Source organism: Panicum virgatum, chromosome 8N (genome assembly GCF_016808335.1).
Source record: "Panicum virgatum strain AP13 chromosome 8N, P.virgatum_v5, whole genome shotgun sequence".
Lineage (NCBI taxonomy): Eukaryota > Viridiplantae > Streptophyta > Magnoliopsida > Poales > Poaceae > Panicum > Panicum virgatum.
Genome location: NC_053152.1, coordinates 9,542,866 through 9,614,954, shown reverse-complemented (window position 1 = coordinate 9,614,954; position 72,089 = coordinate 9,542,866). Strand labels below are relative to the sequence as shown.

The 72,089-nt window shown below is 45.9% G+C and overlaps 2 protein-coding genes and 1 pseudogene across 2 annotated transcripts; all 3 read right to left on the bottom strand.

Moving 5' to 3' along the window:
• Positions 1 to 18,455: 18,455 nt before the first annotated feature.
• LOC120684759 (coatomer subunit beta'-2-like) lies at positions 18,456 to 19,079 on the bottom strand. The gene is made up of 2 exons (XM_039966641.1): positions 18,711 to 19,079; positions 18,456 to 18,614 (listed from the first exon to the last, which is right to left on the bottom strand). The coding sequence occupies exons 1-2, from the start codon at positions 18,942 to 18,944 to the stop codon at positions 18,456 to 18,458; spliced, it is 393 nt and encodes a 130-aa protein (XP_039822575.1). The 5' UTR covers positions 18,945 to 19,079.
• An 11,931-nt stretch (positions 19,080 to 31,010) lies between these two features.
• LOC120684758 lies at positions 31,011 to 33,897 on the bottom strand (annotated as a pseudogene).
• Positions 33,898 to 51,003: 17,106 nt separating this feature from the next.
• Positions 51,004 to 64,212, bottom strand: LOC120686065 (transcriptional corepressor SEUSS-like). Its single transcript, XM_039968227.1, has 10 exons — positions 63,765 to 64,212; positions 62,060 to 63,380; positions 61,840 to 61,959; positions 60,744 to 60,792; positions 60,399 to 60,613; positions 60,235 to 60,303; positions 60,011 to 60,105; positions 57,007 to 57,100; positions 56,659 to 56,728; positions 51,004 to 52,746 (listed from the first exon to the last, which is right to left on the bottom strand). Exons 2-10 carry the CDS (start codon positions 63,233 to 63,235, stop codon positions 51,821 to 51,823), a joined length of 2,814 nt encoding a protein of 937 aa, XP_039824161.1. The 5' UTR covers positions 63,236 to 63,380; positions 63,765 to 64,212; the 3' UTR covers positions 51,004 to 51,820.
• Positions 64,213 to 72,089: the final 7,877 nt, after the last annotated feature.

The window sequence follows — 72,089 nt, the reverse complement described above, 5'->3', positions numbered from 1 at the left end:
CGGGACTTGTCTGTCGGTATAAGTTTATACCGACTGACTCTCCGTTGGTATAAATGCACTCGGATTTGAACTCTAGGGCATAGCCTGCTGGTCCTCAGGCTGTTGCTGCTGTGGTTGAAGAGGGTTGACCCCTGAAGCAGTCCTCCGGGGAAAGTTATGTAAACTATCTGAACAAACAAGAACAGTGGATGTTAAAATAGGAAGGAAAGAATAGCATGCTTGCAACATTTCAAATAACTAGATACTATAACGCTGGTGCTTCGTTACTTTTTTTTTAGGGTTCTTTTTTTAAGACATCGTAAGCTGCCTAGTTCCTGGTTCTGGGTGGGGTCAGGAATGTATGAAATCATATATCTCAATGCGACAGATCATGGAATCACACTACTGTGCCATCGGATTGATCAATTGTACTCTTATTTTTACTAAATTGTCTAGTTTATTTAGGGCACGGTCATAAATTCAGCATGCAAAGATGACTTGACAGATTATGGTGGATGCAAACGCATGACATATTGTTTCACAAACCTCGCCTGAGGTTAAATTATTAAATCTGTTGCTACAATATGGCTTGATTAGGAGAATCTTGTGGCAGTTTTAGCTGACATAGGTACGTGCATGGAGCTAGGTTGTCAGAAAGAAACCTTCCAAGAAATGCGGCTACAAACCAAACAGGGACTTTACTCAGGTTGTACTTTCCTAACAGAAGCAAAGCAATATGAGGCTGTCAAACAGGGCCTAAAAGAATTTAATGGAAATGTTTTGAAGTGTACGATGACATGAAACCCCGTAAAAAAAGATTAAAATACCATACCAATGGGTCCCCATCCAGTATTCCTGCTGTGATCGATCAAATCTTTCATACAGTTTACAACCTCGGCAATCTGGAAGAAAGTATTCAGATTATAAAAATGCAATAATCAGCATGGGATAAGTTTATAGCCTTCAAAGGGATTTGTATAAGATTCAACTCCTAATGGGTAAGATCTCCCCTCCCTGAAAATATAATTAAAGTGCCATGACCGATTGAGGGTACCCAATCAATCAAAAATATATCAATCTATTACTTTTCATTACTTTTTATGTTCTCCAAACCTTAGCTTTTCAAATCCCGATCTACACTTCTTCCTTCGTCTCTGCGGCGTTTGAGGACGCTCTTGGTGGCCTGCTGGTGCGCCTGCCCTAACGGGGTCTGTCCCGGGTGGTTGTTCGTTGGATCCTCGTCTCTGTCATGTTGGCGTTTGAGGGCGCCCTAGTGGTCTGACCGGTTCACACAGAGGCGCTGCAAGGTGTGCCCCTGTGTAAACAATTGCTAATCCATCTTGATGCCCAATCACAATCCTACAGCATTTGAATATATTGCAGTAAGTAAATTAGACATGATAGAGAAAAATAACAATCACACAACAAAGTGTAACTCAAGTTATGATTGTGTAATTTGACTGGTGTTATCCATAGTAGTTAACGATATCTTGAGACATATATGCAAGGAAAAACAGCTATAAGAGCTTTATATAACCAGCATACTGGTATAACGGAACAATGTATACAGCAAATAAGAACATCTATGTCCATAATAGTAAAAAAAATGTAACGATATGAATTATCCAAATTTAATATCAACAACCCAACATACGACTGAACAACAGGATACTTCTAATGCATACCTTCTTGATCCATTCAGACAAGCTATATATCGAACCAATCCGAAGCCATAATCCAGTGTGCCCTCAAGCCTGCAACGTACCTCATGAACTTCACTTTACGAACTAAAACTATCATCATTGTAAGGAAAATGGTTTTCAAGGCTATTGTCTGCAATTTTAGTGATTGAATGACAACATAGTCATTGTCATTAATATGATTGTCAAGCATGTGTCTCTTTGTAGGCTTTCCATGGTCCATTGATGAATCTCATGTCATTGCAAATGCCATTTTATCCAAGTTAGTAAAACTAGGAACGGGTTCCAAACCATAGCAAAAAAAACAAGAGTTTATTTGCTATCCAAATAACAGCAAATAAAGATCAAATAAATCTCTGGAGACCAATGACTATATGGTTTAAAAGTGTGAACCGGATGATCTGATGCATAAAAAAGATGACCATCAGATCATCTTGGTGTCACAGCTTTTTCATCCTTTGGAGCAACAACTAGGTTTGAGCTATTCCACCCCCACTTAGAGTTAATTGCTGGAGTCCAAGAAGATCTCAAATACATTAAGAGGACTTCAAAACAACCAGAGTGTTAGGGGCTCGCTGGCTAGCTTGTTAATAATCCTCAGGCTGGGTGTCTAGTGACAATGATGATCATGAAGGACAAGGGACCCCTTCCTTCACGGAAAACCTCTCTAGTGTCACAGCCCTGAAAAAAAAAAGGAAAAAGAAAATAAAAATCCTCCGCCGGGCCCCACCTGTCAGCCCCTTCCCTCTCCTCCTCTGTTCTCCCGCACGCCGCGGCACGCGTCGCCCGCCGGCGTCCATCCTCGTGAACCGCGCCACGTGCCAGCAATCCTCGCATCCCGTGCCGCCCTTTCCCTCTTCCCTCGCCCCTCTCCTTATCCGCGTCAAGGCCGGCCCCCGTTCCCCTTCAAACCCTAGCCCCCACCACAATTTGTGCCGCCGCCGAGCTCCATCCCCGCCACCGTGATTCGCCGCCCACGGTGAGCCGCGGCACAATCCCTCGCATGGGGAGCGTCTCCTTGCTTCCCTCGATCCGTTCCACCCCTAATCCGGCCCCTTCCCCTCCCCTGCAGAGCCGTCGGCGACCGCCTCCGCCCGCCGCCGCCCCTGCTCGTCGCGCCGCCCCTCCACCGCCGCTCCTCGCCTACATCGCCGCCGGTGAGGCTCGCCGCCTCCTCCTCTTCCCCGTGCGCTGCCGCCCCTGGTCCGCTCCGGCCCTGCCTCGCCGCACCGGCTCGCGCCGCCGACGCCGCCGTCGCCCCGCGCGGCGTCGTGGCCGCGCCCACGCCGCGGTCAAGGCCGTAGCCTGCCTTGACCCGGCCTGGGTGGGCCGCTGGCCCGTGGGCCCCTCCTGTCGGTCTCAGGGCCGGCTCAGCGGGTGCATCTAGCGTTTTGCTAGGTGTTTAGTTGAGCAGCAAGCTTGGCAAAATCCATAGAAATTCTTGTATAGCTCCAAAAATTGTGAGACTTCTTTTGTTAGATTCCTCTAGCTGAGATCTACTTAGGAAAAATATTGTTTTGCATGTTAATTTGTTGTAGATTTATCTATAGATTTATCTTGCAAAAGTGAGTTTATTGCTTAGTTATTTGTGTGCTGCTGGAAAAATGCCAAACCAAATTTTGTTAGACTCCTTGTGAGGTGTAGTTTTCAGTGGTGCATCTTACTCATGTGTTTCCTTGCTGTTGGTTAGGGTTTCATTTCGATTTCGTGCTTGCTGTCCAAAAAGTGGTTTAGTATAGAACTTTTTACTGGAAAGTGATAAAATGGCAAAACCAGTTTTGTTATCTTTGTTTTCATGCCTTGTAGCTAAGATAATTTTCTTGGATTTGTTTAGTTCAGTTTGTATGCCTTTCCCGATTTATCTTGCTTAGAGTAGCTGAAAATTGATCTATTCATGAGTTCCCTGTATTGTCTTTTGCATGCTCAATTTATTTCATGATTTTTGCTCGCTGTTTAGTTCATTCCTTAATTCGTGCATCGCATTCATGCATTTTAGTGACCGGACCGTCGGAGAACGAACCCGTGGAGCCCGCCGAGTCCGTTGAGCCGGAGCCTGGAGTCCCGTTTGTGGTTGAGTCCGAAGTTAATCCAGGCAAGCAGCTAAGCATAATTCCTTGCTCCTATTTAATCTGAGTTAGTTAGTTATCTCACCGGGTAATGTTGGGTTATATGTAGTACGTATGTATTGCATTTTTGTACCTCATTTGATGCACTATCCTTCCTTGAATTGTTTAACCATGTCCTTGCCACTAGTTAGTTAGATAATTACTTAAATTGACTAGATGCTTAGCCCTGCTTAGAGTACTCATTTTGCTCGCTAGACAGGAATGGTTTGGAGGATCACAATTACCGTTTACCCTTGATCGCACTGGTTCGGTCAGTTTGTTAAGAGGTTGGTAGTATCGAGATTCGAGCGGAATGTTAGGGCCTAGAGAATGAAGTCACATGGGCATAGTCCGCTTGGATCGTTTAAGGACCGTTCGTGGATGACGTCGGCTTTGAGCACCTTTTCGTGCTACCACATATCCAATATAATGGAACGGATAAGCCAATTACCTTCCTTGACTTGATCATTGATGTACAGTCCTAAATACGTGGCCAAGGGCTATGCAGAGAGGCTTAGAGGTGTCCCCGGGTGGACCTGCGAGTAGGAAAGTTTAGAGATGTCCCCGGTGGAAACTAAGTCTCTACGCGTAAGCTAGGTGTGAAGATTTCAATGATCGAGCCATGTTGGGAATGGTTGACGCGAGTACCCTCTTATCCAACTTTAGCGGGTTGGGTGAGTCGCATGGTCCTTGCGTCGTGTGGGTAAAGTAGTACACCCTTGCAAGGTTATAGTCAATTCGAATTGCCGCGCTCTCGGTTATGAGCAAGCTCTTTGTCCGTTGAACTCTTCGTAGAAAGATTCGGTTATGTTGGAAATGGTTGATGGCATCTCTGTGCCTCATTATATTGTATTCTCTTAATGTACTAAAATTGTTTAGGGGTTTGGGCAACATTAATCAATTCTGATAGGTGATAGTGTAGAGAACTAGTGCTGATGCAATAATTACTTAACCCTAAAGCTTTTACTTGAGCCAATGCACGATCCTTGCTTATTTAAACGCGTAAGTCTTGCGAGTACCTTTTGTACTCAGGTTGCTTTCTAAACCTAGTTGCAGGTGAACCCGAAGTGGTGTTCGGCCATTTCTACCCCGCTGATCCAAACGCGGGGGAAGAATAGGTCGTGGTGGCTGTAATGATGTCCTTGAGCAAGGCGTCATTACTTTAGTAAGTTTTTATCGTAATCGAGCTTCGCGAGAGCATGTAAATGCAATAAACTTTATGTTTCTGTTTAATATGACTATCGTGAGCCCAAGGCTTGTATGCGAAGTTTGAAACCCACCTATGTTGAACTTGTAATATTAAGCTGTGAACTCTGTTTGTATGAAACTGCTCTTTGTGGATTATTGGCAATGTATTCGATTGTAAACGGTATGTGCATATGCTGATTCTGGGCGTATGTTGGAGCACATACCGGGACTACCGGATTTGATATTATTTTGGATGAATGACTGTGTTGGTTATTCGTGTCTCTAGATGTGGGATAACACGTGGCATGCTCTCGGGCAAGCACGTGTTAACTCTCATCTGGATGATAATAACCGGCGGTTCGTTTAAAATAGTATCAAATTGGGCGGTTCTCACAACGGGTATCAGAGCTGAGTTTTCATGAAGTGAACCTAAAATTGGCTTAGTGGGTTGAGAGTCAAATAAAATTTGACTACTTGCACTAAGATTTACTTTGGTTAAAAATTTGAACCTAAGGTGAAATGCTACCTTTCTTCCTTGGTCTTAGAACTAATTCCTTCTTATTGCTTCACTTGTCTAATTAAAAAGTGCTTAACCTCTCTTGTCTGTATGAGTAGCGAGAGCGTAGGAAAGACCTTTCACCCTCTGGAAACCTTTTGAGCCTTTTACCGGGGTTGAGAAGGTGAGAATCACCCATTGTCCTGAGCGCTAGTAGGAGGGTTGTAGCGCTGTTGGACAATGCAGTTGTTTCGGATCGTAAGTGAGTGCTAGGAACGTTAGGACGTGCTCACGAGGTGAGGAGACGTCATGTGCATTCATACCTTGCATGCATGCATGTTTTCTTTTGGTTTTCAAATCTGCATCTAACTAATCTAGTGTGTCGTGATCTAGATTCCGTTGAACTCGTTCTCGCTAATCTTAATGGGCCAAATCTATCCTTTCTCTTAGATATGTTGTTCTAGTATTGGTATGTGTTAGATTTTTATCTACACATTATCTTTCCACCCTGCCTTTGGGTATCATTCTTCATCTTTCATTCCTGATCGCTAACTGTTTTGTTTATTAACAGGATGGTGTTGCGTTCGGGTAATGAAAGGGATGGTGCCAGTGGTTCGGGTGGCAATAACCACCGCAACAACGAGGATCCCCTTCCTAATCCTCCAGTTCACCCAAATCTCAGCGGATGTCTTGGCCCGGCAAACTGAACTGATGGCGACCTTAGTCAATCAGTTGGGCAATGCCGGCAATAATGGTCCAAGAGCTGAGCCTCAAGTGAACAGGTTCGGGGATTTCTTCCGCACCAATCCTCCCATCTTCCGTGGTTCCAAGGATCCTCTGGATGCGGATTTCTGGCTCAATGTCATTGAAGAAAAGCTTGGTCTTATTGAATGTGAGCCACATGAGAAGGTACTCTTTGCTGCTCATCAACTGCATGATGCCCCTGAGGTTTGGTGGCGGAACTTCAAGGCATCTCACCCTGCCAACTACCGCTTCACATGGGAGGAGTTCCGCACAGCTTTTCGCTCCTTCCATATTCCCAAGGGTATCATGGACATCAAGAAGAAGGAGTTTCTGAATCTCACTCAAGGAGGTCGTGATGTGATGGCCTATGTCAATGCCTTCAACACCCTCTCCCAATATGCACCTGAAGAAGTGGCCACTGATGCTAAGAAGCAAGAACGCATGTACGATGGCCTCTCTGCAGAATTGCAAGACAAGCTCTCCACTACCAAGTTTGAAGACTTCAATGACTTGGTGAATATCGCTATCAGAGCTGAGCACAAGATGAAGAATCTTGAAGCAAAGAACAAGCGTCCCGCTCCTACCTCTGCGGGCGGTAGCTCCTCACGTCCACGTCAGGGGCCTTCTCCTTTTCTACCTCGGGCACCGGGTACGCAACCTCCCCGTCCTATGTGGATTGTGCGTCACCCTCAACCTCCTCAAGGACAAGCTCCTAGGCCGGTCAATGCCTATTGGAACAAATCCAGGTGTTGCCGCAAAGGGTCCGTGCTTCAATTGTGGTGGCCTAGGCCACATCTCCAGGGACTGCCCCTCTCCGAGGCGTAGTGGTGCCTTCAATGCACCTAGGCCCAATACTCCTCTGCCTCAAGCATCGCGTCAGGAAGTCAAGCCACCACAGGCTCCTAAGCGTGGTCGTCTCAACTACACCACCGCTGAAGAAGTTCCGGAGGATGCTGAAGTACTCATGGGTACGCTCCTAATCAACTCTCACCTTGCAAGTGTTCTTTTCGATTCTAGGAGCAACTCTTTCATTCATCAACAAGAAATTTGTGCTGCATAGTAAACTTGAGATACAAAACCTACAAGTGCCATATCATATAGAATCACCAGGTGGGGAAATCATTGCTAGAAACTTTGTGGATAAGGTTCCTCATTGAGGGAGCCACTTTTCGTGCTAATCTTCTTATCCTAGACAAGATGGGCTTAGATGTGATTCTTGGGATGAATTGGTTGGGTAAGCATGACGGAGTTATCAAATGTGGGCCCCGCACCATTGATCTTTTGCACCCTTCTGGGAGTAGAGTTTTACTGTCTCTTGACAAGGTGGAATCTTGTTTATATGCCTTGGCGAGTACCATAGCCACGGCGTTGGAAAATATTCCCGTGGTTTGTGAGTATCCGGATGTCTTTCCAGAAGAATTACCAGGTATGCCTCCTGATCGTGAGGTGGAGTTCGTCATAGAGCTCAAGCCCGGAACAGCTCCCATCTCTAGACAGCCTTACCGAATGCCTCCCAATGAGTTGAAAGAATTGAAGAAACAACTCAAGACTTTATTGGATAAGGGTTTCATTCGTCCGAGCTCCTCTCCTTGGGGATGCCCGGCTCTTTTTGTGAAGAAGAAAGATGATAGTTTGCGGATGTGTGTTGATTACCGTCCGTTAAACGAAGTCACTGTCAAGAACAAATATCCTCTTCCACGGATTGATATCTTGTTTGATCAACTCTTTGGAGCTCGTTATTTCTCTAAGATTGATTTAAGGTTGGGTAATCATCAAATCAAGATTCGAATTGAAGACATTCCGAAAACGGCTTTCTCTACTAGATATGGTCTCTATGAATTCACTGTCATGTCCTTCGGCCTCACCAATGCACCGGCTTATTTCATGTATCTGATGAACAACATCTTCATGGAGGAACTGGATGTCTTTGTGATATTCTTCATTGATGATATTCTTATTTATTCCAAGACCAAAGAAGATCATGCTCGTCATATTCATATCATTCTCCAAAAGCTTAGAGAGCATCATCTTTATGCCAAGTTTAGCAAATGTGAGTTTTGGCTTGAAGAAGTATCTTTTCTTGGTCATGTCCTCTCCAAGGATGGTATTGCTGTGGATCCTAGTAAGGTGCAAGATGTTCTCGATTGGAAGCAACCTCAGAATGTCCATGAGGTTCGGAGTTTTCTGGGACATGCGGGATATTACCGCCGGTTCATAGAGAACTTCTCTAAAATTGCAAAGCCTATGACCGAGTTATTGAAAAATGGGGTCAAGTTTGAGTGGTCCCCAGCCTGTGAAGAAGCCTTTCAAACCTTTAAGGATCGTCTCACTACTGCTCCAGTTCTTGCTCAGCCAGATATTTCCAAGAGTTTTGATGTTTATTGCGATGCTTCTCGCATCGGTCTTGGCTGTGTTCTTATGCAAGAAGGCCGAGTGGTGGCCTATGCTTCTCGTCAACTCAAGCGTCATGAAGAAAATTATCCTACCCATGATTTAGAGCTTGCGGCGGTTGTCCATGCTCTAAAGATATGGCGTCATTATCTGCTCGGTAATCATTGCAACATCTATACTGATCACAAGAGCCTCAAGTATATTTTCACTCAATCTGATCTCAATATGAGGCAACGTCGATGGCTTGAGTTAATCAAGGATTATGACATTGAAGTGCACTATCATCCTGGTATGGCGAATGTCGTCGCTGATGCACTAAGTCGAAAGGCTCAATGCAACTGCTTGACCATAGCTCCTCCTGTGCATACTCTTTGTGATGATCTCCGGAAACTCGGAATTTCTATGGTCAAAGAAGGCTATCTTGCTACTCTTACAGTCAGATCTGATCTTTATGATCAAATTAAGGAAGTCCAAAAGAAGAATAAGGGTATGGCTCGAATTCGGGAGTTAATGAATCAGGGCAAAGCTCAATGTTTCTCTACGGATGATCAAGGGGTTTTATTCTCTGGGAAGCGAATTGTGGTGCCTAAGGATCATAACCTCAGGCGAATTATCCTTGATGAAGCCCATAGTTCCCAATTCTCCATTCATCCGGGCAGTACCAAAATGTATCAAGATCTCAAGCAAAGATTTTGGTGGACTCACATGAAGCGAGAAATTGCTCGGTACGTCTCTGAGTGCGATGTTTGCCAAAGGGTTAAAGCCGAGCATCTCAAACCTGCCGGTACCCTTCAGTCCTTGCCTATTCCATCATGGAAGTGGGAAGAAATTGGAATGGATTTCATCACCGGGTTACCCAGGTCTTCTCAAGGGTATGATTCTATCTGGGTAATTGTAGATCGATTGACAAAGTCGGCTCATTTCCTTCCAGTCAAGACCACTTATCAAATTAAGCAATATGCGGAGCTGTATCTCACTCGGATTGTATGTCTTCATGGTGTTCCTAAGAAAATTGTCTCTGATCGTGGTCCTCAGTTTGTTGCTCACTTTTGGAGAAATCTTCATGAAGCCATGGGAATTGAACTCACCTATAGTACTGCTTATCATCCTCAGACCGACGGTCAAGCCGAGAGGGTCAATCAAATTCTAGAAGATATGTTGCGAGCTTGTGCTCTTATATATGAGAAGAAATGGGTTACTTGCTTGCCATTTGCAGAGTTTTTTTACAACAATAGTTATCAAGCAAGTATCAAAATGTCACCTTTTGAAGCTCTCTATGGAAGACGGTGTAGAACTCCGATCAACTGGTCCGAATCTGGAGAAAGACCTTTCTTTGGTCCAGATTTGGTGAAAGATGCTGAGGATCAAGTCAGAATTATCCGTGAGAATCTTCGCATTGCTCAATCTCGTCAAAAGAGTTATGCTGATCGTCGTCGCCGAGAACTACATCTCAAGATTGGTGATTATGTCTATCTTAAGGTTTCTCCATTTAAGGGCACTCGCCGTTTTCAAGTCAGAGGAAAATTAGCGCCACGCTATGTCGGACCTTTTCGGATTATCAAGAAAGTTGGAGCAGTGGCTTATCAATTGGAACTTCCTCAATCACTCTCCGCCGTGCATAATGTTTTTCACGTCTCTCAGTTGAAGAAATGTCATCGCGTTCCAGCTGATGCCGTCGACCTTGAGTCACTTGATCTTCAACCGGGTCTTACTTACGAAGAACACCCAATCGCCATTCTTGATCGAGATGAAAGAAAGGTGAAGCGTAGCATGGTGAAGTTTGTAAAGATCCAATGGAGCAATCACTCCGAAGACGAAGCCACTTGGGAGCGCGAAGATCGATTACGTCAAGAATACCCGGAATTCTTTTCCGATGAGTAAGTTTTCTCCCTACCACCCCCCACTTTCTTGATGAAGCTCAGTTTCCTAGATATTGTTATATGTGTACACAATCACCATCAAGAAAACCCTAGGAATGTCTCACGCCACATCATCCCTGCCTTTGTGCATCATCTCTTAGATGTTTATCTTGTCTAGGTGATTATGGCCTCAACCAAGTCCGAATTTTATCCTTCCCCTCTTGTCTACCTAAATCTCGGGACGAGATTTTCTTAAGGGGGGGAGAGTTGTCACAGCCCTGAAAAAAAAAGGAAAAAGAAAATAAAAATCCTCCGCCGGGCCCCACCTGTCAGCCCCTTCCCTCTCCTCCTCTGTTCTCCCGCGCGCCGTGGCACGCGTCGCCCGCCGGCGTCCATCCTCGTGAACCGCGCCACGTGCCGGCAATCCTCGCATCCCGTGCCGCCCTTTCCCTCTTCCCTCGCCCCTCTCCTTATCCGCGTCAAGGCCGGCCCCCGTTCCCCTTCAAACCCTAGCCCCCACCACCATTTGTGCCGCCGCCGAGCTCCATCCCCGCCACCGTGATTCGCCGCCCACGGTGAGCCGCGGCTCAATCCCTCGCGTGGGGAGCGTCTCCTTGCTTCCCTCGATCCGTTCCACCCCTAATCTGGCCCCTTCCCCTCCCCTGCAGAGCCGTCGGCGACCGCCTCCGCCCGCCGCCGCCCCTGCTCGTCGCGCCGCCGCTCCACCGCCGCTCCTCGCCTGCATCGCCGCCGGTGAGGCTTGCCGCCTCCTCCTCTTCCCCGTGCGCGCCGCCCCTGGTCCGCTCCGGCCCTGCCTCGCCGCACCGGCTCGCGCCGCCGCCGCCGCCGTCGCCCCGCACGGCGTCGTGGCCGCGCCCACGCCGCGGTCAAGGCCGTAGCCTGCCTTGACCCGGCCTGGGTGGGCCGCTGGCCCGTGGGCCCCTCCTGTCAGTCTCAGGGCCGGCTCAGCGGGTGCATCTAGCGTTTTGCTAGGTGTTTAGTTGAGCAGCAAGCTTGCAAAATCCATAGAAATTCTTGTATAGCTCCAAAAATTGTGAGACTTGTTTTGTTAGATTCCTCTAGCTAAGATATACTTAGGAAAAATATTGTTTTGCATGTTAATTTGTTGTAGATTTATCTTGCAAAAGTGAGTTTATTGCTTAGTTATTTGTGTGCTGCTTGAAAAATGCCAAACCAAATTTTGTTAGACTCCTTGTGAGGTGTAGTTTTCAGTGGTGCATATTACTCATGTGTTTCCTTGCTGTTGGTTAGGGTTTCATTTCGATTTTGTGCTTGCTGTCCAAAAGGTGGTTTAGTATAGAACTTTTTACTGGAAAGTGATAAAATGGCAAAACCAGTTTTGTTAGCTTTGTTTTCATGCCTTGTAGCTAAGGTAATTTTCTTGGATTTGTTTAGTTCAGTTTGTATGCCTTTCCCGATTTATCTTGCTTAGAGTAGCTGAAAATTGATCTATTTATGTATACTTATAGGAAAATGCTTTTCCTGCAAAACCAATTTTCATGAGTTTCCTGTATTGTCTTTTGCATGCTCAATTTATTTCATGATTCTTGCTCGCTGTTTAGTTCATTCCTTAATTCGTGCATCGCATTCATGCATTTTAGTGACCGGACCGTCGGAGAACGAACCCGTGGAGCCCGCCGAGTCCGTTGAGCCGGAGCCTGGAGTCCCGTTCGTGGTTGAGTCCAAAGTTAATCCAGGCAAGCAGCTAAGCATAATTCCTTGCTCCTATTTAATATGAGTTAGTTAGTTATCTCACCGGGTAATGTTGGGTTATATGTAGTACGTATGTATTGCATTTTTGTACCTCATTTGATGCACTATCCTTCCTTGAATTGTTTAACCATGTCCTTGCCACTAGTTAGTTAGATAATTACTTAAATTGACTAGATGCTTAGCCCTGCTTAGAGTACTCATTTTGCTCGCTAGACAGGAATGGTTTGGAGGATCACAATTACCGTTTACCCTTGATCGCACTGGTTCGGTCAGTTTGTTAAGAGGTTGGTAGTATCGAGATTCGAGCGGAATGTTAGGGCCTAGAGAATGAAGTCACATGGGCATAGTCCGCTTGGATCGTTTAAGGACCGTTCGTGGATGACGTCGGCTTTGAGCACCTTTTCGTGCTACCACATATCCAATATAATGGAACGGATAAGCCAATTACCTTCCTTGACTTGATCATTGATGTATAGTCCTAAATACGTGGCCAAGGGCTATGCAGAGAGGCTTAGAGGTGTCCCCGGGTGGACCTGCGAGTAGGAAAGTTTAGAGATGTCCCCGGTGGAAACTAAGTCTCTACGCGTAAGCTAGGTGTGAAGATTTCAATGATCGAGCCATGTTGGGAATGGTTGACGCGAGTACCCTCTTATCCAACTTTAGCGGGTTGGGTGAGTCGCATGGTCCTTGCGTCGTGTGGGTAAAGTAGTACACCCTTGCAAGGTTATAGTCAATTCGAATTGCCGCGCTCTCGGTTATGAGCAAGCTCTTTGTCCGTTGAACTCTTCGTAGAAAGATTCGGTTATGTTGGAAATGGTTGATGGCATCTCTGTGCCTCATTATATTGTATTCTCTTAATGTACTAAAATTGTTTAGGGGTTTGGGCAACATTAATCAATTCTGATAGGTGATAGTGTAGAGAACTAGTGCTGATGCAATAATTACTTAACCCTAAAGCTTTTACTTGAGCCAATGCACGATCCTTGCTTATTTAAACGCGTAAGTCTTGCGAGTACCTTTTGTACTCAGGTTGCTTTCTAAACCTAGTTGCAGGTGAACCCGAAGTGGTGTTCGGCCATTTCTACCCCGCTGATCCAAACGCGGGGGAAGAATAGGTCGTGGTGGCTGTAATGATGTCCTTGAGCAAGGCGTCATTACTTTAGTAAGTTTTTATCGTAATCGAGCTTCGCGAGAGCATGTAAATGCAATAAACTTTATGTTTCTGTTTAATATGACTATCGTGAGCCCAAGGCTTGTAAGCGAAGTTTGAAACCCACCTATGTTGAACTTGTAATATTAAGCTGTAAACTCTGTTTGTATGAAACTGCTCTTTGTGGATTATTGGTAATGTATTCGATTGTAAACGGTATGTGCATATGCTGATTCTGGGCGTATGTTGGAGCACATACCGGGACTACCGGATTTGATATTATTTTGGATGAATGACGTGTTGGTTATTCGTGTCTCTAGATGTGGGATAACACGTGGCATGCTCTCGGGCAAGCACGTGTTAACTCTCATCTGGATGATAATAACCGGCGGTTCGTTTAAAATAGTATCAAATTGGGCGGTTCTCACATCTAGTAAAGACAATGTCATGTGATCTGAAGAGAGAGTACAGTGAAAGAGGTTGCCTTAGTGACTAGCTCCTAATCCAGCTTAGCAGGAGCCTTTGTGGCAAGTCTAAGACCATGACTGTCAGCGACTTTCTGATGTCGATTATATAATTATGTATGGAGCTATAATGTATACTAAAGTTGACATTGCCTACAAGTTCCATTGGATAAATCCTCATGCCAACTTTGCATCCTCTCTAACCTACTCATTCATATTTCGGTATTCTATACATGTAACTTGAGCGCATTTACATTTTTAAAGTAATTCTTATTAGGATTAGCTCTAGGTTGCAAACAATCTTTGTGGGTGGGTGCAAACATTAATCTACATAGCATGGCTTAGTTTATATTTGTCCTTCACCCTCTTTTATTCTATACGAGCACTGATTCTTTTCAATATATATATATATATATATATATATATATATATATATATATAAAGCAATCTGAATATTGATATCAGCCCATTGTAATATCCAGGTCCATTAGTGTTTTTGTTTGAATCCATTATTGACCTTCTATTCTTAGGAATTAGTCCCGCCTTTATGGCCTGAGTAGGTTAGGGATATCTAACAATCCTTGTCACTTCAAACATAACACCGCTGGATAAATCCTTTTATACAAAGCGAGAACAGAAGTCTAAGATACAGGTAGGTGCTAGAGAGAATTCCCTATATAGCACGAAAAAAATATGGTTCCCTATATAGCACTTGAAAACTTTACTTCCCTTCATTGACACCAAAAATTTTATCTCGCTCCCTTTTTAGCACTTCCATTACATATGTTAGCATATTCCGTTAAAAATGCATTGTTGGTCTTATGGGAATTTAATGTTTGGACAAAACTACCCCAAAAGAAATTAGAGGCCCTCTCTGTTGACCGAACCAACCCCTTCCTCCCTCGCAACTGTAAGGAACTTGGCACCATTTATGCCAATTCGAGTGATTTTAGTGATCGAATGACAACACAACACTTGGACTAATATGATTGTTAAGATGACCATTCTCAGGCGTTTAGGTTCAAGTGATGACAAAGAGAAAGAAAAGATAGGCGTAGCAAGGCCCGAAGGGCCGCCCTGAAAGCTCTTCGGTCTGAAGCACCGGAAGAACCGACGCATGAAGCATCGGTGCATCCGATGGTTGTCGGAAGAACCGACGCCATGGCAGAAGGGAATCAAAGCCAAGTCAGCTTATGGGCACCGGATGAACCGACGGGTCAAAAAGGGGCATCGGTGCATTGGGTGTCCTATGTTCCAGAGACGATGTCAAGAGCCCAAGAGAAGATTCTTCAGCACCGGTTGAACCGGTGAAGCATCGGTACATACCATCGGTGTAATGACGTCAACAGAAGAGTTGAGTATTGTGAGTGACCGGTTTAACCGACGGCTAAGCATCGGATGAACCGGTGGTCACTGTGTCAGCTGACAGAAGCTCAACGGCTACTACGGGTCTGAGAGTGACCGGATGAACCGACGCTACCCCAGGCAGAGGCATCGGTTCATCCGGTGATACGCAGATTTTCTGCTGACAGTTGGAGCAGCGGCTACAAGACTTGGTGGCCTATATATATGCCTCATCCCGGCCATTTGAAGATTGCTAGAGTTGCTGGACATCCCACACACACCCAAGAATATCTCCAAGCCATACAAAAGCATCAAGATCATATCCTTAGCCCTTAGCACACTTTGAGAGTGTTGTGTAAAGGATTAGCTCTTAGTGAGTGAGATTGCAAGGCTTCAAGCCTTTGTGCTGTGGTTCATTAGCGAACCAAAACAAGAGCTTGGTGCGCCGGCACCTTGGAGCGTGAAGCTCGCCGGCAACGTCATCGACCCTCCGACTTGGTGTGGAGCGGCGACGACATCTTTGTGCGGGGGGCGTGGAGACCCCCATCCTTTGTGGAGAAGCTCCTTAGTGGAACCCGAGGCCAAGGTGACCGTGATTGTGTTCACGAAAGAGACTTGGTGGCCGAGTAGCAATACTCTTAGTGAGTGCTACAACAACGTGGATGTAGGTGTGTCTTTGTGGCTAACCGAACCACGGGATAAACACCCGCGTCAAGAGTTTGCTATCTCCTATCCCGCTCTTTAAGCTTCCGCAATACTTACTAGCAATTTGTGTGCCTTTATTTTCATAGAATAGTTTCTTGATAGGAAAGGCTATAGGTTGCTAAACTCTTTTGGGATAGGGGTTTCACACTAGAACAATCTAGTTGCACATCTAGAAAGCATGTTTTAGTTTAAGTTTTGTGCAAACTAGTTGGAGCCATAGGTCTAAGTTTTATTAGTGCCTAATTCACCCCCTCCCCCTCTTAGGCTAGAGCACCCGATCACTTTCAGCAACCCCGGCCCATCCCCTCCCTCTCATGAACTTCTTTCTCTTCCTTCCTGCTCCATCTCTCCCAACCCTAGATCTACAGCGAAGGCGGCGGCTGGCAGGAGGCAGGGGGAGGACAGCACAAGCTCCTTCCGGCCGGCCGCATGGGGACCCATGGCAGCCCGGCGGCGGGCAGGACGCAGGATGCTGTGGTGAGGGGCAAGCTGTGGATGGCTACGGCTGCAGGCATGCCGTGGGTGGCTGCGGCGGGCTGCGAGTGTCTGGGGTGACGGGTAGGGGAATGATGAAAGGGAACGATTGTCTGCAGCATGCCTTCAAGGGTTAGCTTTCCATCCCGATGCATCAAATTTGCTTGTTAAACAATAGTGCTAGGATATTGCTCATACTCAAGAAAGTGCTACTTTTACTCATAGGATGGATCTAAATTCATGCTATTTATTGAAAATTAAATTTCTTGGCAACCCAGAAAATGCTTAAAAGGATGTCAGATGTTTTTCCTTTGAGAAGTTTGTTGATTGAGAGACAACAAATTTTAAGAACTTTGTTGAATCAGTAGTAGACCAGTACCTGCCAGATTACAAGGAGGTCTCATATTCAATACTATGATGATTTGTTGAAAATCTATAAAGAAGTTAAAACTGACCAATAGTTAATGGCAATATTTGAGAAATATACTGAGACAAAGGTTGTCACCATGTTTATTGCATACAGTATTCATTCTAAACTATATCAACCTATTAAAGAGTGCTACAGTGATGAGCAGAGTCAGCCTATGCAAGAGGAGGGCTAATAATAGTATACAATTGGTGTTGATGAGGAGATCATGTACTTACCAAATGAACCTGTAAATGCTCTAAATGTGGTTAGGTGTTATGATAGAGAAGAGGACAGGGACTGTCCCTAAGGATGAGTATGAGTATGAATCAGATTTAGAGGTTGAGGAGGATGAGTTGGTTGGTTATGACCATGAGGCAGAGGAAGTACCACATGTAGAATATGATAAAGACAACCCACCAATGACAGGAGGTAGCACATATCCTAGTATGGAGCAGTTCAAATTGGCACTATCACAGCATGCTATCAAACACGAATTTGAATGTAACACAACTATTGTGCACCATGCAGGTTTAGGGCCAATTGTGCAAGGAAAGTCCAAGATAAGTGTCCATGGAGGATACATGCTTCTATAAAAGAGGATCTGGGCACTGTGATGGTAACTTTTCACTATACTCTTCTATTGAAGTTTTTGTTTGCATTACTATTTTTTTCTACTTACCATGGCTGTTATGTGCAGGTGAAAAAGAACCCTTATGATCATGATTGCTCTAGTACAAGAAGAAAAAAGAAGGTAAAGAATGCAACGAAATATTGGATAGCTGCAAAGGTGAAGGATTTTCACATTGATGGTCCACCTGTGGGAGCAAAGGTGTTGCAACAGAAGCTTAAAGAACACCGCAGGGTCAGTATCAACTACAAAAGAGTACATATATATGGGTAAGGATCTACCACTGAAACAACTCTATGGTAATTGGGACAGTAGTTTTGACAACTTTTGTCGATTTAAGGCCCAAGATGAGAACTGTTGTCCTAGCAGTTTAGTGGTTATTGTTCATCATACAATAAATAGTAAGGTCAGATTTAGAAAAACTATTCTTTGCTTTAAAACCTTGTGCAGACGGGTTTCTATGGTTGCAGACCATATTTAGCAGTAGATAGCACATTCATGACAGACAAGTTCAAGGGACAATTGGCTAGTACAACGGCTATTGATGGACATAATTGGATAGATGTATCCAGTTTGGTTTGGTGTTTTTGATTCTGAAGCTAATGAGAATTGGATCTGGTTAGCAGAAGTGCTAAAAAGGAACGAGATAAAATATTTGGTGTTACTGAAGGGAAGTAAAGTTTTCTAATGCTATATAGGGAACCATGTTTTTTTCTAGTGCTATATAGGGAATTCTCTCTATGAGAACTTCAGTTGGAAGCTGGACCATAAGCAGAATTTAGATTGGATGCGGTGTGCTACACCTATTAACCATAAGCAGAATTCACAGTAGCTGGGCTAGGAGCTGGCCTTGAGACAGTAGATACTTACTTCAAGGTATCGGAGTTCCACCAGCAAATTTTCCCATCACTTGAACCTGAAATTATTATTGGAAGATCGGGATGCCCATGAACAGTAGTAACCTTGCCACCAGGTCCTTCGAGTTTTTTAGCACCACTATCGCGACTCCGCCAATCCCAAATCTGTGTCATCAAAAGCAAGTAGAATATACTTGTTCGTAACTATTTCGTATGGATAACTGAGTGCTAATAATGTGTTCTTTCCTGATGATCCCTTACACGGACTGGGTTATCAATATGACCAGTGATCACTTGCAGCCGATCACCGTGGGTCACGTAGTCAAAACTCAACAGCATGCCCTCATCCAATTCGAATTCACATTGAGAAGAACCAATATTCCATATCTGCAGTTTTGAGTAATAAAAGTGTGTTAACTTTGCTAGGGTGTATGCAATAATTTGCCAAATTATAAACAAAACCCAAACCCTCTAGTCGTGTACCTGTAGACCACTCAAGGAAGCGCCTGTAAAATAACCTGCACCTGTAGGGACAAATTTGACTTCATATATCAAGCACTGCGTGTCAAAAGTTTTAACGCACTCCCAGCCCTTCTCCCAGTTCCACACCTTGATTCGTTTGTCGTAAGATGCTGACAACAGATAAGGCTTCGTTGGATGGATGTCCAAAGACCTGACGTTGTCATCATGAGCTTTGAAAGTTTTGACATCCTCCATTCTCTCGTAACTGTACCCTTTTACGTGACCGGTGTTGGTCCCGGTCAAATACCATTGCTTTCGTGCAACAAATATTGGTGCAAGAACATCAGCCTTGTACTTAGAAATCAAGACTTTGAAAGTGTTGTCCACTGTTTCCTGCGGACAAATATATTATTCCCATGAAGCAAGCTAAGCATCATTAAGCATTAACTATGACTATGGAAGATAAACAGATATAATAACAGAGCTAAATCCTATTTTTGCACCAACTACAGTTAGATCAGGGTCTTGCCCAGCTGGTTAAAGCAGACGCCATGTCAGCACCGGTCAAACCCACGATAACATGGGCCAACATAGTTAACTAACAGTCCGTTTGGCAAGGCTGTGGCTCCTTCAATAACTGCTCTGGCTCTTCTGGTGGAGTAGCTTCTCTGGTGGAGCTGAAGTTGTTTTTTGAGCTCTGCCAAAGGGGCTCTAAATGATGCATATGCACGTTTGGGGTGGTAAAGAGCAAAAAAAATTAACCTATATAATTTAAGGACCATGCTCATATTAGGCTAGGGGTGGTAAACAACTACTCCCTCCGTCCAATGAAGAGTGGAATTCTAGTTTTTTAAAGATAGATTAATGGTGGCGTGAAATAAAGACCCTCATGACTTCATTTGTTTGCCATATGTGGTAGTTTTTTGCATGCAAATCAAATTTGACTTCTTAATTAGGCAGGTAGTTGTAATCTAACCTCTGGAATTGCACTCTTGGTGGGATTTTTGTCAAACACAGAATTGCATTTTTCATGTGACGGAAGGAGTAAGTTAGATTGTGAAGGGTATTATTATATTTAGTTCATGATCCACTACCACCTCTATTCATGTCATGTTGACGATGGTCACAGTTAAGCTACCGCCGGGCCATTTCCTCTCTCTCTCTCCTCTTCCTGATAGCAGTTAAGCCTATTGCTTGTATCTTACTTTATGCAATTTACCTTTTTGCTCCCTACTTGCCACAGCAGAACGGGGTGGGAGAGTGGAGGAATCAAACTGCGGTGGACACTGCGCGAGCCCTACTGAAGCAGCGAGGCATGCTGGCCATGTTCTGGGGTGAGGTGGTGGTCACTGCGGTCCACCCGCTGAACTGATCGTCAACCAAGAGAGCTTGCTGGGCAAAACACTGTATGAGGCTTGGTACGGGCGAGCTCTGGCAGTGTCGCAACTGTGCATCTTTGGCTGCGCCTACTTTGCCATGGAGTTGAACCAGGTGCGCAAGCTCGACAATCACAGCTAGCAGGGGTGTTCATCGGGTACACGGACGGGACCAAGGCTTATCGCGTCTACGATCCGGTGTCCCAGCGCGTGCTCGTGTTGCGCGATGTCGTCTTCAACGAGACATGCAGTTGGGATTGGAGCAAGAGTGCAGACCATGTTGCGTCGATGGCAGAGGAGCTCATCATCGACTATGAGCTGATCACCACTGACGGATCGGGAGCACAGGGTGCATCTCCAACGGTGGCCTCCTCAGCACACTCACCAGCTCCGGGGGAGGCTGTGAGCACAGCTTTACTAGGCGACGCGCCGACTCTGCATCAAGCGATGCTGCACGCCTTGTCGCCCCCTGCTTTGGCATCATCCCCTGCGCCAATACACTCTGCTCCGACGACTCCGGCAACAGATGCCACGCTCAAGGATATGGGCGCCCAGCAGAGCGTGCACGAAGCGGCGATGTACCGGTGAGGCATCAGGCAAGCCGTTCTGCTGGTCGGGCTCTACGTCGATGACCTCATCATCGTCGGTCTTTATTGAGTTGCATGCACCGACCAATTCAACCCAAAAGCTTAAGCTGATGGAGAGAGGTGGACAATTCACTTATATTCCAACACTCCCTTTCACGTGGAGGCTCCTTCAGGCCTCAGACATGGAATAGGAGCAAGCAACAATTATTTTGTTTAATTGCGCTAACCAAGATTCGAACTCGATATCTCTAGCTTTGATACCATATTGAGTCGCATGCACCGACCAATTCAACCCAAAAGTTTAAGCTGATGAGGAGAGATGGGCAATTCACTTATTCCAACAGTCCTGATGCAGAGAAGGTGGAGAAGTTCAAGGTGGCCATGAAGCAGAGGTTCGACATGAACGACCTCGGGTTGCTAAGCTTCTACCTCGCCATCGAGGTGCGCCAGGACGCCAGCGGCATCACCCTTCGCCAAGCTCACTATGCCAAGTGGATTCTCGAGCTTGGCAACATGGCATGTAGCAATCCCGCCCGCATGCCGATGGAGGAGAAGCCCAAGCTAAGTCGTGAGAGCAAGGCAGAGGAGGTCGACCCCATGCACTACTGTTGGCTGGTGGGCAGCCTCCGGTACCTGGTGCACACCCGGTCGTACCTAGTGTTCGCGGTCGGGTATGTGAGTCATTCCATGGAACGGCCCACGGTGGAGCATCTAAAGGCAAACAAGCGCATCCTCCGCTACGTGGCTGGGACATTGGACTAGAGTCTGCGCTACAAGCGGGCTTCCGGCACAGCGCTTCATCGGCTACTGTGACAGCGATCTCACCAGCGACATTGACTCAAGCAAGAGCACCAACGGGAGCATGTTCTTCCTGGGTAGCTGCTTGGTCCGCTAGCAATCGACCAAATAGAAGGTGGTGGCGCTGTCGAGCTGCGAGGCAGAGTACATCGCCGCTGCCTCTGTCGCTACACAAGCGCTATGGTTGTCTAGGCTGCTCGGGGAGCTGCAAGGCAGCATGGTAGATGTGGTGGAGCTTAAGGTGGATAGCAAGTCTTCTCTAGCTCTGGCCAAGAATCCTATCTTCCATGGTAGGAGCAAGCACATACAGATCAAGTACCACTTCATCAGGGACTGCTTCAAGGATGGGGGCATCAAGGCCAACCACATTCTGACTACTAATCAGCTGGACGATATTGTCACCAAGTCGCTGGGCAAGACTAGGTTATAGGAGATGAGGAAGAGGATCGGACTCAAGCATATCACTTAACACTAGGCTTAGGGGGAGATTGATAGCAGTTAAGCCTATTGCTTGTATCTTACTTTATACAATTTACCTTTTTGCTTTAGGTTTGCCTTGGCTTCCAAGTTTATGTGCCTTGGCAACAAAATAGAGTTTAGATTTAGCACTTTAGTTGGTAGGTAATGCTGCTATATGGAGTAGAGCATGGGTGCTACCACAACAACTCTTGTATCCCAATCTCATATTCAATTCAATCAAGCGGCCTAAGATCAAGCTGACCTCTGGACTTTACTCTGACTTGTGTTCTACTGGGCAACTTCTATCCAGCCCAAAACTCCTTCTCGCCGGCCCGATTACACACTCTCCACCCTCTTCCTCTCTGCGCGTGGCCCTTCCACTCCAAGCAATAGCCTGAAGCCTCCGGCCCCTTTTCTCTTCGAGTCACCGACAAGCTATAGCTCTGCATGTTAGGCTCATCTCCCCCGTGCCACACCGGCTCTGACCCGAGTCCACGTTCGGCTACACCGCCAGCCCCACTAGCACACCTACCCAAGACTGTCGCCTCCTATTTAAGTTGTGCCGCAACCCCCAAATGACTCGGGAACCACCTTTTCCCCCTCACACCTGAACGCCAAACCCTAATCCTAGCCAATCTCACCACCGGCACCATGGCCACTGGCATCCCTCCTCGTCAACACTACTCCACGCTCGTGCTCTCCTACATACCAACAAATCGGGGCAAGAAATGTTCCCCATGACCCAAGAAATCATTAGGGCCAATCCGCATAAAACACAAAGGCTAGGGCCTTGTTTTTTAGCGTCCTTCGGCGATCTACCATCACTGCAATAGCCAGGTGCCACTGCTGCCTAACCCCGCTTTACTCAAGCCCTTCGATCTGGATCTGACGGACCAGATTGAAGCGAGCACTAGTCAATACCATACAATGCAACACATGCAACCTTTTTTTGCTAATTAGTCCCTTGCATTTTTACTAGTCAACCTGCAGCCTGCTCAAAGTTATTTTTGTTTTACTCACATTTTTAGACCCTTGATCGTCATTAAATTAGAACCCACCATCTCTTTCATGCTTTCTTTTGTATTAGACCTCATAGTTTTATGAATAACAATGTTTTAACCCTTAGTTTCTTTTTGTTTAACCGTTTTAAGTATGTTTTCTCGCGTCTAAGCCCCTACAGCCTTACTAGTGCATATCTTTTATTAGGGTTTCAACTCAGTTTTAAGCTATTCTTGTAACGTTGTGATCACTGTAAAGTTTTATGCTTTATTTCCACATTGTTTGATGTACTATTCTCAATTCTTTGCATTTGTTTGCTTGTTGGTGCGTGTGTTGCTTTACTAGGCCTGATTTTATTGCATAGAAAAGGAGTCGTGAACTTGTAAGAACAAGAGTTCAAGGTTTCTTAGCAGCAGCCAGATATCGAAGAAGAAAAATGTATTCCTTTATCATACTTTCATCCTTGATATTTATTTATTTTATTCTGATGCATGCAAGCATCAATATGACTTGATTCAATTAATTTATTCTTTCTTATCCATGTCTTTGAAGTCGGGTTTACTTTTAAATTTCAATCATTTTGTAGTATGCTTAGCTGTTTTACTTTGGTTATGGGTGGTTTAATAGCTTCACCTGAACAATTGTTTATACTCCATGTAACAATTGGTTTGTTAACGTCAATGGTTAATTAAACCATGGAGTGACATCCCAGGATAACGGTGCAAACCATAAGAACCAATGTGCTCTTGTCTTAACTAAGTGACTAGATATTTCTAATATGTTAGTAGTCATTCCAACGCATTGGGTGGCCTGTGATGAGGGGTTCGCTCCCTCCCAAGGGTGTATGTATTTGTTTGGTTTCGTCATGATTTAGGGAAGATTCACTCATGTAGCTGTTGAAATCTTAGTGGGCTACAGACTTAATTATTAGGGAATCTTTGGAAAGGCTCCGTAGTGGATCGCTACCACCCACCTCAGAAGTGTTTAAGAACTTTGAAAACCTGAACATCATTTGAAAAACGACTTGTGGATAAAGATATGCATCCTCTGCAGAGTGTTTAAAACTAATATATCAATTGTGCACTTGTGCTCACAATCAAAGGTGACTTGGGCTCTAGCATGACAACTTAAATTTAACTTGTGTGTATTTCCACTATTTATTATCCCATCACTTACTTTACTTTCTAGTTGTTTGTCTCTTTGAGTTATATATGTGGGAATGGAAGATGTTCATATCTTATAAATAGGTTGCCTTTGTTCCAAAGTTAATTAAAATGCTCTCGCAGTCAGCCAGACAAACTTTATCCTCGTATAAATTTTGCATGTCATTTATTTCTTTAGACACTTGCGGAGTATAAACCATGCATATAAGTGTACTCACCCTTGCTAAATCAACACTGCTCAAAATAAGAAGCATTTGAACAGTTTCAAGAGGATTACCAGAAGTTCTAACTGCATGCAGAGTTAGCTCGTTCCACTTCTACAATAATGCATTACTTGAGCGTTTATTTATTTCTTTATTTTGACTTTATATTAGTTGGTTCGTAATAATGAAATTCTGAAGTATTTATAACATTGCTACTGTTATTTAGTATTTTTCATCATATGTGCAATATAATCTGGTACACATGTTATTTACCGTTCAATTTATCCCTTCAAAAAATAGGGTGTGACACATATGGTTACAATATTTTGCTAGAAACAATGTAGGGACTACAAAAAAATAAAGAGTCAAATCATATCAAGCCTTATGTTTTGCAATTGAGGTAGTATAGCGCAATATTCAACCCAAATTCACTAGATGCGACGATTCACTCTGCGTATGTGAATTTAATTAAGAAAATGCTTGTAAATTGAACTTACAATTGAATATTAAAAAGATGTTTGTTCTTTTTGTAGTAGTTAGGTCGTTGTTGCAACTACTGAATTGCATGTTGACTAATAAAAGAGTCACAGGCAAGATGCGGTTAATATTAGTTTTCGTTTGTAAATTGCTACGCTTTGAGCAGGTACAGGTAAGTTTGCCCACAACGGACAGCAAATGGGACCACAATTTTTCTCGTAAGGGAAAAAATTATTAAATTCAAATATAGTAACATCAAGGTGATACAACGATGCTTGAAAAAAATTCCGACCTCTGCCTAAGAGACACACAGCCTTAAAAAGGGAGACAAGAAGCACTCTAATGAATATCAATCCGTAGACTAGAAATGGGACCGCGATGAACGTGAGTAAATTACTTGCCTGTGTATTGTAGTCCCATATGCAAACGGATTGGCCCAAATGATGTGTAATAATCCTGTGCCGTGCAAGTTATATATTAGTAATTACTGAAATCACATATCATCTTTTTTTTTAAAAATATGGATAGCCCTGGTTAGCTATTTTCATTATGAAATCAAAACTAAAAGAAAGGGACAGTTATATGCTCTCAACCAAAAAAGGAAAAAGAAATCCCCTTACCATGTCTCCGCAGGATGGACAGCCAAGAACACCTCCAAGCCATCCAAGAGCATAAAGATCAAATCCTTAGTCCTTAGCACAAGCTTTGTGAGTGTTAGTGCTAGGTTAGCTCTTGAGTGAGTGATGAAGCAAGGTTTACATCCTTGTGCTGTGGTTCTGGAGTGAACCAACATTGTATCTTGGTGCGCCGGCCATCCTTGGAGCTTTGGTGGCTCGCCGACAAGTCAACGACCCTCCGACTTGGTGTGGAGCGGCGTCGACAACATTATGCAGGGCACGGAGACCCCTCCTTCATGGGCAATCTCCCTTAGTGAAGATCGGGATCAAGGTGACCATGATTGTGTTCACATAAGAGACTTGATTGCCGGGAAGCGATACTCTTCGTGAGTGCTTCAACAACGTGGACGTAGGGGCGCCTTTGTGGCAATCCGAACCACGGGATAAATCCTCGCGTCGAGAGTTTGCTTCCTCTCATCCCTCTCTTTAAGCTTCCGCATTTCATATTGCAACTTGTGTGCCTTTACCTTCGTAGAGTAGTTTCATGATAGGATTGGCTATAGGTTGCTAAACTCCTTTGGGATGAGGGTTTTACACTAAGGTGAACCGTAGTTGCACATCTAGATAGCTTGTTTTAGTTTAAGTTTTGTGCAAACTAGTTGGAGCCATAGGTTAAGGTTTTATTTGTGCCTAATTCACCCCCTCTCCCTCTTAGGCTAGAGCACCCGATCTTTTTCAATTGGTATCAGAGCAGGGACTCACTTCTCTCACAAAGAAAGCCAATTCCATTAGCAAATTTATGTTTACCGGCTCATTAGATCGGTAGGCTTCACCGCCTAGTGAGTTAGCTCTTAGGGGAAAAGGATGAATTCTTTTAGACCCGCTCCACGATTCGACGGCACGGGCTTCCAACGATGGAAGGTTTTGATGCAAGCCCATCTCCAAGCGATGGGGCTAAATGTTTGGAGAGTAGTGAGTGAAGGGGTCAAAAATAATGGTCAATAAGAGAAGCAACATGATGTCACCACTAAATGCATAATATTGTCTTCCCTTAGTGACAATGTATTCAATCGTATTTATTCTTGTGAAAATGCTAAAGAGCTATGGAAGACTATCATTTAGAACTATGAGGGCAGGAGGATATTGCAAATGAAAGATATCATGTTCTCATTGATAAGCTTAATAGCTTTAAGCAACTTGATGATGATAATGCCGAATCTATGTACTCACGTTTGAACACTCTTGTGAATGAGATCAATTCCTTAGGTGTGAAGCAAATTGAAGATTTGGAATTCATTCGCAAGATCCTTCACTCACTCCGAAGGTCGGACTATGATTTGGTGACCACAATTCTATATGAGAAAGATCTCGACACAATGACACCAAATCAAGTTCTCAATAAGGCGATCACCCATGAGCTACGCAATGACATCAAGGCAAAGGCGCCATCTTCTTCACCAACACATAGTGCACTTGCATGCAGACAACTCAAGAAGTTGAAGAAGATGGTCATCAAAGGTAGCTCAAGGGATGAGGAAGAAAAGGATGCAAGAAGCCCCTCAAATGATGAAAAAGAGCCAATAAACCCCAACCTCTACAAGGCCTCATCATCAACTTATGAATGTTGAGAAGAAGTTCAAGAAGAACAAGCAAAAGAAGGAGAAGAAGCCCAAGCATGAATCATATGCCATATTTGGTGAATGGGTAAGTGGTGGTGAAGAATCAAGTGTAAGCTCAAGTGATGAATCAAACAAGAAATTTACCACCTGCATGGGATCATCATCCAATATTTGCTTTATGGCCAAAGGTATGGATAGCGGTGTAAGTGATTATGACTCCGACTCTCCTTCAATTGATGAACTTCTTGACCTTGTTCATGAGCACCAAAAAGTCATTAAGAAGCAATCAAAAATATTAATGCTCTCAATGATCTAAATGCCTCTCTTGCTACAAATTATGAAAATTTGTTGTGCAAATTCAAATTGCTTAGCAAGGAGCATGAAGAGCTCAAATTAAAATTTGAGGGCATTAATGATACTAATGACTCCTTGGAAATGAAGCAAACTATCCCTTGTGCAATTCCTATTTCTAGGGTAGATGCTTCAACTTCTTGCATTGATTTAATTGATGAATATTGCTCTAACCCTTGCAATGAGAAATACAATGAGAATGTTAATGTAGAATTATGTGATGACTTCATTGCTAAGGAGAATGATGAGCTCAAGCAAGAAGTGGAAAGGCTCATGAAGGACTTGTATAGATTGAAAGGCAAAGGCATAGAGAGTAATGTCCAACCTTCTCAAGATAACCGTGAATACATGGTGAAGAAGCTTGAGAAGGGGTCCACCGTGACTTGCTCCAAGTGCCACAAAAAAGGCCACAAGGCCAACAAGTGTTCTCAACCAAGAAAGAAGCTTCCGGATGAGAAGAACAAGAAGAAGCTCACAATCAAGAGTTCTCTCATCTACACCAAGCCCAACCGGAGGAATAAAAGCAATAGCACCTTCTATGTGATAAAAAAGAAGATCAATGGCAAGGTGGTTGCTCACAAGGTTGGGAAGAAGGAAAGAAGTTGGAACCACCCCATTTGGGTGCCCAAGGAAATCATCACCAATATGAAGGGGCCTCAAATGGTGTGGGTTCCAAAGGAGACTTAAAGCCAAGAACGGCTTCGGAGGATTTGGAGGCTTAGCTCACAAGTTGAAGTAAATACTCAAGCCAAAGAAGCTAAGCTCACAACTTGGACATTTGTTGCCCAAGTCCCCCATAAGGTAATGGTAACAAGATTTCAATTCAAGCATCATGTAGCTCCATTGCTCTTGCTAGGTTGTTTGCATGATTTGCGTCTCCTAGTGTTATATATGGTGGGTTGCTTGTGTTGATTCTAACCCATGAGCAACCTACATGGTATGATAAGTGTGTAGAAAGCTACACAAAGTCACCCTTCAGGGCACATGGACTTCATGAGGTATGTATTTCATATGTGTACCATGAACACAAGCTATAGGGTAAACTTCCCATTATTGTCAAAAACGATGTGCATACATTTGCTTGGTGATTCAAACACTAAATGCACACATTTAGGGGGAGTTTACTCTATGGTTTGTGATTTTGAGACTAACATGATTGCAAGTTTATCTTTTGTAGTCTCACGATAGAGTTAACACTCTAAGAGAATATTATTCACGCTCAATGTGAACAAACAACTCTATAAGAGTGATTAGATAGATTGTGCTTCATGCATATTGAGCCATGCTCTATTGAACTTAAATGCTCATATCTAAGTTCATAGGCTATGTGCTCATACATTTGCTTAACCTTGGTGTACCAAGTGCTCATCTTCTAAAGACTTCAATTGCAAGTCATTTTTAATTGGTACATGCAAGGTAAACAAAGGTCCCCCGGAGGTATGCAAGGTTCTAAATTCATTCAATTGGTATCTTGTCAATTTCTTATCATTTTTAGAGCTACCTCCGTGCATGATATGATCTAAGCTTTCTAGTTATAACATATAGTTGTGCACTTAAATTTCACATTATCATGTTGTGTACACACTTATGGAAAGCTTAGCTCATGTCATGCTAGTTTCGTGATTTTGTGATCCACCGTAGTAATTTTTCAATTGGTATCTTCATTGATATCATATAATTGGATCATAAGTCATGAAACTAACTCCCTAGGCTACTAATCTTCTCTTAAGCTATAGTGTTTTGCAAGACCTTTTAGGTGCAAGATTTTTTAGGTGATTTGATTCTAAAGGGGGAGAAATATGGATCAAAGCAAGGCATGTTCCCAACAAAGGGGGAGAGATGTTTTCAAGAAGAAAAAGTATATTCCAAAGGGGAAGAAATGCCGAGTGGATCAAGTCAACATATGAGAGAGGAGTAGCAAAAAGGGGGAGGAACAAAGGGGGAATCATGGTTTTTGGGGGAGGCAAAGCCGTCATTGGATGATGGTAAGCATCCAAGCAAGTGTAAGTGGTTCAATTTATCAATTTTTGCAAATTTTATGCTTGCTTTGATTATGTTGTCATCAATCACCAAAAAGGGAGAGATTGTAACGAACATGGGACCATTTATGCCATTTCGAGTGATTTTGGTGATCGTATGACAACGCAATCAATGGGACTAATGGTTTTGTTAAGTGAACATTTCTAGATCCCAGGGATGAAGTAAAAAGGCCATACAAAGCAAAACACGAAGAAAAAACTCAAAGAAACGCTGAATTGGACGAGTTCTGCAGAAAACAGTAGCACCGGAAGAACCGATGCCTAAGCATCAGTGCATCTGATGGTTGTCGGAAGATCCGACGCCCTGGCATTGGTGCAAGACTGAGCGCCTCTGGAAATCAAGTGAAGAAAGAAGTGAAGCACCGGTTGAACCGATGGTGTCAAGTCAAGCATCGGTGCATTCAACATACTATGTTCCAGAGACGATGTCAAGTGTCCAGGAGCCAAGTCTTCAGTACCGGTTTAACCGATGGTGCATCGGAGCATAACGTCGGTGCAATGACGTCAGCAGAAGTGGGAGGTCCAACGGCTAGTCCTGGCGCTGTGTGTGACTGGTTTAACCGACGCCCTATGCATCAGTTTAACCAATGGTCCCTGGAGTCGCTGCAGCTGTGTCAGTAAGCCAACGGCTACTTCAGTTGTTGTGAGTGACCGGAAGAACCGATACCCCTTCACCGGAAGTTCCGATGCCTACGCAGAAAAGCTGCTAACGGCTACAAATGGCTAGTTCAACTTGGAGGCCTATATATATGTGCTCCCCCGGCCATTTGAAGCTTGCTAGAGTCCCAAGACATCACATACACATCCAAGAACACCTCCAAGCCATCCAAGAGCATAAAGATCAAATCCTTAGTCCTTAGCACAAGCTTTGTGAGTGTTAGTGCTAGGTTAGCTCTTGAGTGAGTAATCAAGTAAGGTTTAGATCCTTGTGCTGTGGTTCTAGAGTGAACCAACATTGTATCTTGGTGCGCCGGCCTTCCTTGAAGCTTTGGTGGCTCGCCGGCAAGTCAACAACCCTCCGGCTTGGTGTGGAGCGGTGTCGACAACATTGTGCAGGGGACGGAGACCCCTCCTTCGTGGGCAATCTCCCTTAGTGAAGATCGGGATCAAGGTGACCGTGATTGTGTTCACAGAAGAGACTTGATTGCCGGAAAGCAATACTCTTCGTGAGTGCTTCAACAACGTGGACGTAGGGGCACCTTTGTGGCAATCCGAACCACGGGATAAATCCTCGCGTCGAGAGTTCGCTTCTTCTCATCCCTCTCTTTAAGTTTCCGCATTTCATATTGCAACTTGTGTGCCTTTACCTTCATAGAGTAGTTTAATGATAGGATTGGCTACAGGTTGCTAAACTCCTTTGGGATTAGGGTTTTACACTAAGGTGAACCGTAGTTGCACATCTAGATAGCTTGTTTTAGTTTAAGTTTTGTGCAAACTAGTTGGAGCCATAGGTTAAGGTTTTATTTGTGCCTAATTCACCCCCCCCCCCCCTCTTAGGCTAGAGCACCCGATCGCTTTCATATATGTATATGTATATGTATATGTATATGTATATGTATATGTATATGTATATGTATATGTATATGTATATGTATATGTATATGTATATGTATATGTATAGAGTAGTTCAATACTAGACTTTGAGATATGCACACACATCACTAAGTAATTTGTACTTGTAAAGAATTACCCTTGTCTGCTTGTTTTTCTTCTCGTCATAAAGTATGACATATGGATCAGATTTTCCATTCATATCTTTTGCCGGCAGATCCTCCGCGCCAGATGTCACTGGTACTGCAAGAACTCCTCGCCTTATTGCCTGCCATGTGTCTTGAATACGCAACAAAATTTGGCTTGCAGAAGGTCTTCTCTCCTGGTCAGTCTCCACGCAATTTAACCCTACTTCAATGCATCGATGTACCTGTTCAAGGGATTCTATTCCCAGTGATGTATGATTCGACGCTATTTACGACATGTCAGACCAATTTTTTCGTACATATACAGAATTGGAACGTATAACCAGAATAACAAACCGTAAATAAAGGTAAAAATAAACATAATGTGCATTGTATATTCGAATTTGAAGTAATATTATTTCTTACATTCTCAATAAAGAGCTCGCCAGACTTGTTTGGAAGAACCTGGTGGTTTTTCTGTCCTGTAACGACCTCCAGGATTAGAATACCCAGACTGTATATGTCTGACTTGGTTGAGATCTCCCCTCTGAGACAGTACTCCGGTGCCATGTATCCTCTGCATTGCAGGGAATCAATGTTTTTATTCTGCTGAAAATAAAAGAACAGGATAATTAAGACCCAAATGAAAAAGATAAAACGTCTCAGGAACTGTGGTCACTGTACTCGCCCACAGCCATCACGAACAGATGGATGGAAAATCCGGATCTACTTCCCTTCGTGCTCTCAAGTTAGGTAATAAAAAGGAAAAGGAAAATACAATAAATATTTGAAGAGGGAAAAAAATGAGATTTACATTGACCCCATAACAGTCATGGTGCAAGTTCGCGTTTGTTCTTCACTAAAGAGCCTGGACAGACCAAAATCGGCAATTTTCGGCACCATCTTATCATCCAGTAATATATTGCTAGGTTTTAGATCCATATGAATGATTGGTTTATCGTCCACGCCTTTATGAAGGTGATGTAATCCATGGCAAATGCCGATGATTATTTTGTAACGGTCCTGCCAGTCACGTCCAAGTGAGTCCTCTGCAAAGAAAATATATATAGAACATAAGCTTAGTACCAAAAAAGGAAGTATAGAACACACACTCACATGTGGATGTATAGAGAGCCATCTTACTGAAAATTATATTGTCAAGGCTCCCATTTGACAGGTACTCATAGCATAGCAGCTTCTCCTGCTCTTGAGCGATAACATACTTCTGCTGGTTATCGTCATACACCGGTCTTACTTTTGTGTCGTTACAGTAGCCTATTAGTTTTACTATATTATCGTGATTAAGCTTGGCAAGATGATTGAACTCATTCTTAAACTGCTTATCTTGTTCTCCTAGAATTTGTTTGAGCCTCTTCACAGCTATCAGGCTGACTCCAGCGGCTCCCTCAACGCGCTGCGGATGCGTAAAATCCGCAACAAGTCGATACTGTAGTTACTCCAGCAAGTTGCGCATGCGGTGCGGGAAATGCGAGGGGGGCCGCGGGCCGCGCATATCAGCGCTTTCTCTCTCATCCGCGCATCCGCTCTCGTCTCCTCCAAATCCACCCGCCGCCGCCACCAAATCCGTGCGGGCGGGCCTCCTCCTCCCTCCTCCCTGCTCGCCTCGGCTCCGTGGATCCATGGCGCGGGGGGCAGGACGACGGCGGCACGGAGGAGCTTGGGGTGCGGCGGCGGCCGGCGGAAGCGCACGCGGCGAGGATGGAGAGGGCAGCGGGCGAAACGCGCCCCCTCCCTCCTTCCCCGCGACGGGGCCTTGCTCGAGCGCGCGGTGGGGGCGGCCGGCTGGCGAGCAGCCCCTGCGCACGGCGAGGCCGGCCGGCGAGCGTCCAGCAGCTGCACCGCGCTCGCTCTCGCCGGCGGGCTCGGCTCCGGCGCGGCTCCCCCCAGGCTCCATCCTTCTCCCTCGGCGGGGCTCCTCAGCTCGATTCGGGCGAGGACGAGGCGGAGGTGGCCGGCGGGGCGGAGGGCTCCAGGAGCAAGCTGCGCCGCACCTCCTCTACTCCCTCCACCCGCGAGCCGCCGCCCCTGCTCCCCATCCCGCACGCGGCCGGTGCTGGAGCTGCTTCTCGAGGCCGCGCGGCGAGACGGTCGCCGCGAGCAGGCACGAGAGGTCGAGCTCGGCAGCGCGCCCCTCCTCCCTTGGCGAGCTCGGCTCTCCTCGGGCACGCGGAGGTGGAGGCCGGCGGCGGCGCGCGCAGGCCGCCTCCTCCAGATCCGGCGGCGAGGCAATCCGTGGAGGCTCGGCGACGCGCAGCGGCGCCCCTGGTCCGGCTCGAGCTCGCCTCGCCGCAGCCCTGGTGCTGCTCGAGCTTGTGGCCGGGTCGGCGGCGGGCGTGCGCGGGCGGGCTCACTCGTGGCCAAGGTCCCTTTCCCGCCAAGGTCAAGACCGCCGCTGCCTTTTGGCGCCACTCTCAACGCCCGCCTACAGCTCCGTATCCACACCCGTAGTCCGCTGGAGAGCCACTTCTTTTGCGCAGCCTTACATGTGGGCCTCCCTGCGGAAACACCTGCCCTTTCCGCATCCGCAACCGGGAGCCGCTGGAGTCAGCCTCACTGCCCCAGATTTGGTATCAATTCCCTGTTTACATGTTCTTGTTATTGATCGATCGAGATGGTACTTTTCAAGGGGAAAACTGCACTTTATAGTACATCTGAAGAAAAAATGGTTAAATAAAGTTCAGGCATGTATGATCATACCTTGTAAACCACTCCAAACCCACCACTACCAAGCTTCCGATCAGGAAAAAAATTATCAGTTATGTCCCTTAAATATTGTAATGACAATTGCAACTTCGTCTCCGTAGTCTTCGGTTCTAAATCCATCGCTCATTAATTCTGTATTATGTAATATTCCTTCACATGAGAAGTGTGTCATTGGTTCACTGACACTCTCCTGCCATACCACGGGATCAAATCTGCAACTTCATAAGGCCATTTAATTTCAGTGGCATACCATCAGCCGATATAGACCTTTACCAATGCAGACATAATTTGTGCATGTGAATTGAGCATACATCGCTCAGCCGGTTGAGCCCGTCAGGGTGGAACTTGCCCACCCGAATTAGAGTATATATCCATTAACTTAACATAGGTGCTCGATCATATATTGACACGGTTGATTCTTATTTTAGTGTAGGCAATGTGCATGTTGATCGGTAACGAGACGACTATGGTGATTTAGCCAATCTCATAGTAGTGCATCTGATGTACTATATATGATCTAGAAAGAAAACTGTACAATGATGGACTCGATCATCTTGGCTTTTTAATGATTGTGGATACTGTTCTATTATGGTAAGCTGGCCGTGGAAATGAAACAGATCCTTCCGGCCCAGATCTGCGCACCTTATAGGCCGATGCACATCTTCCAGGGTTTTCGAATAATAATTTTTTTCAGAAATTATAGAAATAATATGCAAAATGGAAAAATGCAGAAAAATACACTAGCTATCACGACACTGTATGTTGCTACAGTAAGATCGAGTAGAGTCTTTGATGACTACGTCCTCCATACGCAATGGAGAATCACAAAAAAGTTGGTGAAATAGATAGCCGAGCAAATCACTACTGTGGAATGAAATTGAAATAGCAAAAGAAGGATCGGAATTGATTGCTGCAAAAATCCACACAGGAACAGTTCCATGCATCCCTGGCGCGCAGCAAGCAGTTAAGTTGAATTGCAACAGCTAGCGATGACGACGTTCATTCCGATGTCAAACATGGATAGTTGCAATTTCTTCATCAGGCCAAAGGGCTCCAGGAATGAAGCGAGTTCGATCGTTGCGGTGCTAGCAGATCGGAGCTCGCCGAAGTCCCTGTCCACCCTACTAGGTAGCTCCTCCTAAAACACTGATGATGGGAGAGATCGGGACAGGCGGACCGCAGATGCACCCAACAAGAAGATCGAGATGTATGTGAAAACGGCTGATTATTACCTGGTGCAAGAAAAACCTGCAGGGGAGGCGCTGGCATGGGGTGAGCCAGGTCTTAGGGTGAAGCACGCATTTCCGGAGAAAATTAAAGCCTCAGCTCATGCTAGGAGAAGAAGCTCGCAATGCAAGCTCGATCTGATGGTGGGTGCAGGTTGGCTTGGCTGGACCTGGACGACTCCAATAATGTTGCAAGCTAGGATGTGGGGGCAGCCCAGCCCCAGTGTAGTAGACTGAGGGACCGAACCCGACGACCAGAGGGGGGTGAATGGGAGCCGATCAAAATTTCTTTCGAAATCGATCCGTCGGCCTATATCCCAAAATCACCGCAAGCCCTCTACATAAGGTATGTGAGAATAGCTATGGACAAGCTATCTCACAGCAGCACACCCTAAGAAACTTCACGGAAGCAAAACGAGAAAATTCTCCAAACTGCAGCACTGCTAAGTCAGATCGATCTGACCGTTAGCACAGACCGGTCGGGCTGGAATTTGAATTTCCAGACCGGTCAGACCGGTTACACAGACCGGTCAGACCGGTCGCACCCAGACAGCCCGCAATCAAACCTCCAAATGGCAAATCTCAAGCAAACGAAGTCCAAATCCAACGAAAATTGGAGGATAGCTTCGCATCTACCCCGTGAACATATTCCCAGAAGTTCTTTCCCAAAAGATTAACAAATCGTGAGAAATTAAGGAAAGATCAAAGAGAATTGGAGTTTTCTCAAGAACCCAAAAATCCTAATTCGTGAGAACTCGCGATTCCAGCGGGTTTGGCACTAGGCTAGATAGATTAAAATCGTCACAACGAGTTCATCAAACCACGAATCGAAAAACTTGACTCCTCCAAACACGAAACACATCAAAAGAGGAGAAACCAAGTCCAAAACGCAAAGGGAAGGGGTGGACGAAAAGCTCAGCACACACGGGTGAATCTCAAAATAATTTCATTCTTAAATCACGGAGGAATTCACCTATACAAAGGCTAGACCCGATCACACCATCATCCACCATCTAGATTGAAGAGATTAGCTATAATCTAACTCTCTTTTGCGTTGGAGTCCTTGGCCCTAACCTGGAGCAGGGGCAGGGAAAAGGAAAACGAAGAGAATACTAAAATACTCAAGAGGCTCAACCAGCCACGGGCTGGTGGGGGTATTTATACCCAGCTGCTGCGGCCAGACCGGTCAGACCGGTCCATGGGACCGGTCGGGTCTGCAGGCTGCAGCAGCCCGCTGTACAGACTCAATCGACGGCGGAGTTTCTTTCTTCGACTCGAAGTCTTTGCTGCGATGCCGCCACATCGACGAAGTACCGGTCCGCGGTTTTGGAGGGTCCGCGAAACCCGGGTCGGTGGCCGGTTTTGAGAAAACCGCCAAAACTTCACGCGCGGGAAGATTCCCGCCTCCACGTCGTGGCCCTAGACGCCGTTCCCGCCTCGGCCTTCTGACGGCCCTAGACGCCGCCCGACGCCCGTCACCTCCTCGCCCGCAGCGAGGCCCTAGACACCGTCGACGCCCGTCGCCTCCGTCAGTCCCGAGACCGACGGCCGTGGCTCCACGACTTGGCGTCTTCAACCGCTGTCTGCCTGCTTGGTTTTGTGGCGCAAACCAAGAAACCCGCCTTCCGTCGCCGCTTGCGCCCTCGATCCAGGAATGGACGCCACAGCTACCGCCCGGCCCGAGCTCCTCCACAGCAGCTCTCCGTCGACACTCGACGCCCGTGTACCTGCAATCCAAACACCAAGCGCACAATCACACCGCACGGTTGACAATTCACTCATCACAGGCAGGATAGAGTACTCAACATTCCTCAATCTCCCCCTTGATGAGTGCATTGTCAACACACCACCTGAAAGCAGAGAAGTGATAAAAAGAGAAGCAAGAAAGTGAAGAACTCAAGCAAGTGACACAAAGCTCAGAAATACAGAAACAATCACTTACTCAAGCAGAGATCGATCCCCTAAGACAAGGACAACGGCTCGACGCAATCGATCAAAAGCCAAAACATGACTCCTCAAAGACAGAGGTAACACTCGACGCAATCATGCTGGAAGTGGAAGGAAAACGAGGAAAACCAGGAGCCAGAAACAATGCAGACACTCCCAAACACTCAACGCAACCATGCAGGAGGTGTAAGTGAAAGCATTCAGGGATACAATGATATGAGAAACATCTAGTCACAAGCATGTGTGCATCCATAAACAAGACATGCATCTAGCTCAACAAGGTATATCAAATCAATCTATAGCTAGGCAAGATCAGTTTAGGAGAAATAAAAGCATCACCCAAGATCTAGCACTAACAAGTAGGGAATGGAAAGCACTGCTAGTCAAACTCATACAAGGTGATCCAAACCAGCCAAAAGCATGTTGCAAACATTTATTTTTCGATCAAATATATATCAAGCAATTCTTAATGCCAGGGGTTGAAAGCTTGTCATGCTTTACTTAGCAACGAGGCCAAGCCTATGTCAAAGACAAACAGAAGCTTAAGGCACTCATTTCAGTCATGCACAGCCTTGCTCGGGTTCTCACAAGTGCAAAGTGAGCCATCCCGAAAGCTCGATCAGTGCGACAAGCAATCCCACCTGGATCTTTTCAATCCATTTCAATAACAGTTCAAGCAATTTTATCAAATTTAGATCATTTCAAGTATGAATTGCTGAACGAAAGGCTACACTAGCATGAATAAGATAGCAAAGCATATCAACACGTCCTAACATGCTAGTAGCCAAGACAGGGTGATCATGTTTTCAGATTTTTCAAATCAAAATAAGTTAACTCAGATGATGTCATATACACAGTGGAGCAAGCTATACATGATCAAATTCATCAACTCACACTAGCAGGCACTAGAAGATCATAGCAATGTGTACAAGAATGCTAGTGCAAGTGAAGCAATGCAAAATGCAAACATGTACAATGCCTATGCACAGTGCAACTACCAAATCTAAAAATCAAAGAGAAGCAAATAAAACCTACAAAGCTAACCAAAGAAAAGTCAGCGATCAAAAGGGGTAACAAACCCCAAGCTCCCCTCGCAAGCGAGCAAAAGTGTCCTGCTCTAGCGGTTTGGTGAGGATATCTGCGGTTTGCCTCTCTGAAGGAACATGGATCAGGTCTATGTGTCCTCTCTCATGGTTATCTCGCAAGAAGTGGAACCGGATATCTATGTGTTTGGTTCTGGAGTGTAGGACAGGGTTCTTTGCAATGCTTATAGCAGACATATTGTCTATGAAAATGGGAACCCTATCATAACTCAGTCCATAATCCTGCAAGGTTTGTCTCATCCATAGGATCTGGGAGCAACAGCTAGCAGCGGTAACATACTCAGCTTCTGTGGAAGAAAGCGCTACGCTAGCCTGCTTGCGAGAGGACCAAGACACTAAAGATGTACCGAGAAATTGACAAGTGCCGGATGTCGACGATCCAGCCGACACCCACCGAAATCGGCATCAAAAAAGCCCACCAAAACCAGATAAGAATCCGTAGAATACCAAAAACTAAATTCAGGGGTGAATTTCAGATACCTGAAGATGCGTTTCACCACCTGCCTGTGGGAGGTGCGCTGAGAAGCTTGGTACCGCGCACAGAGGCCGACCCCGAACTGAATGTCCGGCCGGGTCACCGTCAGGTACAGGAGCAAGCCGATCATGCTCATGTACTCCTTCTGGTCCACCGCCTCGCCATCCAAGTCCTCATCAAGTGCCGTCAATGTGCTGATCGGAGTCGGCTGAGGAGACAGGTCGCTCATGTCGAACTTCCGCAGCAAGTCCCTGGTGTACTTGGCTTGATGGACGAACGTGCCCTGAGGAGTTTGCTTGATCTGCAGCCCGAGGAAGAATTGCAGCTCCCCCATCAGCTCATCTCGAACTCCCTGGACATCTGCTCAGAAAACTTAGAGACAAGAGCGTGAGAAGAGCCACCAAAGATAATATCATCCACATATATCTGAACTAATAGAAAATCATTGCCAGACCGCATGAGGAACAAAGTTTTATCCACACATCCCATTTTAAAGCCCTGAGCCAGCAAAAATGTTTTCAGTCTATCATACCAATCTCTAAGCGCCTGTTTCAAACCGTAAAGAGCTTTCTGAAGTTTATAAACATAGTTTGGAAACTTAGGATTTTCGAAACCAGGGGGTTGCTTCACATAAACCTCTTCTTCGATAAAACCATTCAAGAAGGCAGATTTAATGTCCATTTGGAAAACATTAAAACCCTTGAAAGCAGCAAATGCAAGAAAGATTCGAATAGCTTCCAAACGAGCAACAGGGGCAAAAGTCTCCTCAAAATCAATACCCTCTTTCTGGCAAAACCCCTGGGCAACAAGACGAGCCTTGTTTCGAACAACCAACCCATCCTCACCCTACTTGTTTTTGAAAACCCACTTCGTTCCAATGGGATTACAAGCAGGTGGAGGCTCGACTAAAACCCAAACTTGGTTTCTTTCAAAATTTTCAAATTCCTCATGCATGGCATTGACCCAATTAGAATCAGAAAGAGCGTGTCCAATATCCTTGGGCTCAAAAGAGGCAACAAACGCTGAATGAGCAAAGTCAACGATACTTGTTACCTTGGACCTGGTGACTTGCTCGTTGAGATCACCAAGCATCTGTTGAGGTGGATGACGATGCTGAATGTGTCGAGGTGCTTCCCGCGTCGAAGTCGCCTCCTCCTCAACCAAATCTGGTGTCTCCTCAGGTGCAGTTGGCGAATCCTGAGTCACCTGCTCGATCGGCCCCCGTGATGTAGACGTAGTCGGATCTGGGCCGTCATCATCATCCGAGCTCGTGGCGGAGGCAACTGGGTCCAGAGCACGCGTGGTAGACTCAGCCTCGCCCTCCGCAGCTTCTTCTTCCTCATCTTCAAAGATGGAGGTGCCGAGCTCATCATATCCTGCAACTTCAAAGACAGAAGAATTGCATGGTGCAGTCTCGTCGAAAGTGACTTCACAAGTCTCTCTGACGATGTTAGTATCAATAATCAGCACACGGTACGCTCTAGAGTGAGAAGCATAACCGAGAAAAATGCCGTCAGACGAGCGAGACTCAAATTTATCAAGATTTCCATCTTTCAGCACAAAGCACCGGCAACCAAAAACTCTGAGATGGTCAACACGGGGCTGGCGTCCAAACCGCAACTCATAAGAAGTCCTGTGCATGAAAGCACGCAAGAAAATGCGGTGGGACACGTAACAAGCGGTGTTAACCGCCTCAGACCAGTATTTGCGAGGAGTCCTATGCTCATCGAGCATCGTCCTCGCCATCTCAACCAGCGTCCGATTCTTCCGCTCTACAACTCCATTCTGCTGTGGAGTGTAGGGAGAAGAATACTGGTGTTCAAGCCCTTGATCACTGCAAAAGGTGTCAAAACGAGCGTTTTTGAATTATGTACCATTATCACTGCAAATCACTCGCATGGCTTGGGGTAGCTCATTTTTCAACCTCAAGATCAAGTCTCGAACAAACTCGAAAGCCTCGTCCTTGGTTCTCATGAAAAAGACCCAACAATAGCGAGAAAAATCGTCCACGATCACAAGAACATACCACTTCCCACCAACAGACATCACCCTAGAAGGACCAACTGTGTCCATGTGTAGCAACTCTCAAGGGTGAGCGGTCATCACCTGATTAACAGGTGGATGTGAAGTAGCAATCATCTTCCCGTGGCGACACGGATGGAAAACAAGGTCCTTTTCAAACTTCAATTTGGGCAATCCTCGGATCAGGCCAAGTGAGCTAAGTCTCGACAACAAATCGAAGCTCAAATGACCAAGTCTCCTATGCCACTTCCACAAATCGGAAGAAGGACCAGCCAACAAGCAACGAGAAGGGCCAAAAGGAGTTCCAGAGAAGTCAACCAAGAAAACCCGATCGCGAGGTGTAATTCGGCAAACCAAATCTCCTCTGGAATCCAAAACACGCGAACAACCCTCCTTGAAGCGAACCTCAAACCCCTCATCAAGAAGTTGCGAAAAAGAGAGCAAATTAAAGCCAAGATTCGAAACCAAAGCAACTTCTCTCAGGGTAAAGTGATCAGAAACTCGAACAGCGCCAAGTCCACGTACCTTTCCTCTTCCATTATCCCCGAACACAATGTACTCATTTGAGCGCATTGGGGTGAGGCTGGAGAACCATTTGTCATTTCCGGTCATGTGGCGCGAACAACCGAAGTCCATGATCCACCTGTTCTCCAAGCCTCTGACCTGCACATCAGTAGTAAGACAAAGGGTGAGCAAATGTCTCAACACTGGGGTTAGCAAAGTGAGAAGCAAACCAGTGTCGAGCCATTTGCTCTACAAAAGGGTTAGCAAAACCAGGCAAAGCGCATCCCCCATCCCGACTACTGCGTGACTGACGAACACCACCACGAGGAAAACGTGGAGCCTCAAAACCTCCTCCAAAGCCTCGGTCCCCTGGTCCATAGCCGTACTGAAAACGACCAGGAGCACGGCCGGTAAAGCGACCACCCACTGGAGCACGGTAACCACCACCGTCTCCCTAACCTCCACCTACATGGCACGCCCTAGCATCTTGCCAACCACCACGCCGAGAAGGACCACGCACCCGAGCAGAGTACATGTCCGCGTTCCGTCTCTCCTGCTCTCGCCTCACAGCCCGCTTCCTCCTGAAGCAAAACTCCTCCAGGTGACCTTCCCTGTCACAGAACTCGCAGTGGTATCTCACCTCACGCTTGGGAGGTGGAGGCCTAGCCTGCGGATGGGGAGGAGCAGCCCCCTTCTTCTGGGCAACCTGCGCTGCGGCAGCCGGGAGCTTGTCGAGGGGATTCCTCAGCTCATTGGGTTTTGGAACCCAAACCTGCTTCTGCAGAGGTGCTTTCGGTGGTTCTTTAAGCACACCATCCGTGGGGTCAACAAGCGAAGGCTGCATGCTCGTGCTAGCAGTGTTTCCAGTAGCCTTGCCAATCTTACCATACAGCCTGTCAAAGTCTGACTTCGTGTATGTGTAACCGACCCCAAACCCATCACCACGCTTGAACTGCTTAATCATCATGCCCAACTGCGGCTCACTGCTAGAAACCCAACTCAGAATCGCCCTAAGATAGGTATTCTCATTCTCCAAGTTGGCTTTCTCTACGGCAAGACTATCCAGATCAGCAATCAAACCAGGGCAAACAGAGCAGTCAATAGGTGGGCTAGACTCCACAATCTTAGTCTTCCCCAAAGACTTAATCAAAGTGTTATTCTCGTCTAGCTCCGACCTAAGCGTGGGACAAAGCTTACAAGCACCAAGCAAAACTGGCCTAGACTTCATCTCCTCTAGCTCGCACACAACAGTAGCAAACTTAGACTGCAACGAAGCTAGATCGGACTTAAAGATAGGACACTCATCACATTCAAGCACATCGCTAACAATAGGAGTGTCCTTAACCAGTTCTAGTTCATGCTTGGCCTTAGCGACCTCACGAGACATGTCAGCAAGAGAAGTCTTAGCAACATCTAAGTTCGCGACGTTCTCATCATGCTTGGCACGAAGAGCAACAAGATCATTTATGTGAGATATGCAGCCAGCGCACTCATCCTCACTAGATTTTTCCCTAGCACAAGCCAGCTCAGCCCTAAGCTTTCTACGCTCTCTAGCTGCTTCCTTAAGCAGCCTCTTCTGGTTGTCGAGAGCGGCGTACAACTCTCTAACCTCCATATCAAGCAGGTCGATTGTGGAGTTTACCTCTAAATCGCTCTCGGATCCAGGAGAAGAGTCGACGTGCGTCGGTGTAGCATGTCCACCCGAAGACGCACGAGCACCATCGGCTTCACCCACCTTGGTACAGAAGCCCTTGCGCCGACTGGCCGCCAAGCAAAGGCCGATGAAGCCGGTGGCTTCCTTGTCCCGCTTCTTCTTCTTCTTGTGAGAGCGGTCGGTGAAGAAGAGCGGTCGGTGTCGGAGGTCGGTGAAGAAGAGCGGTCGGTGTCGGAGCTCTTGTCGAGGTCACTGAGCTATGCCAGGAAGGCCTTCTCTCGCTTCTTGGCCTTGTACTGGAAGCACTTCTTGAGCTACTCCTTATCAAAGTGTCCTCCCCGGTCACGACTGCGGTGCTTGTGGCGCCGACGCTCCTTGTTGGAGCCTCCCTAGTCACGATTGCGGTGGCGGTAGTAGTCGAAGTGGTTGTTCTGGCCACCACCGGACTTCTTGGGGCAATCGGCGATGAAGTGGTTCAAATCGCCGCAGTTGTAGCACCCGGGGTTCTTCTTCCTCTGCCTGTTGTGGTAGACGCGCTGAAACTTGCTGATGAGGAGGCACAAGTCGTCGTCGCCCAGCGTCTCCAACTGCTCATCTGTAACAGAAGGCAAAGAGGCAAGACAAAAGCCAAAAGCAGAGTTAGCATTAGAGCTCGATCCACCTGGGCCAGTCACAAGAGCGATGCTCTTGGAAGGAGGGGCACCATTGAGCTTAGCTCATGTCTGGTTATCCACCTCGGTGGCCTTGAGCTTGCTGAAAAGCTCGTTCACCGTCAGAGTCTCATAGCCAGCAGACTCAATGATGGTGTTCACCTTGAGATCCCACACAGAGCGATCAAGTGCGTAGAGCAACTTGAGAGCCTTCTCGTGCTCTGTGTACTCAAGGGTATCAGCAGATCTGTTCACATTGACTTTGTTCACAATCGACTAAAAACGACTGAACATCAAGTCAATCCTCTCACCCGGCTCCTGTGTGAAGTTCTCGTATTCACGCCGGTGAGTCTCGAACAGTCTGGCCTTCACCTGAGGTGTGCCCTCGTGGTAGTTCTCAAGGCACGTCCAAATCTTGTGGGGTTCCTGAAAACCCTGGACGCGTGAGAACTCCGCACGAGAAACACCAGCGAACAAGGCATTGACAGCCTTGGCGTTAGCCTCGTGCTCAGTCACTTGAAGAGGAGTGACCCGAGCGGCAAGCACCACGTAAGCCTGGTTCTTGGTAATATCCCAGACCTCGGCTCCCATGCTCTGCAAGAAGGCTCTCATGCGAACCTTCCAGTAGGCATAGTCCTCGCCGGAAAACACCGGGATCTTCCCAAGACTCGCCATGGTCGCCAAGTGGTTTTCGAACTGGTTAAGGTACTGAAAACCTCAACCAAGCTTTGATACCAATTGAGGGACCGAACCCGGTGACCAGAGGGGGGGGTGAATAGGAGCCGATCAAAATTTTGTTCGAAATCGATCTGTCAGCCTATATCCCAAAATCACCGCAAGCCCTCTACCTAAGGTATGTGAGAATAGCTATGGACAAGCTATCTCACAGCAGCACACCCTAGGAAACTTCACGGAAGCAAAACGAGAAAAATTCTCCAAACTGCAGCACTGCTGAGTCAGACTGGTCTGACCGCTAGCACAGACCGGTCAGATCGGTCGGGCTGGAATTTGAATTTCCAGACCGGTTACACAGACCGGTCAGACCGGTCGCTCCCAGACAGCCCGCAACCAAACCTCCAAATGGCAAATCTCGAGCAAACGAAGTCCAAATCCAACGAAACTTGGAGGATAGCTTCGCATCTACCCCGTGAACATATTCCCAGAAGATCTTTCCCAAAAGATTAACAAATCGTGTGAAATTAAGGGAAGATCAAAGAGAACTGGGGTTTTCTCAAGAACCCAAAAATCCCAATTCGTGAGAACTCGCGATTCCAGCGGGTTTGGCACTAGGCTAGATAGATTAGAATCGTCACAACGAGTTCATCAAACCACGAATCGAAAAACTTGACTCCTCCAAACACAAAACACATCAAAAGAGGAGAAACCAAGTCCAAAACGCAAAGGGAAGGGGTGGACGAAAAGCTCAGCACACACGGGTGAATCTTAAAACAATTTCATTCGTAAATCACGGAGGAATTCACCTATACAAAGGCTAGAGCCGACCACACCATCATCCACCCTCTAGATTGAAGAGATTAGCTATAATCTAACCCTCTTTTGCATTGGAGTCCTTGGCCCTAACCTGGAGCAGGGGCAGGGAAAAGGAAAAACGAAGAGAATACTAAAAGACTCAAGAGGCTCAACCAGCCACGGGTTGGTGGGGGTATTTATACCCAGCTGCAGCGGCCAGACCGGTCCATTGGACCGGTCAGACCGGTCGGGTCTGCAGGCAGCAGCAGCCCGCTGTACAGACTCAATCGACGGCGGAGTTTCTTTCTTCGACTCGAAGTCTTTGCTGCGATGCCTCCACGTCGACAAAGTACCGGTCCGCGGTTTTGGAGGGTCCGCGAAACCCGGGTAGGTGGCCGGTTTTGAGAAAACCGCCAAAACTTCACGCGCGGGAAGATTCCCGCCTCCACGCCGTGGCCCTAGACGTCGTTCCCGCCTCGGCCTTCTGACGGCCCTAGACGCCGCCCGACGCCCGTCACCTCCTCGCCCGCAGCGAGGCCCTAGACGCCGTCGATGCCCGTCGCCTCCGTCAGTCCCGAGACCGACGCCCGTGCCTCCACGATTTGGCGTCTTCAACCGTTGTCCGCCTGCTTGGTTTTGTGGCGCAAACCAAGAAACCCGCCTTCCGTCGCCGCTTGCGCCCTCGATCTAGGAATGGACACCACAGCTGCCGCCCGGCCCGAGCTCCTCCACGGCAGCTCTCCGTCGACACTCGACGCTCGTGTACTAGCAACCCAAAGACCAAGCGCACGATCACACCACACGGTTGACAATTCACTCATCACAGGTAGGATAGAGCACTCAACATTCCTCATAGACTATTAACTACTGATCAAAAAAGAAAAACAAATGATGTGATATGTCATTTTCTAGGGTGCAACATCCTATCAAAAACTATAATGAAAACGTAACGATGCAATATATTCATAAATTTGTAGGATCTAATTGTGTAAGATCTAATCATAAAATTTTCAAACTTATATCATTTTTTTCTCAAAGGAGAACTGTGTGTCGTTGTATTAATAAGAAGAAAAAACGGTCCGATTACAATGCCGAATCCACGGCCTGAGTTACAAACTTATATCATATCCATTATCCAGAGTATTTATCTATCTCTTTGAGGAGTTGTGAATGAATGAAATCGTTTTATTTAGAGGCTGAGTTGACCTAGAAAAACTGATGGATCGGTTTCCAGGCGAGCTTCATAATGGCACAATAAAAGATTGGATTAGGAAGGAGGCACGAAGCGCGCCTATATTCAACACGCACATGCAAACCTCTACTCTTTGCACATGTACGAGTCGACTACCTCCTGGACCATATAACTATAAATTATATGGCAGCACATTCAACACCAATCATTGCTTAGATGTGCCCATAATAATCTAATTTGTTGGCATTAATTGAGTCTGGTTAATTTGAAAGATAACTAGTCCAAATAGGTCTGGTAGTACTCTGTTTAGACAGAAAAAAATTTCTGCTTAATTGGGAATTTTTCAAACACCTCTTAATAGTCACATTTAAATTTCAAGTAGACCTACCAGTAGTCACCAAATCGTTCCCTGCATGGGCTTGCAATTTTTAGTTAAATTATGCTTAACGAAGCAAATTCACAAACCACATTCTAACTTATTATATAGATAAGAGAGATTCGATTACGTGACATACTAACTTGCTGCATAGCTTAGATTGGAGACACCCAATTATACAACACTAAAACTTATTACATTGATGATACTACTTCGCAAGCACTCGAGTCGCTTCGTCTGTTCCAGGAGGCTAGATTCAAATTAAAATCATACATGATTAACCAAGTTAACAATAGATGACATACCATTTTGGCCACTTAATTACACGAAACGACAAATTAATTTATTACATGTAGGAGTGATCGAATTATTGCTAAAGTTTAAATTATTATACAATATTTTTTATTAAAATGAAATAAGTCTACTTTTGACCTATGAATCTTACTATTACTAATTGGAGGCTCCAAAGGAGTCTTCACATGAAGCCACCTAAGATCCTAGTTAGACACTTTGAAATAATAGAGAAATACTAAAAGTTCTTACAAAAATCAGAAACATACAGCCATCAATCCAACAACTCTAATTATAATAACCATCGGATCTGTTATTTTTCCTAATAAATTACCGACCTCTTCCATTATGGAAATAGACTAAAATAACTCCCTAAACATGTATCTTAAATACCCACCTCTGCCATTATAAAAAAAACAAAAGTAACCCCCTAATCTTTATGTAAATTCCCCACCTATGCCATTATAAAAAACAATTCAGATACCCAATAAATTTGCATATAAATTATCCAATTATGTTATTATTATTATAAGTTAAATTACTCCTAAATCTGAATCTAAGTAATATAATTATAATAATATATTAAAGTGCACCAATATAAAATTCTAAATTATTATTTCTATTATTATTAATATACAGAGTATTATTTATATTATTGTTTATATAAAAAATACTGCCCACAATATATGTCACCATATATTCATATATGATGGTAGAGATAAAAATATCAATTTACAAACAAATAGTTCAAGTAAACATATATTGAATACATCCGGAGGTGTGATGCAAAATAAAATATATTGTAACTAGATAATGATAAATATATATTTTATAGTATGTGTTATAATATTTAATAGATGAAAAAGGGCATTATATAGATAATTATAATTATTAACATTATTCTGAAATTAGTTCTGATTAGTCTGTGTAGGAGTACAAGTTGATAGACTAGTTGTTTCCAAATTTCAAGTTTCGTTCTTTAACTAGACTAGAAATAACTAAGATTCAACTTCACTATAGTGCCACTAGGTCGATTTTATTTTTAGAAAACTTTTGGTGGTAGTTTTATATTTTTTATGATTTAGAATGAATTAGTTATAAATTCTCAGATATTAAAATAGTTTTTAATAATGCATATATTTGGTATAATACAACAATCCGACGGATATCACCCTTTTTATATCCGAATCCGATATCCAGATAAAATATTCGAATTATATCTGATATCGGAAAATAACATCCAATTCACTACCCGACCTCTTTCGATCGAACGGGTACCATTTACACCCTAGCAGCTAGCGCAGTTGACTCTGATCCCTTGTTTATCCTTGGTCCCAAAAATCAAGTCTTATAAAAAACCATTTCTCTAGCTCCGCAAGCTACGTGACCTCTGAAAACTTGGGAGTACATAAGCTTTCCAACCGGATACCAGCAGTTAAAAACATGTTATCTTTAACCTCGTAGGCAGCAGCAGTTTGGACAGTGATTGTCGTTGCGGCAGGACGCAAGCCACTCGACAGGTTTCTCGCCATTTCGACAGCCACGCCGACCAGTGGCGGAGCTGGAGAGAAACGGTAAGAATCAGACAAATATATGGAATAATCAGTGGCGAATCTAGAATTTGGATTTAGAGGGGCTCGTCTTCCTCTTCTTCTTTCTCTCTCTTTTTCTTCTTCTTCCTCCTCATTTTCCTCCTCATCCTCTTGATTCATAGTTGAAATTTGTAGGGGGGCTTTGGGGGGCTCCATGTGTTGTATAGGAGTAGGGGGGCTGGAACACCCCCTAGCTCCGCCACTGGGAGTAATCAATTTTATCCTTAAATTTTAAGTTGAATGAAAATGATCGGGTGCTCGTAGCCTAAGAGGAGGGTGAATTAGGCAAATTATAAATTTTAACCTTAAGCTCCAACTAATTTGCACATAAATTAAACTAGAACATACTTTCTAGATATACAACTAGTGTTCTTCTAGTATGAAAACTCTCATCCCAAAAGAGTTATGCAACATATAGCCAATTCTATCAAAATACTACTGTATTAAAATAAAGGCACACAAAGATTGCAATAAGTAAATGCAGAACCTTAAAGAAGAGATGAGAGGAAGCAAACTCTTTGACATGAGGATTTATCACATGGTTCGGTTAGCCACAAAGGCACACCTACATCCACGTTGCTGAAGCACTCACAAAGAGTATTACTTCTCGGCAATCAAGTCTCTTCTGGGGACACCGAGTCACCACAGTCACCTTGATCCCGATTCCACTAAGGAGCTTCACCAATAAGGGTTGGGGTCTCCACATCCCCCGCACAAGGTTTTCGACACCACTTCATACTAAGCAGGAGGGTCGTTGACATGCCGTCGAGCCACTAATGCTCCAAGGGACCGGCACATCGAGATACAATGTTGATTCACTTTAGAACCAGCACAAGGCACAACACCTTGCTCTCTCACTCACTTAAGAGCTAACCTAGCACTAACACTCACAAAGTTGTGCTAAGAACTAAAGATTTGATCATTAAGCTCTTGGATGGCTTGAAAGTGTTCTTGGGTATGTGTGTGATATCTTGGAATTCCAGCAAACTTCAAATGATGGGGGAACCCATATATATAGCCTCCAACTCAGAGTAGCCGTTACTCGCCGTTGGGGCATTTCTGCGAACACCATCAGTTCAACCGATGAGGGGGCGTCGGTTTAACCGGTCTCTCTCAGCCGAAACTAGCCGTTGCGCTTCTGACGCACTGCTTGCTGCTGACTCAGCACCCATCGGTTTAACCGATGCAATGCATCGATGACCCATCTGTTCAACCGGTGCTGAAGAGATCTGGCTTGATTTTCCTGCAGCGCTGACGTTGTGAAAATTTCACCGATGCCTTGCTCCGATGCACCATCGGTTTAACCGGTGCTGAAGACTTGGTTACTGGCCACTTGACATGTTCTCTGGACAATGCTATGGTGAATGCGCCGATGCCCATTTGCTTGACCGTCAGTTCAACCGGTGCTACTAAGATTTCTTGACTTGGTCTTCATACGCTCTGTCCAATACACTGATGTCTGTGCGTCGGTTTATCCGATGACTATCGGTTAGGCCGGTGCAGGGTCATCGGTTAAACTAGTGCTACTTTTTCACTATGTTTTGAGTGTCTCGGCGGTGAATTGGACACATCTCTATGGTGAATTGGACACGTTGAATTTTATCCATGGAACCTAAAAATCCGACATATGTGATCTCACAAACTTGTTAGTCCTATTGATTATATTGTCACACAATCACCAAAATCACAAACACTAGCCTAATGGGGCCATGTTCCTTACACTAAATCTTAAGTTTAACCCTAAATTTTCTAAATCACCATTCTAGTTCTCAAACTTCTCCATCCGGCTCAATTTAATCCTTCGTCCTACATGGCATGCCATGTTGGCACGTCTTGCCTCATCTAATCAGCTATTCTTTATAAAAAATTAAATAACATTTTTATAAATTTGATCATTATAAAAATTTCATCTTGACAAAACTAAAATAATGTACAATTTTTAAGGAATGGAGTTGACCCAAATGTATTTATTATACACATACAAAAGTTCTTTTTGTGAAAAAAAATCATGTAGACACAAGTTAAAGTTGTAGTGTGTTATTTTAAGTATATGTGAACTAATATACATTGTTCCTAAAAAATAGGAACACTTGGATGCTGACATTGCAAGCAAACATGGTAAGACACGTAGAACGAAGAACTAAATTGAGCGGTGTAAAAAAGTTGAGGACTAAAATAGTCATTTTAAAAGTTAGATATAAAATTAACCCTTAGCTAAAAGCTTAGGATGAAATAGGCTATTCTGCCAAAGAAAAACCAGTTTTTTAGCTTAAATTAATTTTATATGGATATTTAATCTAATTTTATCATTAAATTATATAATATGCAGTATTCTTTTTTGAGGGGCCCATGGCCCCTAGCAGCGCCCCCTCAGTTCCACAACTGACACCACCAGTCCTTTGGGAGTGCAACATCACCGCTTGCTGCATCTGCCCCTGCCCCTGGACTCTGGCAGACAAACGTTGCTGCCAATCCCAAATCTTGCAAATCAACTCAGCATGTTCAAATGCAGTTTTAACCGTAGCAGTATGCAGCTCCATCCTAGAACAGCAATAACCTGCTTACCGCCACCACAAATGTTGCGTCGTACAGATTGCTTCATAACAGAACAACCTAGCCAGTCACTCTCGGACAAGGACTAAGAAATGATACTCTTCCGCTAGTCAGTATGGCAATTATACAGAGTAAAGGCTACAGAAGGAGGATACTCAGGCAAAGACAGTATATCAAGCTCAGGTGGATTCTTAAGGCGACACCAGTGATAATTACAAAGCGGGTGATGCGATACATGTCATCCGTCAAGGGAAAAAAGACAAGGGAAAAATTCCTTTCCAGGTAAAAAATACCACCAAACACTATCATAGACGGTAGCACTAGCACATGCCACATGCCAAAAGATGCTTCTTGCATGATACCTGAAACAGGAACCCAACTTAGGTGGGTTCCAAACTGGTCTTGCAAGTCTTGTCTCTCCGTTCCGCAATATTTGTCCAAGAATATTCATCCATGTAAGGGTTAACAAGGAATGCCCACAGCCCTATTATATGAATCTACAGCTACTTAGCTTTTTCACAACATTAACATAGGGGCAAGGAGTGGACAAGCAAGTGACAAATTGTGAAACTGCAACTCCCAGTAAAATCGACAAATGTTGTAAAACTGGGGGAGTAGCGCACACAGAGGTGGGTAGCTAAACGGACAGTTACAGACTTACATTTACCAGCTGGCATGCTTGCTACTCTCTCCATTCCAAAATGTAGATCGTTTTGACTTTTCTAGATTCATAGTGTTTGCTATGCATCTAGATATAACATATGTCTAGATACATAGCAAAATATATGAATCTAAAAAAGTCAAAACGACCTATATTTTGGAACGGAGGGAGTATATCTTATGGCACCCTTTTATGGCAACATCAGCGCAAAGCACAAATGCTACTGACCCAGGGGAGGTTATGGCACCATAACTGATGCTGCATAAGCAATTTGCCCAGGGAGGGCAAATGCAGCATCACATTGGAACTGTAACGTTCCTGGTGACTCTATTGTGAGGGTTTCCAGTCATATTGCATGTTACTGAAGCTGTTTGCTGACCTAAGTCCACCCAATAGCTGGTTTCCTATGTCATGCTGCTGATGATGCTGTTGCTGCTGATGTAGTTGACCCAATTGTGATAGGTCATGTGCACTGTGATTCATTCCCATCCTTGCGCCCATGGCCATTGGGTTGTTCGTCATTGCTGTTCTCATCCCATTACCGAAACTGCTCATGGCCCCAAACCCCATTCCTCCTATTCCTGAGTTATTTGTGACAGCACTGCCAAAGCAATTAACCCCATTAACACCAGGGGTTAGTCCATTTGGTCTCTTCATATCATTCCCTGACTGACCAACTCCGTTCATCTGTGATGACATCAAATCTTGCAAGATTTTCTGAACTGAGCTTTGGGACTCACTTGGCTCAGCCTCCTGAGGTCGACTAGCAGGTGGCTGCATTGGAGGTATGCTTGATGATGTAGTCGGGGAGCTTAGTTGGTTTGTATTTTGAGGAGCAGGCATCATGTTGTTATTGGATGCTGTAGGTACTGGGGAAGGGAAAGAGGTAGATGGATTTGACTGCAGTGAGCTTGTTGAGTTCACCTTGGGAATTGTCGCATTTCCTCCACCGTTGTACAGACCACCATTAGTGTTGCTCATCGGATGATCTTGTCTAGAATTCATTGAACTTTGCAAGAGCCCAGCAACAGAAGGTGAAGGTGCAGATGTAGAAGGTGCACAACTGAGAGAATTATTTGATGTCACGTCACCATTGGCAGATGCAGAAGGCTGCACACCAGTCATAGGAGCAGAATTTTGACCACTCTGATTTGAACTCTGGGGAATAGCCTGCTGATCCTCAGGCTGTTGCTGGTGTGGTTGAAGAGGATTGACCCCTGAAGCAGTCCTCCGGGGAAAGTTATGCAAGCTATCTGAACAAACAATAACAGTGTATGTTAAAATAGGCAGGAAAGAATAGCATGCAACATTTCAAATAACTAGATACTATAACGCTGCTGCTTCGTTACTTGGGAGGGGTTCGGAGTGCCAAGCTTTACGAAAAACTTTATCTGATCTTAACCCCAAATTTTTATGGTGGGTAACTGGGTGTTAGAAACCCAGGCCACAACCTCTCTGTCTGTCTTGAGGCTTACAATGAAGTATGCTTACAGATACAATTGTGATACACTCGGAATTTGAAATTTCCAGCCAGGGTGTGAAGCTGCCCAGATCCAAGCTACAATAGTGAGGACAGCACCAGCGTTTTGGTCTTTTGGAGTGTATGAGTGATATTAGCAGTGGAACCTGCCAGTTCCAAGGTGATTGTCACACCCTGAAATTTTTGGATTTCAGGATGTGATTAAAATTAAAAATAAAACAACAATTTTCTCATAATTTTAAAATTTTCGCAACATTTATTTTTCTTCACAGGGAATTTAGTAAAAATAAATAATAAATTGGTTGTTTTTCTAAATCTAAATGAGGCTGTTTGTTTGCATTCATGCAGCTTTGCATTGTTTTATTGCTTGTGGTTTCATTTGAATTTGGATTCATGGAGTTTAAATTCAAATCGAATTTGTAGAATTTTTTTTTGTAAAAAGGAAAATAGGAAAAACCTTTTCGGCCCAAACCAGCAGTCCGGCCTGTTTCTCTTTTTCTTTTCTCCGCAGTCCGATCCGCGCAGGCCCAGTCCCGCGTCTCCCACTTGGAGTCCGACCCGAACTCTTCCCTTGACGCGCAAGCCAAGAACTCTCGACCACCCCTATATAAACACCCGAGCCCCTCCTGATCTCCTGCGCCTCCCTTTTCTTTTTCCTCCTGACCTGCGCCGCCTGCTCCCCTCCCTGTGCCCTGCCTGCTCTGTTCCTCCATCCCCTTGCATGCGCCATGCTGTGCAGCCCCTGTCCTGCCGCTCCCTGCCATGCATGCTGCCTGCCACCTGCCCCCCCCCCCTGCCTGCTGCCTGCTTTGCTGCCCCCCATGTGTGCCAGGCGCCCTGCCGCCTACCCTGGATTGCGTAGGCTCCTCTGCAGACGCGCCGTTCCTTCCTGCTGCGTGCGCTCCATCTGCTTCCAGTCAGGAACAGATCAACATCTCTTCCTTCCGGTTTCAATTCCCACCGCTACGATTCATCTCTACCTTGGGTAAGCGGTAAAACGGTTTCCCCTCGATGTCACCGTTTTAGATCCGTTTTCGTTCGTTCTTGTTGCGTTAGTTTTGTTTAAGCGTAAGTTATCGTTTAGTAGTGCTTTTATATCATAGTTCTTGTTTTAAAAATAAATATAGAATTAATTCGATTAGATGTTTTTACTCCAATTAAAATCCAATTAAGTTTTTACTCCAATTTTCGTAATTGGTGTTAACTTGATTAATATCAACTCAAATGTGTATATAATATAATTTGTTAGTTCCACACGAATTATATAAAGTTGTGCGTTTAGATGTTTTCACATGTTTCATTCAAAATAATTGTTTCATTAGTAATTTTTACAAAGATAGTTAAATAAAATTGGACTAAGTTCTACTTCGTCTTTGCAAATAAAAATATAATATGAGTTAGTGTAATTATTTTAAATAATTTTACGTGTGGTTTATAATTAAAATAAATTTAGAAATAATCTGATTAATAACTTTTGAAACTAGCTTTTCTAATTAAAAGTAAATTAGAGCTCTACATCGGTTTTCATTAGTTAAGGTTAATTTGATTAAATACCAACTTAAATACATCTTTTATATAATTTGTTTAGTTCGAAACCACATATCATAAAGTTTTTCACCTAGATGTTCTCACTCATCTTTTTATTTGTTAGTTAAATAATTAATTGGTATAAGTTATGCATAAATTTTATAAATAAAACTTGATTAAGTTCAACTTCATCTTTCTGATATAAATTCATATGAAATATTTATAATTTGGATATTTCTTTCAAATATCCTTTACATGTATTTTTCTTAAATAAAATAAATGAAGCTTATAGTTTCTTCGTTAATACAAATCTTTTGGTTGCCATATCTTTTCAACCGTAGCTCCGTTTTCCGTGTTTCTTACGTTTTCGTAACCGTAGCAGTGAGCCTTATCCTTTAGTACGCTCTTTTAAAGTCTTTCTTTTGTTTTGGTGTATTGTTCTTAGATGTATCTTCTTGTTTGCTTTGTATGTTTGCCCGATGATTGTTCCGAGTAGAAGGATCATTGTTCGAAGTTTGAAGATCAAGAATTCCAAGTGAGCAAAAGCTGAAGAGCAGTAAGAGTAGCTTTTCATTGGAGAAAGGCAAGTGACCCTAACCATACTTCTATCTATGCTTTATTTACAAGATGATATGATTTAATTGGAACATGGAGAACCACCCAAGAAAACCGTACAACCACAATACTATATGGCTCTGGTCTTGGCTAAGTAACTAGATGATTTATATGTCGTGCCTGGGGCGTTTGATTGGTGGATTTTTGGGTTATCGAGCTTTGAGGAGAGGGTGAAGGAAGCTTCGTCTTCTGAGGTACCGCAGAAAGCAAGGGACCAGTGCGTACACATAGTGATTCTTTGGAAAAGCCTCGTAGCGTCCCTATGCAATCACACCTCGAAAGTGTGGTATTGTGCCTGATCAGCACATATGCGTGGTTGGGTTCAAAGTTCTTCGAAACTTTTACGCGAATTGTGGTGAAAGTGTACAACCTCTGCAGAGTTAAAACTAACCGGTTAGCCGTGCTCACGGTCAAGAGCGGCTTGGACCCTCACATGATTAATTAAACTTAAAGATGGAATTAAATCATTTTCTAGTTATTTCTTGTGGCCTTGCTGAGTACCAACCATAAGTATACTCACCCTTGCTTACTGCTGCTCAGAAGGTGTATAAAGATTTTGAAGATGATGCTGAGTTCTAGGCGTACGCAACCCCCAGTCGATTGCCTGTGAAATTTGAAGCCTTCGTTTCCAGGATAAACTGTATAACTCTGATAGTCTTTTAATTGTTTTAGTTTCTCTCTTTCGTGATCCTGTTACTGATTATTCACTTATGTCTCTATATGTATGAAACTTGATCCTGGCATACATATAGTTATGCATTCGGTTTCCTCATTAAAACCGGGTGTGACAGTGATAGCAACGACGGACTGAATGCAGCACATTTGTTTCAAACCTTTATAAGCTAAACCAGCAAAATATGAAAATTGAAGAGAAGGGGCATATAAACAAAGGGTAAATCAGGAAAGAATACGCCATAATAAGGAACTGAGCCTCGCTCGGCTCAGTTGATAGTGGGTCTGGGACTCTGGGCATGCACACCACACATGTTCGAGACCACTTCCTCAGAATGGTTGAGGGTTCTTTTTTAATACATCATAAGCTGCCTAGTTCCTGGATCTGGGTGGGGTCAGGAATGTATGAAATCATAGATCTCGATGCGACAGATCATGGAATCACCCTACTGTGCCATCGGATTGATCAAATGTACTCTTATTTTTACTAAATTGCATAGTGTATTTAGGCACGGTCATAAATTCAGCATGCAAAGATGACTTGACAGATTATGGTGGATGCTAACACATGACATATTGTTTCACAAACCTCGCCTGAGGTTAAATTATTAAATCTGTTGCTACAATATGGCTTGATTAGGAGCATTTTGTGGCAGTTTTAGCAGACACAGGCACGTGGAGCTAGGTTTCAGAACAAAAATCTTCCAAGAAATGCGGCTACAAACCAAACAGGGACCTTACTCAGGTTGTACTTTCCTAACAGAAGCAAAGCAATATGAGGCTGTCAAACAGGGCCTAAAAGAATTTAATGGAAGTGTTGTGAAAGTGTACGATGACATGACCCCACAAAAAAAAGATTAAAATACCATACCAATGGGTCCACATCCAGTATTCCTGCTGTGATCGATCAAATCTTTCATACAGTTTACAACCTCGGCAATCTGGAAGAATAAGTATTCGGATTATAAGAATACAATAATCAGCATGGGATAAGTTTATAGCCTTCAAAATACTCCCTTTGTCACAAATTATAGGTCGTTTTGTCTTTTCTAGGTACATTTTTTCTATGCGCCACGATCTACGCTATATCTAGATACATAGTAAAAATTATGTATCTAGAAAAGCCAAAATGACTAATAATTTGGACTGTAGGGAGTAGTAATAATAATAACAAATCATGATATGCAATGGGATTCTACAATGTAATATTAGAGATTACCTGAAGGCAGCGAACATATCGTTTTGTGTATCCTAAATCATTTACCAAAGGCACCTCCAGGGCTTTAGCCAACTGACGGGCACACGTGACAAACCTAAAATGTAAAATGAGGTTAAAATATAATTTGCATGAACTTGAAAAGTATGAAAAAGTTGATGAGATAGTGAAGCATTAGTTAGCAACATGAATATGGATGTAATTTATGACCTAAGCTAACAATTATTATACCTCAACTGTGATAGTTCTTTTAGGCAACAGAAGTTATGAACATTGAAGCAGAAGATAATGTGCCCAAAATTAGATCATAAACTATTTAAAGCAGGGTATCTGCACATAGTATAAGCGAAATATTGTCCAAATATGTTTTAGCAGCAATAACTCCTTTTCATGTGTTTAACTGACAGCAACTGGCATGCAGTGCTAAATAATATAGAAATATTATTTGCCAACACAAGGGTACATGCATAAGAGCATCTGCATCAGTTTAACACCATCATAATATCTAGTATTCTCCATGCAGCCCAAAACTCATATTCAACTAAAATGCTATCATCATCATCGCAAGACTAGTTCCTATGTTCCACTCTTCTAGAAACACCTGGATATTCAACCAGAATCCCATTACTCTATTTGCTACTTCCCACAATCAAATGGCCAATGTTATTTAGTTCTGATCCATTACAACCCATCCAAATACAACAAATCAACAATGAAAATCATGTCAGGAATGCAAGATGCTTCAAAATGGGGCACATGATCAGTGATTCAGAGAAGCATTTTCCATTTTTCTACAGAAAAAAAGCACAACCGTTGACATTAATAAGTTACTACTCTTCACCCAACAGCGTAAGCTTTTAGGTGAGTTGGTAAGTCATAAATAATTACATTACATAAAGTTCCTTTTAGCCTCAACCAACTATTTATTCTTCTGAGATTAGACTTGGTGTCTGCTCACAAGTTCAGCACCCTTTGTGGTAAAGGGTGTTGATACACTTGCACTTACATCTCAAATCTCACCAAATTAGTCCACTTTGCTAAATGTCAAGCTCCATACACCATTTATGTTATCAAATAGAATGTTCTCATTTGAATCTAGTGGCTACTTCTGCACATTTCCTTTCATTCAAGTAAATACTTAGACTCAATGGTCACTCCATTCAACAGACTAAAAAGAAGGGCATATTGTAATTACTTTCTAACGTGTGTTAAAGAGGTACCAGCTTAACTAGAGATTGACAGTCGTAAGCGTTGTTGATTAGGCACATATGGTGAGCCTATTGACCTTGAGTCGTGTTAAGGGTGTCTTATCCTACCTGAAGCACAAGGTGTTAGTGTGATATTACCCGATAATGCAGGGTAAGACTACTTTTGGAACTCCTACTGTGATGTCCAATTGTAAGCTGATCGGTTGCAAACTGACAACAAACTTCATGTATGGTGACTGGTCATATGCAGTCACAAAAATACTCCAATTGCAGCTGCAGAAAGTCACTTAGACCTCTTCTAGGACACATCGATGATTGCTGAGAGCCATCTAGGTAAAGTTTCCACACGGCGCATAGTTACCCTCTGTATCACTACAACCACTTGATATTAAGTGATAGCACCATAATCTACAACCAATTCATATGTGACGTATAGGCATTTGGTAAAATCTGGCATCTTGTTGATAATTAAGGATTTAAAGTTTCCAAATGGAAATCTCATATCTTGTAGTACTTCAAGATGAAAGCCACAAGGATTCCTTACGTTTGGAGATAGTTTGTGGGTGATAGCCTGTGTTACCAGGACACGCGCGTCCAAAATTTTTTTGGCGCGTCGACGCGTATCCGCGCGTCAATTCGCGTCGGACGCGATGCGACACGTACCAGGCACGCCGCAGCCGTGTCTGGGCAGCTGCGCTCGTCGTCCGCCCGTCCGCCGTCCACCCGTCGTCCGCCAGGAGCTCCGCAGCTGCACTCGCCGTTCGCCCGGCGCCCGCCGAGCCGCAGCTACCGCCATAGTTCCGCTAGGCGCTCGCCTAGGCACGCCTAGGCGCGACTAATCACGAATCGGACACCCTCTGCCTCGCCTATGGGGGTAGGCGGGCGGAGGTCACTGGTGAGGGAGGAGCAGCCTCGGGCCGTCGGGCGGCGTCGGACGGAGGGCACAGGCGCGTGCAGGAGAGGGAGAGGAACAGGCGGCAGCAGCAGGCACTGGTGGCGGCGAGAGAGAGAGGAAGAGGAACTGGTGGCGGCGAGCGCCGTGTGCGAGAGAGAGAGGAAGACGAACTGGCGGCGGAACGCGAGAGAGGCTGCGAGAGGATGCGGGAGATGGTCTGAGGGTACAACTGTTGAGTGCTGGGCCTTTAAACAAGCCTTTTTCTCCTTTCATGATCTGAGGCTTTAATGTGGAGAGTTGGGCCTTCAAATGGGCCTTTTTCTCCCTTTTTATGACCAGTGGGCTGGGTCTTTTGGGCCTTTTGTCTAACTTTCAGTCCAGTCCCTGCATATTTATTTGTAAAATTTAAAAATAAAAAAGATATTAGACGAATCTCTGAATCCTGTTTTTTAGGATTTGCCAAATCGGACACCCGTACCCGAGTCAGATTCCAACACCCGCACCCGTGTCCATGTAACACAGGTGATAGCACAAGGATAGCCAACACCCACCGCAATGATCAATGGGCTCAGTAGCCCATTTGGTTTGTCTCCACGTGTACAAGTTGATGGTTTGAACTCACTGGAACCTGTATCACTAATCTATCCTAGAATCAAGCTGAATTAAACTTGAATCAAGTGTTGTTGTACGCAAATGCATCAAGATTCAAGAACTGCACACATATAAGAAGTCAACATGTAGGTCCACCTTTAAAATGACTTTTGTACTAAGGCAGATAGCAAGTTTCAAAACAAAACAAAGATATGCATGTTGGGAAGGGTAGACAGCCATTAACCATTTGATGACAGCAAAGATCTGAAAATGATATGGAAGAATGTAGCACATCAAGGGCCTATGTCCTTACGAGTTGCAATTATTCTGCATTTCCTGAGCCGACACAGTCGTTGAATTTTGGGCTGCAGCCTGGTACTTCTGTACAACCGCGCCAAGATTACTAACCTGCATATAAACATCAATTATGCCAAGGTATATGAAAATTCTTCTCACAAAATTCAAAATTGCAAATATGATTTAAGGCAAGTTAACTGAGCTCTCTATTTTTAGTTTTTTACTGGAAACGCCACATACCTGTGGTATTATAGACCTCCGTGGAATAAGTTCCTCATGACGCATAGCACAGAACTCCCAAGATGCAATCTTGAAAAGAAAAATAAGAGACAGATTTATGTTTTAGCCCAAAAGGTATCAAAGAATAATGTAATAGGAAAAGTTGGAAAATTAAATAAAATTACCTTGAGGTCTGGATTAAAGACTATCCTTAGATGCCCCTCACGAACCACACGTAATTGATCAAAGACACTTTCCTGGATTGCTTTCGTGTAGTCCAAAATAATCTGACCAGATGGATTCTTGGACTCATGTGGCATGTCGATGTACAGAAGTTCCTCCAGTGTACCACTGGCATACTTGATTTGACATAATCGCGGTAGTACCTCAACTGTTGTTTCTGTAAAAAGTAACACATCAAATGAAAGCATGAGAAAGAGAATAAGAGATTGATTTATATATTTATATGAGAGAGAATAAGGGATTGATTTATATATTTATATTTATACATATAACAAAATGATGCTTACCGAAACCACGGCCTGGTTTCCGATTGCAAATCTCACAGTGCCAGACATCCTGCAAGAGAAGAGCCATATGACAAATCCAATTTCACAAGAAAAACATATTAGATGCTAGACCATTCATGGTTTTAAAGGCGTCGCCTAGGCTAGCTAATCTCGCTTATGGCGTCCGCCTTGCCCCGTTAGGGGCCCGCCTTCCCTTGTTTGGCGTCCGCAGGACGCCAACCACCCTTTGGCGGACGCTTGCTCACGAGATGCAGAGGTTGCCGCCCCCTGCCCCCAAAATCGTTCCCGCGCGTGGAAGAGAGGGTTCCCGCGCGGTACTTCCCGCCTATCCGAAGCCGCTCGGGAAGAATAGGAGTGGGATTGAGATTAGGCGGGAGGTAGGGACGAGAAACAAAGAGGCAGAAGGGGATAGACTTGGGCAGGCAGCTAGCTTTTCACTGGCGCATCCTTGGGCGCCGGCAGCTCTGCGCCTCCGCCTACCTCGGTCCCTCCCTTCCAGCTGCCGCAGCTCTGCGCCTCCACCTCCGCCTCCTTTCCAGCCGCCGAAGCATCCGCATCCCAGCTCCTCGTCGGCGTATCCCCGCGCGGCGCGTCAGATCCAGCCTTGTCTGCGCGTCTCCCTCTGGCTCCGCGCGTCCGCGTCTCCCTCCGGCCGCTGGCTTCATTCGCCTCCGCCCAAGCTGAGCTGCTGAAGCTCTCCCTCTCGGACCCTCCCTCTCTCGGTCTGTGGTTGCATATAAAACAGAGCAGCTGAGCTCCACTTGCTGCTTCTTTATTGCATATAAAATAGAGAAGGTCACATGGGTCTGCTACTGCACTGCTGCGCTGCATGTGACTTTGTCCATTAGGTGCTCTGCTTTGTCCCCTTTGTTTAGGTAGTAAGATCACTGATTATGATTTTTTTATGCTAATTGCTCGTTTTTATGGTGCCTGTATGGCGTCGCCTCGCCTAGCGCCTAGTTCGCCTAGGCGTCCGGGCGGGGGTTGCTCGCCTTACCGCCTTAAAAACATGGAGACCATTCTCTAATTTCATAGTCAAGGTTCAATTTTTAAGCAAAATAAAGTCCCAAGTTTCCATGGCAACAGTGCACTATACCTGAGGGAAAACTCCAGTCGTTTGACGACCACTACCATACAACGAGACACACCACCTTTTTTTAGCATTTGGAGCAAAATACTCATTGACAAAGTTTCTCCAGTACTCAATATTGTTATCCTGCATCAGAGGAACAAGTCGATATACCATGTTGTAAGCACCTGGCCTTAATTTGGAGCTCTGAATTACTCGTTCCAACAAGCAACAATAAAAAACTTACTTGTGGTCTGTTCTGTTGATGATACATGTAATGGGTCAATCTCTTTGCACAGGTTCCTGGCTCGTAAGGAGGTGATTTTCCTGGAGTTCTCATGTTTAGACTTTGTTGTCGAAGTAACTGCTGCTGTTGCTGCTGTTGCTGTTGCTGCTGCAAATGATTTCTCTGTAAAGGCAAGTTTTTTAGAATCTGTTGTTGCTGTTGCTGCTGCTGCTGTTGCATATGCAGGAGCCGTTGTTGTTGCAAGAGGCTAAGTTGAGCAGCCGCAGCAGCTTGAGGGTTTGCCATTGTGTTTGGTCCACCCATTGATACAAGGTCTGGACAATTTCGGATTTGCTTTGTCAGCTGCAACAAATGTTGTTGCTGTTGTTGTTGTTGTTGCTGCTGCTGCTGCTGCTGCTGCAAGAAAGCTGATGAGTCTGAAGTCTGTTGCTCCATCTTGACTGAACTCAAACTCCTCATCATCTGGGCTTGCAACTGCTGCGGCTCAAGTTTCACACCACCAGCACTTCGCATCATCTGGGCTGGACCATTCTGATCAGGTTGCCCCATCTGCTGTTCTGCTTTGATGCCAACCATGCTTCCTCCATTCTCCAACTTCACTGTAGCCTGTGGCTGCTGGAGCTGCTGCGAAGATTGTCGTGGCAGCTGCTGCTGGTTGTAAGACATTGGCAGCAGCTGCTGCTGCTGCATATCCTGCACAGTATCCATCTGCTGCTGCTGTGAAGTCGACTGTAGGTTCTCCGAACCCATCGGATTGCCCAAACTAACTTGTGAGGAGGATGCGAATGACAGAGGATCCGACCCTCCCGCACCAATGAAATCGCCACTACCATCCATCCCCCCTCTCTGCTGGAGAGTGCTCATCGGCATCCCACCACCTTGCATCATCGAGCCTGGACCCTGCATATGGCCCCCATTCCCAAATGACTGCCGGTTGAGTAAGGAGGACACACTCGAGGCAGCTCCAAGCAGCCCATTGCTGCCAAACTGCGTTCTCTGCGAGACCAGGGATGAGAAGGGCAACTGAGCAGAAAGCATGCCCCCGCCAGCTCCGCCCATCCCCGGCTGGCCGCCGCCGCCGCTGAGCAAGCTGGAGCTCGTCCGGAGCAGCGACGCTGCCGCGCCACCCACCGGCTGCCCGGGCCCCATCGGGTTGGGCGGGCCCGACGGCATCATCCTGAGGACACACCTCCTCCACCCCGCACCACCAACCGCTGCCGAGATAGCGCGCGGCCTCTGGTCTGCTCAGCACTCACCTCGCCATCGCCTCACCCCCCGGCACGCCCGCGAGATCCGCGGGAACCGCCGAGCGACAACCCCCCTGCGAACAACCGGAGACACAGCAAGTTAGCTACGCGAGTGTGGGATCTGCGCCATTAGCACCCCCGCGCGAATCTGCAGCGGAACCGCCACGAAAACCAAGCAACCCAACTGGCAGCGAGCACGAAACAGCGGAGCAAGCGGCGAAAGCCAACTTGTCCTCCTCAAATCCACCCGCGACCAAGCACGAGCGCGAGCACCAAATCCACCCACCGAGAACTCCCACCCCAGCGAGCACGAGAAATCAGCCAAATTACAGCCAGCGCGAGCCCACGAACTCCCCCCGAGGCCGCAAATTAGCACGCGACCGAGCGGAATTAAGCGGCAGCCCTCCCGCTAGCAGCCCCGACGGGGCGCCCCGCAGCAACCCCACAGGCACACTTACCTCCGCGGCGCGGAGCTCGTTCCGCCCCCCTCGCGCCGGAGCTCGAATCAGGCGATCCGCAGCTCGCCCCGCGCGCCGAATCGCGGCCGGGCTCCCGCACTGGGCCGTGAAGCTGCGGCGAGCGGCGCCCCCTTCGCAAGCAAGCGGGCGCCGAGCTCCGCTCCGGGCTAGGGTTTAGCAGCGCCGCCGCCGGCCCCCGGCGGCCTCGGCGTCGCGGCGACAGGGTGGGGGAGGGGAAGGAAGGGTGGGCGAGGAGGACACCACGCGCCGCGACGGCCACGGCCAAAAAAATCCGTTGGCCCGGTTTGTTATCTGGCTGGCGGATGGGATTTGGTTTCGGCCCGGGGCTCCCTCCCCGCTGTGCTTGCCTGCTGCGCTGTGGGGAAGAAGGCGAGGTAGAGAGAGGAGAGAGAAAGCGGAGGAGAGAGAGAGAGAGAGAGAGATGAGGAGGAGGGGGGAGAAAACGCTGCGACTTTGTCCTTGCGGACGTCAGAATTCCATTGGATTTGATTAAGAGCCGCGGCGGCCGACCGACCGAAGCCCGCCCACGGCGGCTGCCGCGTGGGGCCAGGGGAGAGCGGGGCCCGCGCGGAGGCGAGAGGGGCGCGGTTGGGGGGGAGGGGTCTGGTCACGGTGCCGCTGGATTTTTTTTTTGTTTCGGCTGGGGTTAGTTTATTCATTATTGTATTCTGGTGTGTGCCCAGGGGACGCGAAAAGAAGTCAGAAAGGAAGGGAGAGGAGAGAAGAGGCGGCCTCTGCCGCCGTGGCCAACGCTCTGTGACGCTACTGCTAGGGAGAGGGGGGTTCTAGTACTTGTTTCCAACATCAGGCACTTTTAACGGGGGGGTTTTGTGGCTTGTTTCATTCAACTGGATGTGGGGTTTTAACAAACTTGGAAAGGGAATTCTTTTTTGCCAGTAATGAGCGAGTTGGTAGAGCCTTGAGGCTTACACATCACCGAGTATGTATATAATTTAGGATACATGTATAAAATTTAGTGTTTATCGGTTTCCATTTTACGTACAAGATTTAATTGTGACGGCGAGCGACAGAGAGTGAGGAAAGGTACTTGTGCGGAAGCGGGTGATGCAATGGTTGTGGCACATGGCGAGCGGGCGGGCGTAGCGCAACGACAAGAGGATCCAACTGTTTTACGAGTGTGGTTAAGCACGGGGATGGTATTGGTGGAGGAGCACGCACATGCAGCAAGATCATGGACGTATTTATCTTTTGTTGTGTGTGATCTTCTATTGGAAGGTCACTAATGTCATAACAATTCTCATAAAAAATGTCATAATTATGACATTTTGTGCTAATAACTATACATATAGCTGGTGTTTATGTTCCAATTCTTAGCGGTAGCGCAAAGAGTGGGCAGCGTGTAGTTAAACACATATCACTTCCCCTGCGTCGCTCTCCTTGGGGTAGCTCGGGGGCGACTGTGCCCGACGCCGCTAGCCCGTAGCCCCGGCCGGTCGGCTGCCGTCACCGCCGGTGAGCGGCCGGCGGCGGGGTCGAAGTCGGCCCCCCACGCGCCCTCTCTCCTTCCCTCCCCCTTTCTCTTCCCAAGCTTCATCCACCGCCTCAAACCTTGCCTGTGGCCGCCGATCGCCGGCCCCCGGGGCCGGATCCGGCCTCCCCTCACCAGATCCGCCCCCATGCGGGGCGGATCTACCGTCTTCGGCCGCGTTGTTGCTCCTCCTTCGCGGCCGCCTGCCGCCGCCAGGGGGACATCGTGCCGCCGCATCCTCGCGCCGCCGGGGCCTTCACCCCCTCCGTGGTTTCCCTGCTAGTTCCCGGCCACCGCCGTTATCGCGGCCTTGGCCCCTGGTGTGCGGGGCCGCCGCCGTGGCGGGGGTCGTGGCCGGTGGGCGGTGGGCGGTGGCCCGTGGCCCGTGGCCGCGCCGCGCGTGGCTTCCTGGGGGCGCCTCCGTGGCTCGATGCCTCAGTGGCGTGGGGAGGCTCTGCTGCGGCGCCGTCGCCCTACTGGAGCGTGGGTGGCCGGGGGTCTGTGACCCCGCTGCGGCCCCTTTGATGGTCGGTGGGTCGGGTCGTGCCGGGGCTTGCGCGGCCCATATGGGGTCTGGTTGCCGGCTCTGCCTGCCATGGAGGTTCTTGTTCCTGGTGAAAACCATGTCCGTGATGCGGACCGACGACGATGGCGCCTAGTGTGTCATGTCCCTGTTGGGGGCGTCGTAATGGAACACCTCCATGCCTTCCCTGTTGGTCTTGGCCTCCGCACCTCCACCGCCGCCTTCGGGTCTGCCTCGGGCTATCATTGCGCCGGCCGCTACCGCGGCGATCCGCCCTGGCTTGGAGGTTGGTTCCCTGGTGAAAACCATGTTCGATGCTCGGACCGGCGACGTTGGCGCCTGGCGCGTCATGGTCCCTCTTGAGGGCGTCGTCTTTGGACTTCTTCACGCCTAGGGTGGTCGGCCTTTGGATGTTACCTGCCTGTGCTCCAGTGACGCTTCATACCATGGTCTGCATGTGCTGCGACTACCTTGACGGATGCTTTGCCGTCGTTGCTGGCGGATGCTTTGCCGCCCATGTTTCGCTTGGTCCGGCGGATACTTTGCCGCCTTGTTGGTCGTCTCCGGCGGATGCTTCGCCACTGTGGATCTGCTTCTTCTGGTGGATGCTTGGGCACCCTCTGGTTGATTTCGTGGTCTCAGTCGGCGGCCTCGGTGATGTTTGTTCTTCGTGTAGGTTCATCTTTGTTAGGTCACTTGGTGGGTTTTGGTGGGTTGGTGAGGTCTTCTCTTTTGTTCTGTAGTCGTCGTTCTGCTAGTTCTGTGGCCGTTTATTTTCGTTGGCCTTTCTTCAGTTTTTTCTCTGTTTGTGTGCTTGTACCGGTCAACTTCTGTTTGGCTTGCATCAAATTTTGTCTGTAATCTGCTTCTCTCTTAATGAAATACGTGGTAAGGCACGTTCGCGAAAAAAAGCTCAAAGAGTGCGTGGTGCCATTGTACCTTGCAAAGAGCATTAACATTAATTTGAGCTTGTCCGTCTAGATGACGATCGAGATCGAGAAGTAGGGGCGACAGAGAAAGACAATAAACAATGTGCATGCATGTCCGTGTAACATATATTAGGCTCTTTCGTTCTAAATTTTGCATATAAAACATAAAGTTAATTAGCTGAAGCGTAAGAGTCATATTAGGACCCCCTTTGATGATCGAACTGATTCTGACTCCGATCCGCCCCTGTATCTGCTAGTATGTACTATATGGTACCACGAGGCAACGACCGTGAGGATCTATATTGATTTTGGTTTCTTGCATATTGCACGAAAACCCCATCTTTTTTTTGAAAGACCTAGACATTAACATGTCCAGCATTCATTAATAAGGAGAGTAGAGATTACAAGGGGCCAGAGCAACTTCTCACCCAGACAAAGCACTGGGTAGACCTAAAAAAAAGAAAAAATTACTCACAAAAAATATGACCAACTAAATAGTCCGAAAACCTCATCCTCGATCATCAGTTTTAACAACGAAGAATTCATGGTCTATCTGTTGTGTGTGTAATATCGATCACTTGTTCCTGATGCCGTGTACGTGCATGCCAAAAATTAAAGCTCCGTCTTGATGCGCCGCGGCCAGCCGGGCACCTTGAGCTACCGACCGATCAGCTAGCATGAACAAGTCTCTGCCACAAGGTCGTCAGATTCTCTACCGCGGCAGGATCGGAGGGCATGCATGCATGCATGCAGTTTTGCACAGTTAATTAACTCGATCACGTACGTTGTCACGATTTTTTTTAATCTCAAGGAACGTAACTCATCACGTAGTCACATCGACTCTTATATATCGGTCACAAGATATATAGCACGGGGGGCGCCCCGGTGAGCAAGGAGATCGCGGCGACCGGCGGTCGACGGGCTGGGGGTTTTGTCAGGTACACGCTCGAACCCTGACGCTGGACCTGGACCCACCACTAGCAAGCTAGGCTCCGCTCCACGGCGAAGCTCGACGGGCACGGGCACCGGCGGGTCTGGCGTACCCGTACGTAACGTAGGAGTTGGTTTGCTGAATAATCCTGCCCGGCCGCAATTTGACCTGACACGGGCGAATGAACAATGCGAGAAGCTTGCAGCACGCGCGGGCATGGATTTTGCCAAAAGCAACGAGCACGCATGGATGGATGGATGGATGGATGCCCAGCGATGAACAGGGCACCAGGCAGATACCAAGCTAGCATAGCATAGCAGCAAGGCAACAACACCACACCAGCAGCGTAGATGGCAACAAACGCATGGATGGACTATATTGCTACTACAACGGATGAGACGAGCAGAAGATCAAGGAACAGAGGACGCGCAGTTGGCCGCAGGTCATATCCGATCCAATCATGGCCGCCGCGTCGAGCAGCGTGGACTATGCCTGCCCTGCCCTTCCCTTGTTGAGTGTAGACTAGGACCGCTAGTGGTGATGATTCAAGCTACTCGGTACAAAGCAGTGTGGCTAAATCTATACGTGGATCCACGTTAAGAGTCGGACTCTGAAAATAAAATCTCACATTGAAACTCTAAAATGTAACTAAATTAGTTAAAATTTGTTGAAGGTGATTCAATACGACTGACAACTACTCTATGCAAAGTAATGTGGCTAGACCGACACGTGGATCCCACGTCAAGCAAGCGGAGCCACTAAATTTCTATAGTTATGGAGGGTTTTAATTAGTATGTTTAGCTATATTCATGGACAGAGTGAATAACGATCAAATGAAGCGGAACGGGGTTGGTTTTTTTAGTTAAGGAACAAAGGATGTGTTTAGCCTCATTAGCAGGCCGATCTGAACTGGAGCTGAGCCGGGCGGATCCCGGATGGGAGCACTCTGTTATATATTAATTAATATATAATATATGTAATAATCTTCACGTCGGCTGATCGATGTAGTGGGCCCGGGGGCAGGGGGCAGGGCATATGTGTCCGCGTGTGCTCTTGCTCTGGCACTGCTGGGACTGGCTGGGAGCCTGTCTCACATCACACGCACGCTCGCAACAGAAGCAGAGGAGCTAGCTGCGAAGGTGCATGCCCATGGCTTGTCGAGATCCGATCCGGACCGTGAAACGGAATTTTAGTAGTACACCTTCGTGGGGTTCGGCTTCAGTACTGGTGATCTCGCGGTTGGGGTTGCGTTTTCATGTCTGCTTCTTTCCTCCCGTGGGGTACGCGATAAACCCTTGCTTCTCGCTTGCCCTGCTTATTTTTCTGGCACGTAAGATCCGTCCCAAAGTTTGTACTAAGGGGAATATATTTCTATTGCTTTGACTTAAGAGTAAGCAATGGAATCTTCATATTCCGAGATAGATGTAGTACGAAGGCACTGTTTGTTTTAGCTTCTAGGCAATTTTGGACCATTACTTTTTAAGATATCCAAAATTTAAATACACTTAAAAATTAAAACAGAAGTTAGAAGCATCATGCGATGAGCTTTCCAGAATTTGGCTTTCGGATATTCCAAAAAGCTAGAAGTCCAAAAACTACCAGAAGTTCAAACAAACAGAACCTAAGTATTCAAGTTCTAAGGACGCTCGCACTATTGTCAGGATACTAAAAGCATCTCCAGCAGCAGTAGTAGGATTCAGAGGCAGTGCATTTTTGTTTTAAATATTTTGTTGTGCAAAGAATAAACCGTCACCTAGAAAGAATAATAAATGGAAAAAGGTTTAATTATATGGTAGTTTTATGGGACTTCGTGTGTGTGTGTGTGTATACATATATATATATGGATCCAATGGCAAAGAGACGAGCCACAACGACCTCTGATGATATAAAATCATATAAATATAATTCCTTTAACGATGAATTATCTCTGACTATTATGTGTGAACCAGCATTATCTCCAGATGGGTGGCCGAGTTACGCCCACATGGAGCAGCTAGCCAAAAAGGAGGTGATCATGTTCCAACAATATTGTCTGATGACCCTTACAGGTGTGGCCACGTCTTCTTGTACCAAGAATGTTTATTTGATGATTAAAGCTACACGTACACACTAGTAATGCTTAATACTACTATATATGTTTCTTTAGATGCCATATATACATCCTTTTCATCCGAGGATCCCCACCAAAATAGAAGGTTGCCACACCCTGAAATTTTTAGATTTCAAGATGTGATTAAAATTAAAAATAAAACAATAATTTTCTCATAATTTTAAAAATTTCCCAACATTTATTTTTTCTCCACAGAGAATTTAGTAAAAATAAATAATGATGGGTTGTTTTTATAAAATTTAGCGAAAATGTTTTGTTGTTGTGCATCCATGCTGCCATGCATTTGTTTTATTGTTTGTGGTTCAATTTTGAATTCAAATCTTTGAATTTGAATTTGAATTAAATTGTTTGAATCTTTTTCTTGAAAAAAAATGGAAACCTCTCTCTCCTTCCCCATTTTGGCCCAGCCCAAATTCCCTCTCCTTTCTCCCTCTTTTCTTTTTCTTTCTGCGAGCCCAGCCCAACACAGGCCCAAACCTCTTTCCCTCCCCTGCCGGCCCAGCCTTCTCCCCTTTCCCCTTGTTTTTTTTCTTCAACTCAAACCGGCCCGACAACTCCTTTCCCCTGCCCATCTCGCGCCCTCCTCTCTTCTCTCTCTCCCGCACCGGCTGATGGGCGGGCCCCGCCCATCGGGCCCGTCCTCTTCCTACTGCCCGAGCGGGACTCCAGCACAGGGCCGCGCACGACCCGCCGCTCCTTGCCGTGACTCGCGCGCCGAGGTCCCTCGGGCCCTATAAATAGCATCGCCCCCGCACCCCTGGATCTGCATGCCCAGGCCGCCACCTCCCCCCCCCCCCGCGCAGAACCCTAGCCTCGCCGCCGCCATTGGAGCTCTGCTCGAGCTCGGGCCGCCGCCGAACGACCTCCTCGCTGCAGCCCTTCGCAAGCCGAGCGTCCTCGGAGATCCGCGCCACGGTGAGGAACCCCGTCGACCGTTTTTCCCCTTCCTTTCTCTCTCCTGCGCACGCGCGCACGATTCACAGGAGATCTGCTTCGCCGCTCGCCGCCGCGCACCCACGCCCGGCCTCCATCGCGTCTCGCAGATCCCGCAATTGGTCCCCTCGCGTCGTGCACAGCCTCCCCGAGCCCGGTTCGAATCAAGCGCCGGAAGGCCGTTCCGGCCTACGCCGGCGAACTCGCCGCCCCTCGGCCATGCGCCGTCGCGCTCGCTCTCCGCTCGCCTAGGCCCCGCGCGGAAGCCCTAGTTGGCTTCAGCGTGCCACGCTCATGCTCCTTGACCTGGTCCCAAGCTGAACCGAACCCCAGACGGCCGATTCCGGCCTGCTCCGGCGAACCGCCGCCGCCAACCTCACCGCCGGCCACTCTGTGCCGCCGCCGAGCGCCGCCTCCCGCTCGCCCGATCGATCCCTGGCCGCCGGATCCCGATCCAATGGATGAGATTAGATCTAGCCCGAGTCAAAATACCAAGATACCAGTCAACCGTACCACTTTTACAAAAGAGACCCTCCATTTATTCGAAATCAATCCGCCGTCCTGCTCTGTTCAAAAATAATTCTGTTTAAGTCCTTTTATTTGCAGAAAGAACCCTGAGCTTTTCCAAAATAGGACCCACCATCCTTAGTGTGTAGTTTTGCAAGCTAGCCCCTATAGTTTAGGTTTAATTTTATTTTAGCCCCTGGTTTCTTCAGATCTAGCCCCTGGAAGCTCTGTTTCTTCACAAAGAAGCCCCTGAAACCCTGTTTTAGCCATAACTTCTTCGTTTTAGTTCCGTTTTCATCGATTCTCGCGCTCACGTGATCCTTGCAATGTGTGCAATAGCTTTATCACCTAGTTATCCTTTGTAAGCACACTTTAATGTGCCACACAAATCTTTTTTGCTAGCCCTTCATGTCTATAGTTAATAGCGACTAGATCCCTGAAGCATCGTTTATCCCATAGAATCGCCGTTTTAGTTCCGTTTTCCGCGTTTCTTGCGTTCTCGTAACCGTAGCAACGAGCTCTATCCTTTAGTGCATTCTTTTAAAGCCTTTCTTTATTATGGTGTAATGTTCTTAATTGTATCTTTTTGTTTACTTTGTATGTTTGCTCGATGATTGCTCCGAGTAGAAGAATTGCTGTTCAAGGATTGAAGAATCAAGATTTTAAAGTGAGCCAGAGCTGAAGAGCAGTAAGAGTAGCTTTTCGTTGGAGAAAGGCAAGTGACCCTAACCATCTTTCTGTCTATGCTTATTTACAAGAGTATTATGATGATTTAATTGGAACATGGAGAACCACCCAAGAAAACCGTACAACCACAATACTATATGGCTCTGGTCTTGGCTAAGTAATTAAATGAACTATATGTTGTGTTGGGGTTATTCC

Bases quoted from the DNA above. Each gene is read 5' to 3' on its own strand.
- LOC120684759 (XM_039966641.1), bottom strand. From the start codon at position 18,944: ATGGAGGATGTCAAAACTTTCAAAGCTCATGATGACAACGTCAGGTCT. The intron at 18,615-18,710 runs GTACACGACTAG...TCAAAACTGCAG, and splicing joins CTTCCTTGAGTGGTCTACAG to ATATGGAATATTGGTTCTTC.
- LOC120686065 (XM_039968227.1), bottom strand. From the start codon at position 63,235: ATGATGCCGTCGGGCCCGCCCAACCCGATGGGGCCCGGGCAGCCGGTG. The intron at 60,304-60,398 runs GTAATTTTATTT...TTTCTTTTCAAG, and splicing joins TCTTTAATCCAGACCTCAAG to ATTGCATCTTGGGAGTTCTG. The intron at 60,106-60,234 runs GTATGTGGCGTT...GTTTATATGCAG, and splicing joins GGAGGTCTATAATACCACAG to GTTAGTAATCTTGGCGCGGT.